This window comes from Apus apus, chromosome 4, assembly GCF_020740795.1.
Source record: "Apus apus isolate bApuApu2 chromosome 4, bApuApu2.pri.cur, whole genome shotgun sequence".
NCBI classification, from domain to species: domain Eukaryota; kingdom Metazoa; phylum Chordata; class Aves; order Apodiformes; family Apodidae; genus Apus; species Apus apus.
Window position 1 is genome coordinate 76,346,435 of NC_067285.1, and position 72,089 is coordinate 76,418,523.

Sequence of the window (72,089 nt, forward strand, 5' to 3'; positions counted from 1 at the left end):
CACGTAGCCAGTTGGCAGCCTAAGCTCTGTGCCATGTATTTTCTTATTTTATTTTTTTGTGTGCTGTGCAATAAAAATAGAGATGTGAAAATAAAATTGCAGCTTGGTAATTTTATTTTTAAAGTATATAATTAATTTGAATGGAAAATTAATGTCTATTTTAAGTGATATTTTCCTCTCCACAGACATACATAAAAATAGAAAAAGCATTTATGAATTGATGATACATTAATGTCATCTGTAGTGAAGATGTAGTGAAACAGGAAGATAATTGGATTAATGTGTAAAATACAATATCTGTGCCCATTAGATCTAACAAATGTGACACTGCTTTATATAATGAGTGCAAATGAAATCTCACATGAGATTAGAGAATGTGGTGCTTTGTGCTGCAGAATCTTCCATTCCCATTCCAACCACATAGCTATAGTCATAAGTCATTCATGACAAAAATCAATGATCTTTATTTGCTGATAGCTTTTGTTCACTGTTCCTAGGAACTGTTTTTTGTCTTTTCTCAAGAGGGTATTTAGAATTTAAGCTCCTTCTCTCTGCTTGTTTATTATGTACAGTGCCATTCATTTGCTGAGTGGCCACAGTGCCAAGTTCCAGCTTGGCATTTGTGAAATATTTTCCTTTCAGTCCCTTGAGAATACATGCTTTGGACTCTCCAAAGCCAGCAAATTCTTAGCACTCTAATGAAGTGGTGTGGTCTAGGCTGAAGGAGGCAGAAATGATACCTGCATTTGTCCCAGTTTTTTTGGCTACAACACAATACAAATGATAGAGTTATCAAATATAGTTTTTGAAAGAAAAAATACAAAGTAGGACTAATTTTCTTTATTATTTTGTATTTGTGTACTATCTCTCTAATTGCATCGGTAGAGCACTGAAGTTTTCTAGTACATATTATATCCTATAAAAGACTCTTAAGAGAAAAGAAAAAATTTGCATCAGTAGGCAAGGCTTGTGAGAGGTTGTGTAGTTCTGCTCCAGTAAAATTGGCCTTTTACAATCCATTATATGACAAGTCAATATAAAGGCAACAGACCACATTTACAACCTGGGAATTCCCAGTGTAGTTGCTTTCCAAACAGGGTACGTGACTAAAAGCATTTGCTGTCAATTCTGCTAATTGACCATACCTTAAAACCTTTTATTCTGTTACCTGGAGGCAAGCTGAGGACAACCACCATCACTAAGAAGATATTGATTTTTCTAGGTTATCCTGTGTTTGTTCTGCAAATTGCAAATAGGCACAGAATACAATTTAAACCATTGTGAGAACTAAGTGTTTCGGTTAAGTTTGGCATATGTATTCTTTTAACACTTCATTGCTCAGTCTTCACAGGTTAAAAAAAATAATACAAAACTCTCCTTAAAATACAGCCATAGGTCAAGTTGTACTTAGTTAAATCTGGCCAGCATCCTGCTGTTAGAGAATGTGAAGATGAATGAGCATACAGGGATTAACCAGGCAGAGGCTTTAAATCTATGAATTCATCTTGATGTGCTTAGCTTCTGCACATCCTCTTTTAGAACAGAATAGTTGGTTTGTTAGGTCTCTCAGGACTAGCTTTTTACTTGCGTGCTGGCAGGTGAATCCCATGCCTTCTTATAAGTTAGTAATGGGGAAAGACAGGACAAGAAGAGCCAGAACAAATCTCCATTAGAATTAGACAACCTTGTAACTTCTCAGTAAGAAGCAAAAACTGGCTGGTCAGGTAGAAGTTCAAGGGGTTGTTGCTGAGCTGACAATATGTGACATAGACCTTTGGAGAAGAAGGCATGGGGAAGGGAGCTGATTTTGCTGGAGGTGTTTTTCAGCAGTATGTATGGAACTGTCATCTTAATTCCATGTCTATTGGACTGGCCCAGTCTGCCTCCAGCTCACTCCTGCCTGCTGGTTCTCATCTGGCTTGTTCAGATTCACAGTATCACAGCCCTTTTCCACTTGAATGCTGGCAGGCTTCTGGGAGTCTTTATCTGGTATGGTACAAAGGCAAGCTCACATCTCCCAGTACAACTGAGCTGCTTATTTCTCTGTGCATTTGCAAGGTCTTCAGCAGTTGCCTCACTGAAGAGCCCATGTTCAGTCTCCCTTGAAGAAGAGCTATGAGACGGTGCTAGAGCAAATAAAGGTGGTGGGTACTTGGATCACAATATCAAGTCAAAAGAATGGAACTGGGTTCTCCTGAAAGGGCTTGACTCCACCGTCCCAGCACAGAGCCTTTGGTAATGCTCCCAGTGCCTTCTGTAGTCAGGAAACAGGCTTGAGTTTCAGATGCAGTGCCATCACCTGAACAATTTGGGATCTGCATCTTGCAACGCTATCCATAGCCTCATGGACATTGCTAATTTACATTATATGAAATGATGTTTGCCTTCTTAGAGTATCATGGATTACTTAGAGAAATGTCTTTAGCTACTGTCTGACAAGTGAGAGTGATGAGCTTCCATGCTGCAGTGAGCTCCATCTTTGGTGATGCTCCTGCATCAATTTTACAAGCAAGATCCCCCATAATTACCGGGGTGTTAGGTTTTTCTTCTGAAAACCATGCAAAACATTAAGTATTTCAGAGGCTTTCAGTCACTGTTCCCCTGCTGAAAAGATATGGAGTTTCTCTGTGTTTTTTTCTGAAATTGTTGTGGAGTAGGAATGTAGTTGTCAGTGGTGCTATATAGTATAACATTCAGCTAATGTTCTGGGGCTATTTCTGGTAACGGCAACAGGAGTTACACTGGCAGAGTAAGTCTATTATATATTCTAATAAAATAACTAGTAGCCTGATGCAGACTACATGAATAAGAGAGATTTGGAGCCTTTCACCTCATTTGTGCTGTATATATTAAATAATGAACTCTGTGCTTAACAAAGATTACACAGGGATTACAAAATGTAGAAACTGCAGTTGCAAAAAGCAGTTTTATTCAGCAGCAGATTACTGTCTTTTTACTTCACTCTTAGGAAAAACTGTAGTTTCAGTTAAGACTACAGAAAACCAGACTACATTAACATGTAAATACCAGCCTATATAGAAATACAGCATTTCACTTTAAAAAAATGTGAAAAAGAATTTGTCAATTCATTTGAAATAAGTATAATTTGCATAGTGTCACCACGCTGTCTGCAGTGTCTTCAAAAATATCTAATTTAGAGAGGCCTCTGCACTTGCCAAGCTACCCAGTGAACAAGATAAACCAATCCAGATAATGGATAGCTGATGTATAAGTGTAGGGAGAATGCAAATGAGCTAATCCATCCATGGTGGGAGGCCAAGCAAAAGAAACATGTTGTTTAAGGCAGAGATGTATCATATGTGACTTTTTTGAAGCGAACAAACAGAAAAACATAACATATTCATAGACTCATATGGGACTGAGGACACCTAGTCCACTTGTACCTTATGAATGATGGGTTTATCTCTGCTGTTGAAGCTGTTCTGCAAAAGAAATCTGCTTCAGCCTATTGATTATTTAATCCTTCACTAACCTGGGTGTAATTAACTGTACATATCTGCATGATTACAATATAAGTATATAGATGGGTGTGAGTGATCCTGCCCCAAAAAACATTAGGACCCTCTGATGTATTTTAAAAGATGAGGAGTTCTAGGGCAAACAACAAAATCCAAGCAGTAAAACAAAACACAAAAAAGGTATCAAAATGGAATAAGGAAAGGAAGCAAGAAGATAAACCTTGCATGGAATATTGCTTTTTATATACAAAGAAGAGATCAGAAAGGGTAGAGAATATTTAACCAAGAAGACAGCAGGAATGAAATGCACTTCCACCAATCCCTTAAGGAAGCTGCAGTCACCTTAGCAGAACCAGAGACTAGAAAGATCTTCCCTGATACAAGGTATCCTGAGAGAAGGGCTGGGCAATATGTTTAATATTTTTTGTAGTAACTTACTTTGGGGGTGGGGGTGAAAATTTAATTGCTTTTAGAAATCTCCTTTATCTCTGCTTGAGTGTGTTTAAAAATGAATTGAAACATAATTAAATGATTTAGAATTCAATACACTTTGAAGATAAATTACCCCTGGATGTTTTAAGTGAGGGGAAAAAAATTCCATTTTAATCTTCTTAAACTTATTTATATTTTTCACCACCTTTTCCTGAGGCTGTTTACTCTGCATTCATTACAGAGAAAGATAATGAAGCATTTTAAATAGGCAGGATCCATGCTTGTTTTCTTAGAAGGGAGCTTCTTTTCTGGCTAATATTCTTTCAGAATCTTGCTTTCTGACTGAGGTAATGATCACCAGCAGGAAGGATACCCAGCCAGCTTGAGCTATCTGTCCATCTTGGGTAGAAGCAATAAGAACTTTTTCTGAAAGAGGGAAGTAATTCTAAATTGAGAATGACTGGTCCTGAGTCATTAATAAATATGAGCGGTTTATTGGGTGGTAAAATCAAAATGTATGCAAGAGAAGACAGGGTTATTTCAGAAAGACCAGCTTGTGTATCTTGAACAGGAGCTCCTGAACTTCACAGCTGCACAACAGGACAGGGTGGCAGTCTGCAGTTGGCCTTTTGATACATAGCTAAATAGTCCTGAAAACAATTTCAAAAATGGTAGATGAGGGAGACAAGGCTTTTTCTGATAAATTCTACTGTTTCCATGCCAAAGGTGCTTGCCCCCATTGGAAAGGTCTGGTTAGAGTAGATTTAATAGGAATCTGTTCTCAAAATAGAAAGTGGCTGTAGAATGGCAAATTGATTTATTGCTGATGCTAAATTTCTACTCAGTCGTAAGCAAGGTTTTACATGCATTCTCCATGCTATACAAGGCTGGCTGCTAATTTTTCTCATTCTTGCCTAATCTTGTTGTGGTATGAAGTCTCTTTTCTGTACCTAACTTGAGTGTCCTAAGTCTGCCCCATTTATTGTTTGCTGCCATACATTCTGATTTGGAATAAAAAATTGGTAACTTAGCTTCAGTTTATATTACTGTATTTGACCAGTTTACAGAATGAGTCAGATTTTACTGTAAGAGTATAATGACTCAGTTTGGGCCTGGGAGCCAGAAAGCTAAATATAGTACATCACATTAAAGCCTGGTACAGCTGGGGGGGGAAAAAAAAAAAAAAAAAGAAAAAAAATAATCCATTTTGGGACTTAGGAAAGGTCATTTTGCAACAGAAGTGCTTTGAGTGTTGAAACACTTGCCCTGACCACTAACTTGACTCTGTTCTCATTTGAGAAGTAGCACTGCAGAGCTAGTGTGGACAGAAAAAAACACAGGAAGACAGGGAGAGGAAGTAACAGAAGAAAGGGACACTGGAAAGGAACTGATTCTCAAGTCTCTTAGCTGATTATTTCAGGCACTAGTGCAGGATGTGAGCTAGAAGTTGTCCAGTCCTGTGGGAAAGTACTGTAGCACTGAGCTATGCACAGGCCTTCCCTGGGTCCAGTCTTAGAATGAGAACAGAGACCCCTGTACTGTCCCCATTTCTGTGGAGATGCTACTCACCAGCAGCTTTTAATTTTGGAATGCCTCTCTATTATTGATGTAAGGCAGTTTCCTCCACATAATGAACATCTCATTTTAAGAGGCACTGGAACTGAGGATGGTCTGTTTCACAGTGTTCAAGAGCGTAACTCAGTGAGACCAATTGCGTGGTGTCACCTTGCCTTCTGGAAAAATGTTCTAACCAAGCTGTTGGAGGAATTCAGCATGTTGGAGGGGAGCTTGCTGAAGGGGTGCTGGTCTATATAAAAAAAGTCACAGAATATCAAACTGCCCTAGCTGCAAGACAGGAACCCATGCTGAGACAATAAAATAGCATATGGCTCTAGGTTTGTGACCCCTTTACTATTTGTCAGAGATATTTGTAGATAAATTGTGAATGTCTTAGCCCCATTAACTCAAATGACACTGAATAAAAATGCTTCTGAAAATATTTTTCAACACTGAAGCACTTTCTGTTTCAAACAGCAGAGTTAAACCCAGAAATAGCTAGTGTTTTCCTGCTACTGGTTATGTTTTTCTGCCTAGAACAGGGAGCTGGCAAGAGAAAATCTTTAATGTGTGAAAGTGCAAGTTGCCTCTACTCCATCTCTGTCAGTGACTGCCACTGGCTGCTAGTTGTGTAGCACCAGCAGAGCCAGGACATCATATTACGGTGTCTGCTTCAATTAGTTTTGCTGAAGACTATTAGAGAGTGATATAGTCCGACTGCTGTGGAACGGGAAAGCCAATTCACCTAATCATTTTAAGGAGGATGAAGGAATGGGAGTGGGTGTAGCAACCAGAACTTCTATTTTGTCTCGGTACTAGGGTGTCTCTTGGAGAAGAGACATTTACTTTGTTGGCCCCAACTCTGAAACAGCAGCAGGACTTATTGCAAAGACCCATGACAGGGCTCAGAGAGGAAACAGCAGACAAAAAAGTCCTTAGGATTACATGCAGAAGTACTGATATGCTTCCAAAGTGAAGATGCTACATACAAGAGCAATCCAGGCTATTGATAAAACCACGATTAACATTTGCGTCTATATTCTGAATAATTACAACTTCTTCCTCTCAGTTAATTAAAACCTCCTTTCTAGGTAAACAGATGTTTATCTTGATGAAGGTTTCTGCAATACTGGCAGATCTGAGCTGGAAATAAGGATGGAGAGCAGAATAACCCCCCCATAATCCAGGAGGAAGTAGTCAATGACCTGCTTCTGCACCTAGACATGCACAAGTCTATGGGGCCTGATGGGATCTGCTCAAGAGTACTGAGGGAGCTGGAAGGGGAGCTTGCTAAGCCTCTCTCCATCATTTATCAGCAGTCCTGGTCAATAGGGGAGGTCCCAGATGACTGGAGGCTAGCTAATGTGATGCCCATCTACAAGAAGGGCTGCAAGGAGGATCTGGGGAACTACAGGCCTGTCAGGATGACCTCACTACTGGGAAAGATCATGGAGGGGCTCATCTTGAGTGAGCTCACACAGCAAGTGAAGGGCAGCCAGGGGATCAGGGTCAGCCAGGAGGGGTTTATGAAAGGGAGGTCTTGCCTGATCTCTTCCTATGACCATGTGACCTGCCTACGGGTGAGGGGAAGGCTGTGGACGTTATCTACCTGGACTTTGGTAAGGCCTTTGACACAGTCTCCCTCCTACAACATTCTCCTGGAGAAACTGGTGAATCATGGCGTAGACAAGTGTACTCTTCATTGGGTAAAAACCTGGCTGGATGGCTGGGCCCAGGGATTTGTGGTAAACAAGGTCAAATCTAGTTGGTGGCCAGTCACCAGTGGTGTCCCTCAGGGCTCAGTTTTGGGGCCAGTCTTGTTCAACATCTTTATCAGTGATTTGGATGAGGGGATTGAGTGCACCCTCAGTAAGTTTGCAGATGACACCAAACTGGGAAGGATTGTTGATCTGCTTGAGGGTAGGAAGGCTCTACAGAGGGACCTGGACGGGCTGGATGGATGGGCCAAGGCCAATTGTATGAGGTTAAATAAGGCCAAGTGCCAGGTCCTGCATTTTGGTCACAACAACCCCAGGCAACACTACAGGCTTGGGGAAGAGTGGCTGGAAAGCTGCCCAGCAGAAAAGGACCTGGGGGTGCTGGTGGACAGCCAGCTTAGCATGAGCCAGCAGTGTGCCCAGGTGGCAAAGAAGGCCAACAGCATCCTGGCCTGTCTCAGGAATAGTGTGGCCAGCGGGAGTAGGATGTGATTGTGCCCCTGTACTTGGCACTGGTGAGGCCACACCTGAAGTTCTGTGTCTAGTTCTGGGCCGCTCACTATAAGAAGGACATTGAGGTGCTGGAGTGTGTCCAGAGGAGAGCTACCAAGCTGGTGAAAAGTCTAGAAAACAAATCATAAGAGGAGTAGCTGAAGGAGCTGGGATTGTTTAGTCTGAAGGAGGCTGAGGGGAGACCTCATTTCCCTCTACAACTACCTGAAAGGAGGTTGTAGGGAGGTGGGTGTTGGCCTCTTCTCCCAAGTAAATAATGATAGGAGCAGAGGAAATGGCCTGAAGTTGCGGCAGGGGATGTTTAGATTTGATATGAGGAAGAATTTCTGTACTGAAAGAATGGTCAGGCACTGGAACAGTCTTCCCAGGGAGGTGGTGGAGTCACCATCATTGGAGGTATTCAAGAAACATGTAGACATGGTACTTCAGGGCATGCTCTAGTGGCTGAAGTTGCGGGGGTTTTTTTGTGGGTGTTTTTTGGTGGGGTGTGTGTTGTGGGGTATTTTTGTGTGTGTTGATGCTTGCATTTGATGACCTCAGGGGTCCTTTCCAACCATGATGATTCTGTGATTTGGTGAAAACTATCACTTGTGGAGCGTGTACAGACTTGACATACTCTGTGCAAATTCTTTATTGAAACAATGATAAATTTACAAGCTGGATCACATTTCATTTTGCCACTTCAGCATGAACTGGTCTCTGTGGTTTACGGCCATGAACTATAAAATCGTAACAGTTATTTAAATAAAAATACAGTAACTGCTTCTCAAAAGAACACATTCATATTTGTCTTACAATTCTTGTAAAATCTGAAAGTATTTAATAATAATGAAATATAACTTAAGATACTTTAGTGCAAGCATTTCCTGTGCATCTAAGAAGCTTTCAGTTGTCCCACTAAGTATGGCATTCTTAAGAGGCCAACTCTTAAAATAGCATGCTGCCAAGATACTCCATGAGAACTTTTAAAATTCAACACTGTTAGCACTTTCCAGAATTAGTTGATCTGATCCAAACTGAATGTCAGAAAGCCCTGGTTATACATTACAGTACTTTTGTCAAAAGATAACTGCAAATCAAGGAACTGACGTAGTATGTACATTAGAATAAAACAGGCACTGATTGTAAAAAAATCAACATCTGCCCATATACGCCATTCTACAAGTCTTATGATTCTACAATAATTTTTAAGCACAGCAGTGAACTGCTACGCCTTACCTAATATCAGTAAACCTGCACAAAAATGCTGATCTGTGGATTCTTTTGAACTTTTTAAATGACAGTCTCAAAACATGATTGGAGTAGGTTTCATCGCAAGCATACTCAAATCAGAACAAAAAAGCATCAGCAGTAAACAAATGCTGCTCAAAAAGAAAACGTTGAGTAAGTAGATAGTGAGTGCTATTGTTCAAGTGGTCTGACTAACATGGTTTTACATTTAGTGAAAAAAGAACAGTAAATGTAAAATCCAAATCCAACACTGATTTCTTGTGATGCAGAAATCTAGTCACATTTCATGATGTTTTGGCAAATATATTTTAAAATGCTCAAAGTATAGCTTGGAAATCTCTTTTCCTTTCTAAGCCTAGCTTGGTGTTCCATATGCTTTTAGAAAGCAAATTCCGTTGGACTAGATTTTCCAGATTCTGAGTGTTTTAAGAATCATTAGTGTTTGGTTATATAATAAATAGAACAATTTAACAAAAGGTGTGCATAGTCCAAAGATGAGAACAGATCACTCTAATATCCCCTAAGTGCTTAAGGTGCATGAAAATACATAACAAAGCAAATGTTAATGCTTTCTTAGAGTTATAATTAATTTTATAGTTGTTAATTGTGTTCTTGCACCACAAAATAGCCACTCCCTAAGAAATACTGCAGGACAAAATCCTTTACTTTATAATAGCGCAGCCAGAAAGTTTGGAACAGGAAAGATGGGTTTGGGTCTTGCTTCCCATCTGCCTCCCACAAAAGGAAGTGCCTGAAAGCACATAAAAAGCTTTAGGGTTACAGGTGTTATATAATGGATGCATAAAGATACTGAGCAGCACATACAAAACCAGAAAAAATACCTACACCAGAACTGCTACGATCTGTGTTTTCTTCAGATACCATGCTGTTCTGCTTTTAGTCCAATAAACCACAAAGCTAAATGTCCAAAGAATTTACAGCAGACTGGCTACTTGTGAACTCCCAGCCCTGAGTGAGTCCAGCTCCAGCAAAGTCAAGGTTCCCCTTGACCTGGCAACAGCAGGAATTCAGCGTTAGACCCATTACATGCATGTAATCCAAACACCTGTTGTTCATATATGGTTTGCAATACATGTTTGTGTGTACTTCATATACATGCTCTTTGTGGGCAGACTTTGGAAAAAAATGTAGTCTGTATCTTCAAGGAAGTTTACACAGAGATACTGAAGAAAACTATGGGGATTGTTTACTCTCAACTGTTTATCAATAAATAAATAAATAAATATTGCACAGGCTGGAGGGCAGCCTGAGGGCAGCAGTCAGGATCAGAACTGCCTGGTATCAATCACCATACATGATGGAGTCTGGTCTGTACTGTAAGAAGTTCATACTTAAAAACCAATTAAAATAAAGATACTGGAGTTTAAGAAATAATTTTGAAACTTTTAAATTTTGAAGTATAATTTAAAAGTTATTTTTATCCTTTCAAGAACATCCTGGCTCAACCTGTACAATTTTAGTTGAGCACCAGGCAGGTAACTTCAGAATGGATGAGCATTGTTTGTAAATGCTGGACAGGCAGAAAAATCAAGATGCCTCTTTCCAGGAGGTTAAGGTGAATTAAAAAAAAATCAGTGTGATTTTCTGCTTTTGTTTCTGCCCTCATCCTTTTTCATACCAGAAACAAACTAGGTAACTTGAAAAACTGATGTGAACACTAAACAGAAATGTAATTTGGACTCAGACAAGAAGTTAACAGTTTGCATCAGTAGTATCTTCAACCACACTGGTCAGAAGTGAGGTTCTTTATGGTATTCTCTTAACCTAGCCTGTATGGAAATAAAATATTTCCAGCCACATTCTTAAAGGGACTTTGCCCTTTCATGTTTCCTTTTGAGTATGTGCAAATGCATTTTGTATCAGTCTCTACAACTACCAACTACCTGAAAGATGCCTGCCACTGTGGAGAGCACAAAGGATATGTTAGGCAACTAAATGCTGTCATTTCATAAGTCAGCCACAAAATCTGAAGTTCATTATTACGCATTTTTTAAAATAACCATAGAAAGTAAATATCAAGCCTTCTCTGCAACACCTACTTAAGTCATGGGGTGCTCCTGTATTACACTGCTAGTGAAGCTCTACACTTAAACGCAAGGAAGTTGACATAAAACTTCAGTTCACTGTCAAGGGTTTTTTTAGATAGCTGAAACACTGACTTTGTTTCATCTCATTTACCCATGCCTCCAACAGACGTGGTGTAGACGTGGGTACTTCAAGAAAATCTCCAGAGAGCCATCCACACATCATCTCCCCGTAGATCTAAGTGACTTATTTTTCTGCAATATAATGATTCCAGATTTATTTTTAGTATCTACACTTACATTACAGTCCTTAAAAACATCAAGGTGATAGTTTGTTCATGAGTTCCAATTTATATGTGTGTCAGGTAATTAAGTAAGATGCTATTAGTCCTACATAAACTCCTCCTTTTAAATGCTTTCTTTCCAGACTCACTTGGAGAAGTTTGGTTTTTTAAATTGTATGTCTGCAATAGAAATTATAACTTCCTTTCCACTCCTGGCATTTCCTGGCATAAATGTTATCCTTTTTAATGCCACAATCACTGTGATCATTAAAGCTTTACTGGGTTAGAGTCACATGTACTCAAGCAGTGAACATCCTACATAGGTAGGAGGTTGTTAAAATACCAAAGTAATTAAAACAGTGAACAGTTTATGTGATCGTCATTGTAATTTCACAGGATTATATGTGTGTATATATATATAAAATATACCTATTATTTTGTTTTGTTTGTTTGGATAAAACACTCTCAAACTTAAACTTACAGATTAATTTAGGGTTGATGTTCAGAACAGAAATTTGCACAAAACTGAGAAATACAATGAAAGAGTCTTCTGCCTTTTCAGCCTTGACATCAGCTGATTACTGGCACTTGCAGGACTAGTAACCTGCATAACTTCTAGTAAGGTAGTGCACGCTTACTCCTACCAAATTGCTACAAAAAAGACATCTTGCATATTGCAGCTGTGTTCCATATAAACTTCTGGCAAAGTAAAAAATGGTCAAATATATGCAAAAAAAATCCCCTGCAAAGCTGTTGGACTGCAACTTTCTGTAAGATGTTTATGGGCTTTCCCAACTATAAAATAGACCTCAAAGTTGTTTCTCAATTGGAAAAAAACAATTGTTGACATTTCATTCCATGGAAAAGGGAAAACTATTTCCCATGTGCCTAAGCAGTGTGGTCGCAAATGAAATGGAAACATTTTAACTTTGTTTAATAGCTCTCTAAATCACAATACAGCTGAGCAAACAGGCTGTGTAAATGGGATCTATTAGGATTTTATTTGGCTACTGGAGTGCTGCTTCTTGGGCAATATTTCAAATTCACAAGAAAATATTTGCAAAAATGCAATAGGTGGAAATAACAGGAGTGAAGGAGGAAAATTAAAAGCAGTTTTATGTTTACTAAGTTCAAGTGTCCTACATCAAAGACTACCAATGACTTCCAAGAGGCCACTACAGGTGACTCCAACCTAGAAAATGCTGAGGTAAATGTTTTTTGGAAATACTCCTAATCAAAAAGAGCAATTAATATTAATGTAATAGCAATTACTCTGCCATACATCATGGTAAATTAAAGTCAAATTGAGAAGAAAGTGCCAAATAATCCACATACATGCTTTTGCTATGATAGTCTCCAGGTAAGGCTTAGCGGCAAGTACAATATGTATTTTTAAAAGAGCTCCACCTGATTTTCCTGCTATGCATAGATTCAGGAGTAACTATCATACATGGCTTTCATATATAACGCATGCATTTTTGTCATTCACCAATGCTGTGTCATTGGAACTCAGTTCAGCAGACGGCTCAGGAGGGGGCTCTGCAGGAAGTGCTGGTGTTTGAGGAGTGTCTTCTTCCTTGGTGTCCAACTGCATGCTTTCTTGTGACTGACCGTCCATGCAGTCCTTTTTGGACAATGGGTGGACTGACACTTTTATTGCAATCTGTTGAGGTGGCTCGTGCAGTGACGATGCATCAGAGTCAGCTGTGGGAGAGTCACTGCGCTTCAAAGCATTGGGGAGCATATACAGTTCATCTGTTTCAGTGGTTTCCTGGCCTTCTGCTGTCTGCCGGACAAAATTCTGCCCTTGCTCCTCCAGACCAACAACCTCCATAATTTCTTCCATTATAGTTCTGCAGTTCATGATGAGAGGTGGCAAAGGTACACTCCGAGCAAGCTCTTCAATATAGCGAGCAAATTCCATGGTCTTGAACTGGGTTACTTTGGCAAGCTCAAGCGTTTTGGCTGAAGTGATAATTGGGATACGTTTTGCAATCTCAAAGGCTTTCTGGAGTTTCTCTGCCCCTTCTGTTCTGAAGAATTCATTAATTGCTTTCTCTGTTTTCTTCAGGTGACTGCTCATCATACATAACCGAGTTATGTTCAGTATCATAACAATGGTAAAAGCTACAAGGCAGACAATCATGTAATAGATTCCCATATCTCCAGAGGTAAAAACAACCCTCAGTGTCACAGTATTGTTAACACTGCCATATGTATTGGATGCAACACAAGTGTATTTACCTCTGTCTTCGAAAGACACTCTGGTAATGTTTAGTAGCCCATTGTCAAGAAACCACCATTTTCCTGCTGGAGAGGAGAAAGTAACTTAGTTAGAAGAATTTTGTTCACATGATCAGCATAGTCTTAAACATCAGCTTTGTCAAACTGGCTTCAGATTTTGGAAGAAATAAATAATGTTCACAAGAAGACAAAAAATTTACCACCACAAAGGTCTATTTGCCCCTGAGATCCTAGCCATGTTACTATCAAATCTCTGACATCAACTGTGAATAATCGGATCACGCCCTGAAAGAAGTCTCATTAAAAAATGTTCATATGCTTGACATCTGTTACAAACTTATCATCAGTTAAGTTACAAAGACGGGACTACTTACCCCAGGCAGCCTTCCAAACACATGGCACTTCCTCAAAGATCAGTAACAGTGGGATTGTGAGCCCTCCTTCTTTTGTTCCCTGACAACGCATTTTCCTACAATTGGGTTATTTTGATGTTTTGCTATAGTATCTTATATAATTCTGTTAAACTTTAGAAACCCTAACATTTCAGACATCATGTGCCACATTGTCTCCCTACAGGACTCTGAGATGTTCAGAATCTAATTTTGAAGTATAATTTAAAAACAAACAAACAAACAGGGAAATAGGACAGTAGGAGAGTGATGGATGGGAAAGAGAAGAGCCATAACCAATTAAGAGAACATCTTGTTTGTCAGTATGAACTTCATCACACCACGATGGAACTTCTGTAAGTTATTTCTACCAGTGTAGTATGATCTATATCTTTTATACCTACACGTAATTGTACATGTACATTTCACATCCTGTAAACCTGGCACAGCAGAATTTAGTTATTTAAACCCAGTTTGAAACATTATGTTAAAATTCAGAGATTCAAGATTCAGCTAGTTACTGTGTTTACCATTATATATTGGTAACAAATTAGATTTTTAGTTCCCCAAGTAAGCTTCATTTTTATTCAACAATCACTACTATTTAAGAGCTGATGATGTGTATTTTTTACTTTATTCAGGGTGATTTGACTTAGTAAGTTGCAACTTTTCTATAAAAAACACTATTCAGCTCCAATAGGAAAGCCTGGTGTCAATTCTTTCCTACATACAACTGCACCCCTGGAAGTGTTCACACAGTGGAGAGAACAGCCAGAAAGTGCAGGAGTGCCTCTGTGCCTTCTGAACACTTCATACAGGGAGATGTCATCCAAAAGATTTTCTCTTATAACAATGATACAAGCTGATGTAAGCCAACAAGATAATCTAATACATATTGCTACTCAGAGGCAGGCTCAACTGTTTTCAACCCCTGTAACCACCATCCCAAGCCATTCCCGACAGGTATCTGCTGAAGGCAGTAATGGAATTTCAGTAACCCGGAATTTCAGGTGCTCACCTATGTTTACTACCAGGAAGTTGTTTTTACTTAAGCTTAGTCTTACCAGCTGCAATTTAAGTCTACTAAGGCAGCTGAGCAAAGACACAGAATCTGTGCTTAGAGGACTAAACCACTGCAAAACCCCTTTGCAATGCATGTAAGTCACAAGGCAAGGATTGCAGTCCAGGCACAGGTTAGTGTGTACTTTGCTTCTACATTTATTTTATCCTTTTCATGGAAGTTCTTTCTTTGTTAAAAAGATTATTCTAGTTTTTTACTTTATTTCTTTCAAGGAAGGAGCTGTGGGCAATTCTGAAACTCATTAGACAAAAAAAGCCTTTAATTCAGAGTAGTTATGGGCTTTTACCATTTGAGTTTTTCTAATTAAATGTCACTTATCCAAACTGTTTTTTTACATTATCTCCAGTAGAAGCCTATGTAGAACATATTCCCACAAGATCCCTGCCTCAGTTCCTTTATGGACAGTTCTTAATTACATTTTTTTTATCCTCTTACTTAGAATTTTTAACTTAGCTGAAACACTATTTTTTGCACTAGTTTAATTCTTGAAAACAGCTGAACCACTTTGCCTGAACATAAAAACATACAGAATAAATAAAAAGTTCAGTCTAAAGCAGACCTTCACATTAAAAAAAAACACCACTATCTGCTACTTAGATAAATTCAGAGGAGAATGGTCTTACAGAGGAAATGTCAGTGTCTGTAACAAATGACACTTTTTTTCTCAACCTCTAGAAGTAGAAAAAACATAAGAGTATTGGCTGCTCAGTATGCCTTTGAATTGCAATGTTGGCAAAGTAGGTCTTTATTCATTGTAAAATTACAAGAAGCCTTGCTGATGTATCCTGGCTCCAGCTGTTAGAAATTACATAATGGCATTGAACTCTATGACTGGGTCTGTGCCAGTGGATCCTAGCAGATAGTATAAGCCTAATGAGAAAACAATTATTAGAAAAGGTATCATTACGGGGTTTTGATAACAATTCAGCCATACTCAGCTATATACATAGTAAAGAACAATCTTGTGCTAGGAGACAGTCAGAAAGACAGTCACTTTCCTAAAGGAGGAAGTGCATTGTTGAAATTCTAACTTAAAGTTGTCTTAATACTGCCTCTGCAATTTTTACTGATTTGGTCAAAGTTTTTGCTTACCTATGTAAGTATTTGTGTTAGCAGCTCTCTCTCTCAGTTGACTATACAAAGACTTAAAGTTAGATGCTTAATTAAAGAGGAAAATTTCTATTAGTGAGTCTTACTAAAACACTCTACTGCACTAATCATACTGTGTTGCCATGACCGCACAAATTCTACCCGGAATTCCGCTTACTAGCTCAAGCAATCCCTTTCTCTAGCTCTACTTAGGAAACTATAAAATACTGTTAATGTAAAACATAACCAGTTATGCAGCAAGTTTTTACAGATAGACTATGCTGTTGCACATCCAGCTGGGTCAATCATTACTCCCACGATAGCAGAGTTCTCCCTGAGGTCAGCTATTGGTTAAGTAAGCTATCTTGCTTTTAATATGCATAAGAGTTTATTTGATCGTGCTGTGAACAAAGCAGTCAGTATGGAAGGATTACATGAGTAAAACACCTTCCATCTCCCCCCCGCCAAATGTTCCCTAGAAGTATAGCTAGGATTATCACCCAAACCTTCCATTTAAGGAAAATAAGCTCATGTGTAATTAAGGTCCTTGGCAAATGCAACTGAAGAGTCTTAAGTAAAGCCAGGAAGGCTCAGAATTGGCTGTTCTTCTGACTGCAGCCCTATATAGGTTTTTCTGTTGATCAGTCAGACCATCTCCTGCTTCTCACACTCCAGTGGCACTATGGATGAAGACACCAGGCATATCAAGGAGTTAGTTGTGTTCATTTCATGCCAACAAACTATTCTTGTATGTCAGGAGAATCCTCCCTTGAGTTAGGAGATAGCTTTTTAGTCTTTTCTGGGGCCAGAGAAGAACAAAAGAGGACAGAATGGGAAATAGGATCAAACTTGGAAGTCTTCCAATGAAAAGAAGCCTGTCTACACCTTCTGCTAAGTGCTTCAGCTTCTTGCTATGTCTTGCTATAAATAGCATATTAAAGAATGCTTTTTTTTTCTTCTATGGTGTGCACAACAAATTAATGGCTGCCACTGAGCTTTCATATATTTTCACACAGGAATATACTACAGCCAGGCCATTAAATTTGGGTTATTAATCAACCTGATGAAATCAGAAATGCCTCTGGACAGGCTACATCAGTGAGAATACTAATATCTCACCTTTACTCTCCTCCTCTTGGAGCAGGCGCCCGTTGGAATTGTACCATTTGTAATGTGGACTAGGACTGCCTTGGACATTGCAGTCAATCAAGGCACTACTCCCCTCCTTGACTATAATATGGTCGATGCGGGAGATCACCACAGGCACAGATCCCATGTTCATGTCAGTGTGGTTGAAAGTGCTATTAGTCACATCCTCAGCAGTCGTCAAAGCTGCTAATAAGATGACAAGGCGTGTGGTAGGCAGAAAGTACAAAAAGTGGTAGCTGTTCAGTATGTTCATTTTTCTTCAGTGGTATATGCAACTGGCTGGAAACTGGGATCGGTTCTGTTGAATGCAGACCCTTGAGGTGAGGAGGTCACAGGAGAGTTCTACTTTGATCCATGCAATTTAATGTTTAAAATATCCTATAAAATAAATAAATAAGTACAATGAGAAGGCATGTATAAACAATCCATTAGATGTGCTCTTTTAAAATAGTGACACATCCATTAATGCATTTCACAATCATCAACTCAGTGTCTTGTCTAAATGCTAATGTTATCATGGTCCTTATTCTTACTGGAAAAAGATGCATACATTTTCCTGACAATAGTGTTGTTCAGAGTGGCAGGCGTGGGAGAAGGCTTTTATCACCTAGACACTTAGCAGCAATTTAGCTACAGCTACTGTTTTATGCCAGAAGTTCAACAGACTTCTTCTTCTTCTTCTTCTTCTTCTTCTTCTTCTTCTTCTTCTTCTTATTATTATTATTATTATTATTATTATTATTATTATTTTAATATTTGCAAAATCAACAGGAAAAACAAAGGTACAACACATTGAAGTTGTCACTACGAGTTCAGTGCTACACCTCTGTCACATGCACAGTCTAACATAAATTGTGGAATGTGGTGTAAGAAGGAACTGCTTCAGGAAGGGTTTTTGGAGCTGATGTTGGAATCCTTAATATACATAGTTTTGTCCAAATACAATAGTACACACAGCAAAACATGTCAGACTTTACTTAAACTTTACTTAAGCTAGTGCATTGTTTTATAAGTTTTCTGAGATAAAACATACCATGGAAGAATGTTATTAAAAGAGGATATTTAATACTTGATCAAGTAATTTAAATGGCATTTTTAGGGCAGATTTAGAAAGAAAAATGCTCTCTAGTGACATAGTTATGGGTAAGGTGTCTTTGAGATACAAATAAATTGGGACTTATGCATTCCTTACACGTCATTTAGCATTTTGCCTATATACTTTTTGCACATTCTCACTATGATATTTTCCCTCAACTAATCATCTACACTGCACCCTTTCTTAAACAGTGATTTCAGTTTGCAGGCAGAGGAGGGGGTTTACACATGTGCTGTTGGCCTCATTATGCTTCCAGCGAACGCAACCAACATTCAGTACTGATTGAGGGCACAGGCTAGGCTACAAAATGACCACCTTTGCTAATTTCACTCCAAGTCTAAGAGCCACAAATGATGTTAAAATCACATCAAAGTATCTAACTATGTTGGTTTTACTCATATGTTTCTAAGGTAAATGAAATTTAGTGAAATTTATTAGAGGAATCTGCCTGCAATCCAAATACAGGTAACTATCTAACAAACTTTTCTCCAGAGTGAATATTTCACTTGCAAAACCATTTGTATTTTATTCAATATCTGGTAATTCAATTACCTTAGTGTGGAAAATGACTGCTGACAAGGTTAGGCCAGTTCCATATATAAAGGAAACAATAAAATAAAACTAAACAAACAATCCCCTTCCCTCTTTTCTTTGATAGTATCACAGAATCATTCTGGTTGGAAAAGACCTTAAAGATCAGTAAGTCCAAACATTAACCTAACTCTACTGAGTCCAGTGCTAAACCATATTGCTAAGCCCCACAACTACAGGTCTTTTAAACACCTCCGGGTATGGTGATACAACCACCTCCCTGGTCAACCTATTCCAGTGTTTAATTACCCTTTCAGTGAGTTGCTCCCCTGGCTCAACTTGAGACCATTTTCTCTTGTCTTGTTTCTTGTTACTAGAGAGAAGAGACTGATCCCTACCTGCCTACAGCCTCCTCTCAGGCAGCTGTAGAGAGTGATAAGGTCTCCCTTCAGGCTCCTTTTCTCCAGACAGAACATCCCCAGTTCCCTCAGCCACTCCTCATAAGACTTGTGCTCCAGACACACCAGCAGCTTTGTTGCCCTTCTCTGGACACGCTCCGGCACCTTGATGTCCTTCTTGTAGGAAGGGGCCCAAAACTGAACACAGGATTCAAGGTGCAGCCTCACCAGTGCTGAGTACAGGAGGACAATCACTTCCCTGCTCCTGCTGGCCACACTAGTTCAAATACAAGCCAGGTTGCTGTTGGCCTTCTTGGCCACCTGGGCACACTGCTGGCTCATATTCAGCTGGCTGACAACCAACACCCCCAGGTCCTTTCCCTCTGGGCAGCTTTCCAGCCACTCTTTATTCAAAAAGGAAAGAAAACATTACTGTCTTTCAGTGGTAATATTTGACTAAGGTTGTTTTCTTCTTCATCTCTCATTCTCTGTAAAGCAATGAACTTCATTTCATACAAATAGATACAACTGTTACTAGAGGAGCAAAATAGTTTCCTCCATCTTGAGGATGAGGCATTCCTAGAAATGGCAAGTTATGTTATGTTAGATAACCTGCATGCGTGGTGTGGATGCACAACTCCAAGCCTGCCCTCATTTTTTCTGTGTTTTTCTAATTATTGAATATGGAAATATTTGTCTTGAAGAGTGAGAATAATTTTTTAACTTTAAATTAATATGCAAATCTCATTTGTCATATTAGGCTCTATAAACAAGGACTTCAAAAATCCGTCTCCAGTTATGCAAAGTGTGTAGAGCCTGTGCTTTTGAAGCTCAGTATAGATAGAGACTGTCTGAATCTGCACTTTGGAAAAAAATCCTTCAATTCTGCCTGTTCTCTCCAGTAACTATTTACATCTGATTTTTACTACTTCATTAACCTTGGAGACAGCCATTCTTTAAGGTTACCCATATTCACTCTATTAAATGTTTCTGTACAGTGTCATATATCTGCACTGCGCCATACAGAAAAGCCAAGACATGTCACACTTCCTGGCAAGGGAGCAGGAACAGACTGGCTGGATTAAGATGATGGGAAGGGCAAAAGAGCAACATAAATTGATTAAGTTTTGTGTTACCAATTACTGAGTGTGACTTGTAATTACTGTATTGGAGCCTACCGTATTTTCTGATTGGCATAAAAATCAGTAGCAATCAAAAAAAGGTGTCTAGTGCAGAGGGCAATTTGCATTCTGAAGGAAAAGAAATAGCATCACCTGAATGGATGAACAGAAAAACTGCAAAGAAGGACCCACAGTGTATTGGGAAGCTCAAGGCAGTTGGAGGCCCACTGAATCTCTACAGCACAGGGATGCTGTGGATGGATGTTTGGTGAAACTCCCACTGGCTGGAAAAGGGAAAATATAACTCCCATTTTTAAAAAGGGAAAAAAAGAAGACCCAGGGAACTTCAGGGAAGTAATCTCACCTCCGTGCCTGCCAAGATCATGGAGCAGATCCTCCCAGAAACTATGCTAAGACACATGGAAAATAAGGAGGTGATTTGTGACAGCCAACATGGCCTCATTATGGGCAAATTGTGCCTGACAAATTTGGTAGCCTTCTATGACAGGGTTACAGCGTTGGTGAATAAAGGAAGAGCAACTGATGTCATCTGCCTGGACTTGTGCAAAGCATTTAACACTGTCCCACACGACATCCTTGTTGTCTCTAAGTTGGAGAGACATGGACTTGGTGGCTGGACCACTTGGTGGATAAGGAACTGGCTGGCTGGCCACACTTAAAGAGTTACAGTCAATGGCTCAGTGTCCAAGTGGAGATCAGTGATGAATGGCATTCCTCAGGGACTGGTATTGGGACTGGCATAGTAACAGGGTAACATGGTAACAGTGAGGCTGAGTGCACACTCAGCATGTTTCTCAATGACACCAAGCTGTGTGGTGCAGTTGCCATGCTGGAGGGATGGGAGGCCATCCAGAGGGACCAGAGGCTGGAGACGAGGGCCCATGCAAACCCCATGAAGTTCAACAAGGCCAAGTTCAAGGTCCTGCACATGGATCAGGGGAATCCCAGATACACAGCCTGGGAAGAGAGTGGATTAAGAACAGCCCTGAGGAAAACAATTTGGGGGTGTTGGTTGATGAGAAGATCAACATGAGCCGGCAGTGTGTGCTTGCAGCCCAGAAAGCCAACCATCAAGAGAAGGGTGGCCAGCAGGTCAAGAGAGGTGATTCTCCTCCTCTACTTCACTCTGGTCAAACCCTACCTGGAGTACTGTGTTCAGCTCTAGGGCCCCGAGTACAAGGAAAGACATGGAGCTGTCCAGAGGAGGGCCACAAAGATGATCAGGGTGCTGGAGCACCTCTCCTATGAAGACCCACTGAGAGAGTTGGGGTTGTTCAGCCTGGAGAAGAGAAGGCTCTGGGGTGACCTTATAGTGACCTTCCAGTACCTGAAGGGGCTACAGGAAAGCTGGGGAGGGATTTTTTACAAGGGTATCTAGTGACAGGACAAGGGGTAACAGTTTCAAGCTGAAAGAGGGTATGTTTAGATTAGATATTAGCAAGAAATACTTTACTGTGAGGGTGATGAAACACTGCAACAGGTTGCCCAGAGAAGTTATGGATGTCCCCTCGCTGTAAGTGTTCAAGGCAAAGTTGGATGGGGCTTTGATCAACCTAGTCTAGTGGGAGGTGTCCCTGCCCATGCAGAGGGGTTGGAACTAGATCACCTTTAAGGTCCCTTCCAACCCAAACCATTCCATGGTTCTATGAAAGTGTGTGATGGCAGTGACAATGAAAGGTGTACCACTTGTGTATGGTTGCCTGTGTTCAACACAGAGCACATGAAAGCAAAAGCCGTACCTCTATGTAGCGATAACAAATGTAACTGGTTCTTAACATGGTGAAAAGGGCCAATTACTTGTCTGAACATAACAGTGATTCCCTCACTCTAACACAAAATTGCATCATAAATAGCTGCAGTAACTGTAACTATGTGAAACAGGGACAAAAACTGAGGACAAAACTTCTCTGTCGAAAATCAAGCATCAGTCTAAACCGAAGACATTTACAGCTCAGACTGGCTAGGGACATTAATCACTCAGAGATGTGTTCTGATTGACCATTTATTTTTCCATGTCACAGATGAGTTTGCTTCTCAGTGTTACTGCCACCAAAGAAAATTACTGTAGGTGAAAGGCTGTGTTTGTAAGTACTGCATTTGTTCAGAACAACATGATGTCAGGGCACAAAAGAATAGAAAAGGAGGGCAGTGATGCATACCTTTTCCTGGCTCTCTCACTTCTCTAAGACTGGCCTGTTCTTATTCTCAGAATAATGTGTAATCCTATTAACTGTGCAGTTACTTAATTCAAAAGTGAAGCACAAGAAGCCAGCTTATTGTATAATGCATAAATTATGTTCCTATAGCTTTAACATCCGAATGCCATCTGGCTTGTAAGTGATCAAGGAAATTAGATTATTTTCATTCAAATTCTCATTTCTCTATAAACAATTATCAAGGATGATGCTACAAATAAAATTAAAGCTAATTCTTTATTATTTAAAAACTACTTACTACCTTTCCTAGTTTGCACTGGCAATGCCTTTACAGAGTGGGCAAAAGTTAACAGGTTTTATTGGAACAGGAATGCAAATAAAGGAACTTAAACCACATGGAAGGCAAGAAGCTCACTGCCAGTTCATAGGCTTGTGAGTGAGAACCACCTACTGAAAAAGTTATTAAGAGTCCAGACACACAGATGATGAGAAATGTCAATGATTTACAACTAGCAGAAACTTCAACTTCTTTTTCTAGTCATTTGCTAGTCAATAAAATATTAAGACTTGGTTCCAAAAGATCTGCTCTGTTCATTCTCATTGCAGGAATTTCAGTCCTTCATAGCTTCATGGTTTTCTGCTTCCCTACATTAAGTAGGTTGACACACCGGTGATGTTTGTAAAATGAAGAACTTCCTTCTGCACGTCTGGACTGGGGCTTCCCCACTGGGCAGCAGCTCCCAACTATGTGTGTGTTTCAGACTCTTCAGCTGCTTTCAGCTGCCTGTGAACCTTTTAGAAACTTCTTGTCAGAGCTGTGTGGTACTGCCCCGGCCACATGGGCTCAGCCACTTAGTGTCACACTCACTGCCTTCAGCCACCTGATGGGAGGGTACAGAGAAGTCAGACCCAGAATCCTCTCAGAGGTGCACAGTGAGAATACATGAGACAAGGGATGCAAGATGAAACAACTGAAATTATGATTATCTATGAAGAAAATTTTAAGCAGGTCAGTCAAGCCTTGCAACAGGTTGCCCAGAAGGGGCCATGGAATCTCCATCCTTTGAGATGTTGAAAATGTGACTAGACATCATCTGAGCTGGCCCTGCTTTGAGAAGGGTGTTGGATCTGATGGCCTCCAGAGGCCCCTCCCAACCTAAAGAAACTCTAATACTCAAGAAACACAAATACAAGAATTGCCTTGGAAAAGTCAATGTAAAAAAATATGGCTAATCTTAATAATTTCTGTATGGGTTGCTGGGAAATTGCCTTCATGATACCTTTAATAATATTTTTATTTTTGAGTAGCGGTATTTTAGAATAAGAGACAGGCTGAGAGTGTTGATGACAGCCTGAAAAAAAAACGTTTGGCCTTCTCCATTGTACTTACATGATAAGTAAGTACAACGAAAAGTCCTCTTTACTATATAAAGAAGATTTACTTCCAACCTAATGAAATATCACTTATTTCGGGTGTCTGCAATAGTGAATGTTGGGTTTTTCCCACATGTAGATAGTCAGACTCTAAATCTCATGGGTTATTATTTGCTGATAGATCTAGCTTCTTGATGCTAGAGAAATGTCAGTTACAGTCAATCTAATATGAAAGTAGAATAAAGCAGAAATAAGTCAGACTCAAAGATGACGATAACCTTTTCATACTACTGACTTCAGAGGGTAGATAAGTAAGAGGAGATGTTATTAAAAATATACACAACATTGAATACTGTAAAGAAGACAGCTGAGGCATATGTATTTACTCCTTCTCATAACACTGAGACCAATTTCATTGAAACTCAGGTGGAATATGGGGCAGTGGGAGGAAAAAGAAGGAACTATTTTGATTAAGAATGACTATACTGCAGTCTCTTGACATAAGATAAAATATGGGCTGAGAACTTAGGAACAGTCAAGAGAGACTCTATATAATTTACCTGTGCAATGTCATAGATTATAATGGTTTATGCGGAATGTGGGAACTTAATGGTCTTCTGTGTTTTCATTTTCCTCTGAGTGTATGGCCCTGGGCAGTGAACAAGAATGGCGGTCAGTATGGAATCTAGGAGCCTGAAGAATTTATAATAAAGAAGCCTATAAATTATTTTTATGTTTTGTAGGCATTGGTAAGTTATCACGGGCAAACCTTTGTCAATTTGTTTTGCCAGGTGACAAATTATAAATAACAAAAGAAAGAAAATGGAAAAACCAAGGGCCACAGCTTATTCTACCATTAATGGCAGAAATGGAGTAAAATTTTTAACGAGTATCTACTAAAGTTTTGTTCCAAACACATCCAACACTGTAGGGGGCAGCAAAGTAAAGTTAGCAGCTGTAAAGATTCCATAAGAAAGCATAAAGCCTTCTTTGCATAAAGAAAGCAAGGAGCAATGAGTTGATTCCACCTTTTATATGTGTGATAAAAAATGAATGCTATATCCAGACTCCTGGTGTAGGGAAAGAAGCACATATTCTGTTCAGCAGTGGTACAATGAAGGATTTCTTCATGCTGCCTTTATGAATGTGTAAATGTTTTCAAAGATTTTTACTGTAAATATCTCCCCAGTTTTGTTCCTCTTTTCCTACTTCATGTCTTGATATTGCAAAAATAGCAAGCACAAGGCATCCTAGAGACTTTAGAGACTCCCTTCACTTAAAATATTTGAATGGACCCATTGATTTAACCACATCTTTGAATGGTCTGGTGTGCACTCATGTAAATGAACACTCGGAGACCCTAGTCGATCAACCTAAAAATTAATAGGTAGGTAATTATTAGAGAGATTACCTGAAGAATGCCAAACCTCTGAAAAGTTCCTTTTTGGTATCACAGCTCCTGTAATCCCAGCATCTCTGCTGCTTCAAATAAACTTCTGCAAAATACACTGAAGTAATAAAAACTTGGCATGCTTAACTCAGGCAACTTGGATGCTTAACTTTTCATTAAATAAGCTGTAGTTCATATGTGCATCTTTATATGGACTGAGCAATTCAGTTGTTCTTTCTTAGAGGTATTTTAATGACTGCGGTAAAAGCAAAGTTTTCTATTTAGTGAAGAAGCTTGCTGGTTTTAATCAAGACAGGTACTGTGGCAGAAATGTCCCACTGAGTTGTGGGCTACACAGATCATAAAGCAGGTTCAACATGATTGGTAGTGGAGACTTTTTAAGGCCCAGCTTATGTTTTATTAGGTATGCACTTTACAGAAATCTCAATCTTACAAATAAATACTTCATGCATGTAGATCATCTAGATTTATTCAGCATTTGTATTTCTTTGAAGTCTTAACAATTACCACTCAAGATAGTTTTCTATGCAAAGCTATTATTCCAGAAACATCTGTTTGACTTTGAGACATTTGCTTAACTCCTTGCAAGCTTTCAGCATAGCTGCTGTTTTGCTGTTGCAGTAAACACAGATGAATCAATGCTAAAAAGTCCCCTTTGTTGAGAAAGGAGGAACAAAGAAGATGCAGAGAATCTCTCCCACACTTCCACATACATCTGTGCGCTGCCTGGCCTCACCAAGTTCTACATATATGTAATTTTCTTTACTCACCTCTTATCTTTTATTTATATCAGCACTCTATTATTGTACCAACAGTTTAAATAACCAAAGTCAGAAAATACAACATCTCATATGCTCTTGGCATGGCTTATGTGACCCTGCTAAGAACATAGCAATGCAGAATGCAGCCCAATTAACTTCCCTCCGCTTCCTCTTTGAGCTGTGTTTGCCAAAGCTAACCATCTTTTAAGCACATCTAATTGTTTTATTTTTCCAAATGAAGAAGAAAAATTCCAGATGGAGGACATTCAAACAAGATAGAAAATTAAAAATTAAATTTTGTTTAAACAAAGATATGAAGGGCTTTGCAGAGCTACAGATTTCTTTTATTTAAACTCTAAATTTTGTATGTGCTTTGAAGAAGTGAATGGTTTCAATGCACTGACATAGTTTTTATTATGCTATTTTAACAAAAGGCTCCCATTTTAGTTGGAAGATAAAAGAGAAAAACAAATACAAGAAAATGGATTTAAGTATGACTAATTCTTCTCTATCCCTATAGAACTGCAAGATGGATATAATTTTTAATGACTACCTTTCACATTTACTGGTTTCTGGGATACAGGGTAAAGAGGTTAAATGTGGATAGGATAGGATTAATCTTGTCAGAGGGGGAATTTAAAGGAATCTAACCATTCATAACTGATTGCAATAGAAAAAAATAATTTCAGGGTAAGAGTGCCTGTACCTCTTTCCCCCTCAAGGAACAGCAGATGGGATTCAAAGGAGTTTGCCCTATGCTACACAACTGATGTCTTGCTTGTACACAAATGTGTCCAATTCAGCGTTTTCCAAGCCATGTCTATTATATAAGGCCATGTATATACAATAATTGAGCTGGAATCCCTCACGAGTTTACTAAAGAACCTCTGTAATTTCAGACTTTTGTTCCAGATATCTCTACTCTGAATTGAAAAATGTAACATTAAAGTAATGTAACTTTCTCAGCATCCAGTATTGTTCGTATGACTGTGCACCACACAGTCACACATGTATGACTGGGGACCACACACACAGCAGTGCAGCTGCAGTGCCATTGATGTGCCCTGGCCCTGTATGACTTAAGGATAGCAGCAGAAATATTTTCTTGGTATGAAACTCACAGAGTGGCAGAACTATGTCTAATAAATGTTAAATTCAGGCTAGAAAGGTTATTCTTAATGTAATTCCTGCTTATATGGTGGCTGTCTTTCAAAACAAGATACATCTATATAGAGTTCCTTATTTTTGATAAACTGGTGCTACTCATGGTGATTACTTTTACTCTGAAAGGAAGGAGTCCACTACCAAAACTTCTTAGATAGCTAAATCAAAACCTGTTTGAATTCTTCTATCTTGACACAAATATGTGCAAGTTTTGTTTGCCCTTCACAGCCTTCTTGGTAGTTAGAAGATATGATGCTCTAAAATGCTGCTATAAATTGCTTTAATCGTAGTAACTGGTGAAAATTAATAGCATCTCCACTGTCTTGGAAATGATGTTTCTAAGATGGCTCTGTATGTGGATAGAAAATGCCACTGTTTCAGTTAACAGAACTAGATAACAAAATACTAAGACTATAAAGATAGGTTTGCAAAGGCACACAGGTATGCATTGGTGGACAGCAGCTCAGAATTGCAGGAATTAAAAAAAATCCAGGAAGCATCCAGGGGATTTGTCTTACACCAGTTGTCTGGTGACACATTAATATAGTCCAGGATATCTCAAAGTAGGATCATAGGTGTTTGTGCCTGCAAAAACTTCTAGTAAAGGTGCAACTTGCTGACAGAGAAAAAAGATCCTGCTAGCAGAACTCAGTACAGCTCCTGACAAGCTCATTCATTCTCCCTGTTATAAGTTACATCCACATTTCAGTGGTGCCTTACACTTGAAAGACGTTTAAACCATAAAAGAAATGTCAGTATCCAGATTCCAAACTTTCTAGGCAAGAACTCAAATGGAGATTTGGTTTGTTCCGTTGAAATAATGCCCCAGCACACACATCACTTTGTCACAAATGTGACCCTCTCCTACACTTATCTATATGGGTGGCTTTGCATAGTTCTGTTGGTTGGTTTGGTTTGATGGCTTTTTCCCACCTCCTGGTTAAAGTGATGAATATACTTTAACAAGGTTCCGGTGGCAACTCCATCCTCCTCCTCCATATTAGAGTAGGACCTGTCTAATTGCAGGGAGGCAACAGAAGTTACAATACAGATCACTTCAGAATTCCCTGCCAGGCTTCTACCATGTGTTAAATGTTTTAAGAGCAACTGATTTAACCTCTAAGCTTTCAGGACAGGAAACGTGCCTTGGACAAATACCACATATCACTGAAGTAGGAAAAAAGCCTGTTTTTTGGTGGATATTCTACTATTTGTCTAGCCCTCTGAAAATGACAAATTCTTCAGAAAAAAAGGGGTGCACTCCAGCTGCATAAGCTGCACTCAGCATCAACTGATACTGATATACTGCAGTCTAAATGAGAAGGTTTTCTAATAAAAAAGGATTCCTACTACACCAGCCACAAATATATAAATAGTGCTGTTGCTAACTGTACACACTAAGGCAGACAAGATTCCTGCCACGCAAACATCATCACCACTGAAAAGAAATCTGTCGTATTTTGTCCTACTGCAGTGAACAGAGAAATTCTTTCACAATGTAATGGCTCTAAAGACCTAAAATGCTGTATTTCCCCCCCTTTTTAACTCCTTTGTGTTTTTCCCTTTGAACTAACTTTACAGTCTTTCAGGTAAGTGTGAATCAAAGGATGTCATATTTAATATTTAGCACTGCCTACCTAGTTGGTACTTTTATTTCCAGAGCAAGGTTTTCAGGGAAGCTCCATTTGAAATACTTCAATTTAACAACTGAATAAGCACTGTTAGAAAATGTCTCTTCCAGGACTCTCCAGATAAATGCACGAGAAAACTGCCTGCTCAGTAGTGCTCTCTGTTCTCTTAAGCTCCCTTGCCTTATGCTACTGGAATTTGCCCCGTTAAGAAACAGTATTTGACAGGTACTGCAAGACCGCCCTGAAGTTTTAGATTGTTGTTCCCTTAGGGCACTTCCGAAATCGAGTTTTATCTCACGAGACTATCCTGTGAAATAAAAGGTTAATTAAAGCCAAATATCAGGAGGCAGTCTTTATTTTTAATTTTAAATCAGTGCAGTTTAAGCTCTCTGAAGAAGCCGGCTGCACCGAAACGGTCTCTGCACGGAATTTACACCTCCCTTCCTGCTCCCCAGAGCAGGACAGCAGCGAGCATCCTGACGGCGGGCTCCCCGGGAGCTGCCGGGCGACGGCCCCCGCGGCAAAGGGACGATGCGGGGTTCGCACAGCTCGCCGTGCTCCCTTGGCCACGGCCTCCGTCCCTGCGCTCCAGCCCTCCAGGCTCAGCCGGGGCCGCCGCCGGCGGGGCAGCGCGCCCGCTCCGGGGCTCCCCGCGGCGGCTCCGCACCGGGAGCTCCGCAGCCACCGCAGCGCCGGGGCCCCCGCACGGGGGGCCGGGCCGGCAGCCGCGGCAGGTGCCGGCGGCAGCGCCTCCCGGGCCGCCCGCCCGCAAGGGACCCGCGCCCCGCCGCGCCCGCTCACCTGCCGGCCGGCCGCCCCGCCTCGCTCCCTGCTGCCGCCGCCCGCGGCAGCGCCGCCGCCGCCGCCGCGCCCCTCAGCGCCCCGCGCAGCACCGGGACGGGGCCGGGGCGGGCGGAGCGCGGCGCTGCCGCAGTGCCGTGCCGTGCCGCGCCGTGCCGTGCCGCGCCGTGCCGTGCTGTGCCGCGCCGTGCCGTGCCGCAGCGCTGCCCGCCGCTGCCGGCTCCGGCAGGGGAAAGTAGGTCAAGGCGGCACTGAGCATGCTCGCGGCCGGGCCGGGCCGGGCCGGGGGCGGCCCCGGGGCCTGGAGGGGGGCCGCGGGGGGCGGCAGTGCCCAGGGCTGCGGGGCCAGGCGGGGGCCGGGGCCGTGCTGCTGGCGCGGGGCGTGGAACGAGCGGGCAGCTGCGAGGCCGCCGGGGCTGAGCGCGAGTGCCGGGGTGTCCCGCCGCCGCCCCGCGTGTCTCGCTGCCCGCGCGGGCCGTGTCGCGGCGGGGACGCGCCCCCGTGCCTGCCGGCGCAGCCGCGGCCGCGGGAGGCGAACGCCTGTCACCGCATCCCTGCCTGGAGATGTCTGCGGGAGCAAGGGCTGCAGGAAAGGGGGAGAAACGCAGGCTGTTTCCATAATGCTGAAAATGCAAGTGCCGTGCTCCGGAGAAGTGTCACGCGTGGCTTCCCCGCCGGGCTGTTTTCGTAACGGGATTCTGGCGCTCGACTCCCGTGTAAACCCAGCCTGAGGAGGTCCTGGCTTGCGGGAAGCTGGCACTGATTCTGTACGTATCCAAGCGCTCTGTCACAAGAGGGTAACACTATTCTTCAGCTTGAGCAAAACTGCTTGATTGTGGTTGGTGCTACCCCACTTGGTAAGACCCCACTGCTGACAGTAAAGCCACCACGTTATTTGCTCTATGCCCGTTTCAGGAGATCACTATCTCCGATGCTTGGTATGGCCTGTGCTTGTCCTCCCATTCATTGTAGCTCTTCTGGGGGTAACGCAGCAGAGATATGTAGCCCTGCAGGCTACCACTGGATGTCTCCTGTTACTTTTCATGGTTTACAGCAGGTAGAAACTAAGGACTTGCACCACCACAACAGTTAAAAGCAGTGGCTATCCTGCACAGCTTTCTTCGGTTCAATGGTTCCTTGATGTCCCTTTCTTCTTTCCCCATCTCCTCCTGTTGCAACCCGCATGTAGCAGCCCTGAGGAAGACAGTGGCACTGTGAAGGTGACCTGCCTGTTCCAATACCTGTAGCACACAGCTGCTATCTGACCACAAACCCCTGAGGACCAGCGAGGTGCTGCCTTCCAGCAGGTCAGGCAGCCTTGCCCAGGGCTTGAAATTGCTGATCCTGGCCCTTGCTTCCAGCATTAGGTATATCCACCTGGTATGACATTTGTGTCTGAAATGCTGCAAGTCTGGTAAGCCTTCTGAACTGGCTCTGCACCCTGGTGGCTAAGCCTGATGTCTTTGGTGCATGGTAAAAAACCAGCTAAGGCTGCTGGGAGAGAGCCGGGAGCAAGGTCTGAAATCCCAGTCTGTCAAGTGAGTATGCCATCCCCTGGAGCTGTTTTTCCATCCCACCTTTCCAATAGTGCTAGCACCACTTGTGTGCAGAGGACTGGCGCACTGAGTGGAGTGGGAACTATAACACAGGCCTTCTGGATGTGTATTCTAGCCCCAGGTTAGCTGTAAAAATCTCCTTAATTTACCTGAGATTAGATTATTATATACTGGTGGAAGCACGTAAAGAATAAAAGGAAGAGTGTTGTTATTTTCCTTGATAATGCTTGCCATAGATAAACACTGCCATTTCTTTCTTAATACTGCAGTGAGCACCTTTTACTCCTGTAAAACAATAGCATTGTTTAATAAGAAACAGCCTCTTACCTTGCAGCGAACAGAATTTTGGTATTGCTGATAGTTGTATCTGAACAGTGTAACTGGGAAGCCTTGTAATCATGCTGTTAGAAGTCTAAGATAAGATTGAATTGCACATTTGGGGTAATTCTGGTCCTTCCATCCCGCAGGCAAAGTGAGTTGTAGGAATGGTTGAGACAAGCTTGTGTGCCATGCAATGTAAAGTAACAGCAGGAAATTAAAGAAAAAAGGGAAGTTTTCAAATATTAGTGAGCAAAATAACCATATTAATGTGCCAGTCAACATGATACATGAGGTGATACTCCATTTAGAAATTAGATTGGTATATTTCACATAAAATAGAAAGGAACATTTTTATTACAAGAAATGCCTTTTTTCAGCATGGTAATGCTACTCTTTCTTTTTAAAAATTTCTAGACCCTAGTACAATTAGATCTTGCATGAATACTAATGAGAAAATACTTTCTTTACTATGATATATCATCTTAAGGATGCTGTATTAACTCAATTTAATTGTTTTTTGAAATATGAGCTGCATTGTAGTTTTATTTGTATCTGTTACCTGAGATTGTTACATTAGTCACTGTAATAACATTATTCCTATCTGAAAGACTGCAATTTCAAGATAGACCAGCATTGCTTTCTTAGTCGAGTAGCATCCTGGTTTGGGGCAAAGTTGTGGACACCTGAAAGACATGGATGTGGCCTGCACCTGATCTTGGATGAGAGGGAGATGCCAGAGTGGTGTGGGAAGAGGTGTCAGAGGAGGGGATGGTCATTTCTACCTTGAACTAGAGAGCTGGAGTCTAGTTTAAAAAAACCAACAACATTATGTATTTATTTAATCATACATACATACATACATACATACATTCATGCTTGCAGCAGGTGAAAAAGGACACACTTCTTTTGGGACCTGATCGGGGAGAGAGCTTGCTTTTTATCAGTCCTTTCAGAAATACCGTACTCCAATTTGTGTCCTAGGGCATTGTGGTTTATATCATGGCTTGCATTTTGTTCTGGTTTCTCCTCCCTACCTTTTTAAAAGAGATTAGGCATGAACCTTGTGATCTAATGATGTTTTTTATCTGTACCTCACAATATCATGTAGGGATAACTGTTTCTCTTCTGCACTTCTGGAATTGTTTCTTTCCAGTTTTGTTGGTGGTTCCTTCTTGTCCCCTATGAGTATATGAATGGGAATGACCAATTACATTTTATTCTTCCCTGTGCCTTGCCTTTTAAGGCATGGGGTTTAATAGTAATGTGTTTTTATACCTTTAATATGACTCCTCTCTTTGCGTCTTCCAGAGGAGAAAAAATTGTCTTGTTGAGGAAGACTTTATCTGCAATGATCCACTTCCATCACTGACTTCAGAGGGAAATTGTTTCCTGAACTATTCAGATCCACACTCTGTAAATTAAACAAAACCACTAATTATGTGGTGTCACAGTTTGACTCAGGACTTCCTGAAGGAAAAAAAAAATCAGTAAAAGGAAAAGTGGTTTCATCCTGGCTCAAACCAGGACATGTGGTCACTATAATATTATCTTATAAAAATGTAAATATGATTCTTCTTGAAATTAACAGCCTAACTTTTGTGGTTTCATTTCTCTTTGAGGTTCTCTTGGCTTTGTAGTATATTCACTTGATGTAAAGGTCTCTCCCTACAGCATGTATGTGGACAGTTTCTACATGTGCTTGGAGTTCCGTTGGAAGTGTTGTTGCTCAGGGTTTTCAGTGGTGCATGCTACAGAAAGCCTAGCCACCTGGATATGCTAAGCCAACGGCAGATATGTCTGCATAAATTACCAGCAGCTGAGGAGAGGGTGAAATCCACACCTCTTGTGATCTGAAGGGAAAATTCCACAACAAAGTCACGGAAAACTGGGTTCGGGGGGTCTGGCACCCTTGTTTAAAAGCTGCCAAGCTCTTTAGAACATGAAGAAATAAAAGAGAGGCTGGTGAAAGCCCCTCTGTCCCCATCACTCTCCCGAGCAACTTGCAGAAAAAAATTTGTGTGTAAATTGAGGCCAAATGAGAGCACTCCTTACAGATAAAAATGTTTTGGTTCCTTTCTTTTTCTGCACCATCCCACCACTTTCATGCTCCATGGTTTCCTATACATTTCCTCCTAGCTACTGAAAACTGGAGACAGGGTATTGCTTCAGAAGACAGTAATGAGATTAAAATTGAGGGTGGAAATTAAGAGTTGTTGCACCAGGAACAGAAAGATCTCAGTCCTCTGTCAAAGCCTAAGAGGGCTTTTGTCTTCAGATAGAAATACTGGATGACAAATGGATTAGTGCAGACTCTCAGTGAGCTGAAGACCTAAGGGTCAAAACAATTGGTTTAGTTACCTTAATAATGTCAGATGCCTCAGACTCTAATTGTTTTCCTTTCTACACCAAACAATCTTATTTATTTCAGCTTTCTATGGTATGAAGCAATAGTAATTTCTCTAATCATCTTTGCTGACCTCGTGTGGCCCATACGTCTCCAGCTGAATAAACTGAGATAGAGCAATAAGAAAGGAATCTATACCACTAATAAGCTCTTGAAACATCAGTGTTTGCCACTGACTGCATGAACTGACTACAAGGCATTATACCACCATGGAAACTATCTACAACTTTAGGTCATGAATGTGAAATAATAAGAGGCACAAAATAAAGTGCTAAAATGCACATGAATGAGAAGGTACTGGGAATGCAGCGTGACCTTCAGCGAGATTTAGTGTTTATGTCAGTGAGAAAGACAAACCAAATTATTAATGAGGCTGAAAGGGGGAGAAAAAACATGTAATCTTGGAGCAGTTAGAATTACGGGGTTTTTTTTGTGAATAAATAAATAAATATCACATTAATATTACCCTTTCTCTTACACTCTCAGCAGTCAGAGTTTCAGGATTATGTCAAGCTTTGTATGTATTATCTAACTGCAAAAAGACTGGAAGATTTTAAAGCATCTGTTGATCCAGTTTTTATTCCTTTTTGTTTTTGTCTTTTTTATTAAGCAAATGCTTTCATAAACAAGGTGAATCAATAGGTGTGAGCTGTCAGAAAGGCTGCAATAGAATGGGGGGAACCTTCTAAGAGTATAATGTAATAATGTATTAATATGTAAAAACAAACAAACAAAAAAGAAGGCAACAAACTATTAAGGATTTTGTAAAATAAAAACAAAACCCCAAACTATTTTTAATGATGTAGTCCAAAGCTATGTTCTTTAGTGACACTCTACACTTATCAGAGGAAGTTAGTATATTATTGAAGGAAACAATAGAAAATGTGACTTTGAAGATATTGTTTATCTCTAGGGATGAGACTTCTGTTTTTTCTGCATGGTCTGCAGTCAGCACTGCTGAGTGGCACTGGTGCAATTCATGCAGAATTTGTCCTGACACAGAAGGCATGCCAGGCTAGGCCCTTTACAGAAGCCCATGGATTTTCTTATTAGATCTTCACAAAAGACAGCAGGTAACCTCTTTTTATGAATAAGTATAGTATTTCCACTAATCCTCTCATTCCACAGTATAGCAGTGAAATTAATATGTGAGTAATTTCAGTGAGGCAAGACAAACCTGGCACAGACCAAATGTGTAAAGAAATCCATCTACAATGTGCATTTTTCCTGCAGCCATTTCAGTTCACCTGCAATGTGGAGAAGTTTGACTTTAGTTGTCTTCCACAAATTATTTCAGAAAATGTTCACACAACCAGAATGACCACATTTATATTCACCTCATGGATACCCAGTTGTCCTTCAAGAAGATACCCATACAACCTGGGACACTTACAAGAGAATTCACTTACTAGAGTCATTATAAGTGTTTGAAATGCAGTGGGGTGCCTCTTGCTGCATTGGCTAGAAAAGCAGATCAGGGAATTGCAGTTATAAGAAGGTGAAGCCTCATCCATTTGCAGCCAGTTATTACTAAGTCATACTGGGCTGGGCAGTTCATTTTCTGGCATATAAAAAAACATTTCTGAGATGGGAGCATCAGGCTTTCTCCTGTCTGTTTCTGAGGAAGGTCTCAACCTGTGAAGATGTTTTCCACCTGGTGAGGTCATGATTTCTTATGTTGACAAAATATGGTACAGAATTCCCTTTGTGGGGTGCTCTACTTTTGTTCAGTCTCTAGAAAGAGGCTATGACTTTATTCACATTGCTTTATTCTATGGCTGGCATCTCCAATGGTTTCTCACATTAAATACTGTGCTCTCTCTCTCTTGTCGGTTTTATGGTATAAATGGTTGTCTAAATGAAGCTCATTTTTAACAAAGCTCATTTTTAATACTGTGTTGAGGTTCAAGATTTTTCACTGCCTTAAAATATAACTTCTACATGTCCCAGCTCACATTAGATAAGTTAATCCAATGTGTCTTCATGCCTTTTCAAATATTAGTTCATTCTGCTAATTAAATATACTTAACCAGTACTAGAACATTTATCCAGGAGCCCTTTTAACTTAAGACTTTCATCTTTGTCACAAGGTAACCCTGCCATCTACTGGAAAGCCTGTAGTTACGGTTTTTGTCTGTAAAATTGAGGTGAGGATGTCTACAATTTTTACATACAAAAAAAGGCAACCTCTGTTCTGAAGAGCACAGGCTGATTTCCCATTATTCAGGGGAAACATGCATCTGAAATGCAGAGATAATGAGCTACCTGGAAGGGATCAAATATGTAGCAAAAAAAGACTTTTCCTTTCCCTCTCAGACAGTCAGCATTTTATCCATCAAAGGTTTTAAAATCTCTCATTCTCCCCTCTCACTATGTTTTGGGTGGTTGTTCCAGGACAAGGGTGAATGGCATAGCAGTGCCTTGGCCTTCCATTTCTCTGCATGGGCAGAAAGATTGGGAGCTCAGTGGGCAGCCAGGGATGCACAGCTCCTTTGCTGGTTCTGAGATTTCATTCATGAGCATCTGATTTTCAGTCAAGTGTGCATCTGGACCTTGGTGATCACAAGGTATTTATCTGCAGAGAAGGAAGAAGAAAGCATCTGGATAGACGAACTGTGATAGACAGCTGTGCTGAAGGAGCTGTGCATCTTTCCATGTCGCCAGTGTCTGGTTGCAGGTGATGCTGTGGAAGAGGCTCTTGGGCTACCTGGTCCAATTTTGTCCTCTGTAATTGACTTTGCAGCTGGTAGACTGCTGGCATCTGGAAATACTGAATCTAGTAAAACACGAAGGCTCTTCTTGGCTTTCTGGGCTTATTCTTTCTCTGTGTATTTGTGAGACTGAGAAGTTCAAATAAGTTCTTGTAACATGGTCAAAGATGCACTGCGACGTCTGTGCTTCTGGGAGCATCTTGCCTTAAAGGCATCAAAGCCAACATCTCTACTGACCACAGACCTACTTCATGTCATGCTTCTCCTATACCTACTCTTTGTGGGTGAGTTTTTATTTATTCCACAAGACTGGATTTTTTGCCTATAATTAAGCCTGTAGCTTTGTATAAAATTCAATCTAAAGAGCAAGAGAAATGGTCTCCTCTGAAAGAGAGGAAAAGGAAACCCAACCCAAAACTGTAAAGTAAAACTTGTCCCATAAAAGAATTGAGAGGATTCAGAAACCATCTGGCATTGGTTTGCAAGGACTGGAAGCTACATCCCTGTTTAATCAACTGCCACGCAGAGATTCACGTACAACTGTCTGCGCAGGGGTTTGTACCCCTTAGCACAGCATGGACAACTTCACCAGATCAGCTACAGCCATATCTGTTGCATAATGTTCAGTCCAAGGAAATACACTCAACAGCTGCTTCAGCTGTGCTGGGCAGGTCATAGTGCTGGATCAGACTCACATCCAAGTGTCTTGGGTTGTGCTGCTCTATGGGGCTCCCTGCAGAAGGAGCTAGATAAGATGTGCCAACACCTGGCAATGCACTTATGCCTGCCTACAATTGGCTGTACAACGGGAAGCTGTGGCAGCTTCCCATTAGCAAGCAGAAGTCTCTCCAGGATAATTTTGAAGTGTAAACAGCTTTGCAAATGAAGTATGTTAAGCATCTGCTTCAGTTTTGCTTTTAAGACTAGATTAAAAAGCAAGGTACAGCAGGTGAGTAATTTTAAGGATTATCATGTAATGGCAGAGATGTAATCAAGGTCTCATTAGAGCTCTATTTCCTCCACATACTATTTTCCAAAAGAGACATTTCTTGGTAGGAGACACTTCTGTTATGGGGGAAATGATGTAATTTTCTTTTTGCTAGCATGAAAGACCAAAATTGTATCTGCTCTCTGTTAAAATTGTAATTTTACAGCTCACCTCCTCACAGAACTTGAATAGGGTTGGTATTACTTCCAGATTAAAATAGAAAAGTAATTGGTATCAGCTCATTATCTGGATGTTAATAATATTTCAGTTTTACCTTTGTTGAAAAAATAATTTATTCCCACCACATATTAGAAGGGAGGAGGCTTGGCACAGTCATAGGCTTACTTTAATTTAAGCTCAAAACCACATTAGGTTATTTAGTTTTATGGAGGATTATCTCCTATACCATAATAGATGACAGCTTTTGATGGCCAGGTTTCAAAGCCCCAGACACAGGTTATCATTTATTTTGAACTGAAATGGGGTGAACAGCAGAAGATACTGCATCTGGCAGGGGACTGGTGTGGCCAGCCTCTGGGTTTTGTAGAGGAATCTGCAGTAGGCATAAACAGGGGTAGTTTTGTAGAGAGAGGACAAAAGGAACTGCTCTAACTGCTCACAATCAGAAGACAGAAATAAAAAGGATATTTTGGGTGATTGCCAGTGAAATAAATTCTCATCTGCTTCAGCACTGAACAAGCACTGCTTGCTCTTTGGCTGAGAGAAGGGTGGGATGAGGTGGAACAAGGTACCATGGTGTTGCCCTGCTCCCCTGTAGATGCTGTATCTCTTATGCAGTCAACCAACTGATGTGGGTTGGGTTATTTTTTTTTCCTCCAGCTGCTGTACCTCTCTGCATATTACACCAAAGTATTTATGGAACAAAAGGGCAATTTCAGTCATGGATAGATCCTAAAAGGAACAAAAAATACCCTGGTTTAGCTTCTGTCACATCATGATACCGTATGTGGGGCAGTAGCAGGAAACATCTCCTCCAACTCCACGCATTTCACCTCCTGAAGACGAGCTACTCCCTACCCTGTGCAGAACATGTTCTTTTGCCCACATACCTCCTTTTTTTCTTCTGATTGTTTTCAAAAGCTCATTAAAATGGCTTCTTCGTTTCACAATCCATTTCATAGGAGTCTGATATTTATGCATAAGACTTTCCTTTTGTTTACAACACAGGTTGTAAATTTTCCTGCCTGCTCTCATTGTTTCCAAGCCTGCATTAATGAGACTTTATAGGAGAAATCCTAACAGATACTGGCAGATTGCCTAGGACAGACAAAATGGTATCATCTACTGGAATAAATAAAATCACAAGAAATTTCAAGACTCATAGATTACCAAAATATTAATTGTTGCAAGAGTTAAATAGGGTGTTTCATGTCTACAGAAAGCTATCTAAGTACTTATCAGAATAGAGAGATGTACTAAACATCTCTGAAAAATATGAAGAACATAGCAGAGTATCCATCTGCTCAGCCTCCCACCAGTAACCCTTCCTTCTCTGAAGTTGGAAACTGCTACTGTGAATACATGGAGCATGGTCAGGAAAAGCAACCACAGTAAACACCCCTGGCAGAACAAACGGTATATTTGGTGTTTCTTCTGAGTTCTGTACAATTTGTTTCTGTCCTTTATTTTCATTTGTGCTGAATACGCATCACCTTTAGCACTTGCACTGAGTAGCAGTGAGTTGTCCCTCCACTCTGAAGAGGAGGATGGTATCTATTCTCACTTACTGTATACTTACAGGAGTATCTTAGATAAGCCTAGATGGTGTGAGCCAGGCCCAGCCACCTCACGCGTGCAGTGGGGCAAACATATTCAAGCTATCCATATCAGGTATTCAGTGGGAGATGCAGCTGAGCATTTCAAGCAAATAGGTAATTCAAGATAATTGATTCCTCACAGTAACAGCAGCACACAGCTTTCTCTTCACAGCACACGAGCTGGCATGTGGGGAATTGTTTTCTCTTTATGTGATAGATACAACTCATAGATTGATGACAAGTAGTTGCTGAAAGTATTTGCAGGTCTGGAAAAATAAAGCACTTCCACTTGTGGTGTGTATTATTTGATGAAAGATACATAATTTTGCTTGAGGAATTTATCTCTGGAGTCCAGAGAGCAGCTTAATCACTTTAGAAGGCTAATTTATGAAACTGCTGGAAAATATCACAATCCATAGGGTAACTTAACATTCACACAGTATGCCTTATAAAATTGAACAGTATTAAGCATAAAAAGTGAGAAAATTATTTGCTAGTACATCTATTATTTAAAAAAATAGATAAGAAACCAAGTTGTATTAGAAAAAAACTACTCTTTTTATTTGGAAAATATAAATTGGTAGTAAAATGAATTATCTGTAGTATCTATTGATTTTAAAGTCAACTGAGGCCTTTAAAATGTAAAAATTAAATGGTTATTCACTCCAATGTCATTCATTCTCATAAAGCTAAAGCAAGATGAACTGTCAATTCATCTGAGTGGGAATTTCCTATTATTTCTTGTTTGGAAAAGGTTTATGAAGACATTTTCAAAACAAAACTCTATTTTGAAACAACATTATTATTAAGAATTACCAAGATGTTAAGGAAAAGGGACTGTGTGCTACAAAAGAGGTTTGACTTTGGTGACATTTCTGTATAGAGTGGAAAGCCAGGCACACCAGCCTTGCTTAGGTAGGTCCAGTGTGGAGGTCCATGGAGAGCTGCTGAGCGCTTGAAGGCTGCTCTCGAGGTTCTCCGCTCCCTCACATGCCATGCAATGAAGATTGCAAATGCTCAGATTTTATGTGGAAAATATAGAATTCATGGGTTATCTTGCACTGCACCTTTTGAGCAATGGAGCTTGGCCCTGTGGATGCCCAGTGCTGACTCTGTCCTGCTCCTCTCACCTGCTCTATGCACTTTGCCTCAAAATGGCTCAGGGAACTTCACAATCATAATCTCTGCAGCTCAAAGTCATTTGGCACTAAAAATTTTGAATTTGCCAGTATTGTAAAAATGAATTTGACTGCTTACTAATAATGAAAATAGCCACACATTAGTGAGGTTGGGTGGCTTTTTGGATGGGCCCATTAGGCAAAGGGAAAGCTAACCATGTGTCATCATCTTGCTTTTCGGTACGTAGTCTGGTCAGTGTGGACAAACGTGTTGTCTGCCTGGGCTGACTGACTGTGTAAATGGCTACAAGTCCATTGCTTCCACATCTGGAACTGCTGAGATCTCCAGTGCCTTGGCTCAGCTACTACTGACTGCGTTGAGTCTCACGCATAAATATACCCTGGAGTTTCTGGCCCACAGGGCGAAAGTCAGTAAGTATACTCAGTCTTCCTAAAACTTGTGACTTCAAGTGATTACTGACATGCAGGATCACCTATCAGCTTTAAGCTGTTAAGAGAGTTCTAACAGCTAAAGATAATCTCACCATTACTTGGCATCTCTCTTTCCTCTGTCCTGGAATTACACTGCTCCAGGCTCAAAATGAACAGCATTGGCTAGAAAGTCATGACAATGTCAGATATGGTTATAGGCTATAAATAGCTAATTTAAGGGTTATCACAGACTCTATAGGCTGATGGATGGAAGAGATTGTGGCTAACAGGAGCTGGGAAAGAATATAATTTCTTAATTTAAAGGACTAAAAGCCAAAGAGAAAATTTAGAGTAAATGAATACATTTGTGATGGATGTACAAACCAGCTCCAGTGGCGACATAAAAACAAAGTAGTTAATTGCATTTCAGTTGCCAAGTGATTGGAAAATGCATGTAAATATTTGACAGTGGTACAGTGCAACTGTTGCTAAGTGTCAGTTTATATGGCTTGGGCACTCATCAGTTGATTAAAAATAATCATTTGCATGTGATGGCAAACAAAAATGAGGAGGATTTGATAAGATTCAAAAGGATGAAAACTGAGCATCTCACTCATCAGCATTAGTTTTCCTCACAACCTTCTCATATTTTTTTCCAGTAAGTTCAGGTATAAGAGCTACCCCTTCTCAGCCATCTGGGGAGATTATGCCTGCTTGTGTCTGATGTTTGATCTGCTGATTGAAAAGTCATCCACAACAACCGCAGGATTAGGAATGTGTGTCTAGTTTTGCCCTGGAAGAAAGTAGTCTGTGGCTTGGTTACAAGTGTAATTGATTTTAGAAGAAAAATTGAAGATGGAAAGTGAGCTAAGACTATTGCAAGGATATTGCTTAGATTTTAGAACAGCAAGCTTTTTTTTTTCCATAATGTTTGTAAATTTCATAATGTTCCCAAGTATTTATAAAGAAAAAGTAATAAATAAACTAATTTTGGAGCTTCCAAGAAAAAAACAAGCTAACATAATTTAGAAGTCTCTATAGTCTGTGTAAATACATTTTTCATACTTATATCTAAGGTGTAGGCCAGGTTTCACTGGGGCTGAAAGAAACCAGTGGAAATGCTGTTACTGGAGACAGAATTTTTAATATGAGTGCAGTAACTCAAAAGAGCTTCCAGGCTGATGTTGTCCTTATAATATTCGTACTTCTAGTGTTTTACAATTTTTTAGTGTAAAACCTGTAAAACTGCTAAAAGTTCACACCCTAGTTTTGCTAATCTTGCTCTCTCTGCAGTTATACATGCTAATCACATTATCTCTGCAAACAATAAGGTGAAAGAATTGGTAGAACCTTTTTCATCAGCAGGTGAGACAGACTGGTACGAAGATTCACCCATCCTAACTTCTATAAATACCTGGAGAGACAAGCATTTTTCTTTATGGACATTTTCTGTGTCCATCTCATTTAATGGAATTTTATTATATTCCCAGGGGAAACAGCATGCAAATAGTGGATCAGATCCAAATCATTGTAATAACCACGTGACTTCCTCTTCCAAACCATTCCAATGGAAGGACAGTTCTATTCTGCCATGCCTGGCAAAAGAAAAGATATAAAATGAATGTTTTATTGATCCCGCAGCTCTCCAACACTGTCATACTGAAAATAGCTTCAAGATGGCTACGATTTTTTCCACAATACTGTGAGTAATTTACTCTGAGGCAAGCAGCTCATGCCCCCAAGGCAAGTAGGACAGGCACAAAGCTCTTTTCCTGTTCTAAGCCCAAGCTGTAGAGGTCTGTGAGTTATTGACTGTTTCCTCTGCCAAAAGTAGTAATTTGGGTTTTTGTTTTGTTTTGTTTTTTTAAATATCAAATTAGCCTATGTTTTATGCTTTGTCTTCCCTAGGGAGAAATGAACGTAGTAGAGTGGAGTCACTTGCCATCACCAGAGTGACTACAGTTTAGGTCCCTCCAGGTACTTCACTCGCTGTGAGGCTCAGGCTCTCAGCAGAGCTCAGAGTATCTTTTATATCCTTGTGAGGCAAAGGATTTTATTGGAACTGCTTCCAGTCACTAGCCTTTGACAGACAGCAAGACAACCCTTGGCAGAGCTGAGGGTGATTTGCCTTTGGATCCCCATGACGTTCCTGCAGCAGATGAGTTGCTGCTTTGCAAGCACTGCAGACTGACTTACTTACATCTGTAGCTCCTGCCTGAGTGATGCTCTCTGATAACTTCTGGTAAAACTGCAGGTATCTGTCATGTCTGTGATGACCTGAGTGGTTTAGGCTTTTCTGCTCTTTCCCTCTGTCTATACCATTTTTTGCATGCAAAGAACTCACTGAAGATGCATAGCAGGGTGTCCCTTTCAGGTTGGGCTAACAGCTGTAGTCTCCCTAACTTTTATGTTCAGAAAACTATTAAAATTGTCCTGGCGTTCATCTGTGTGTAGTCCTCAGTGTCTGCTGCTCCTCAGTGTCTGTCTGCACTTCTGTGCAGAAGTGACTTGGTGCTCCAGCTGAAGAGGGGCTTCTCTGCTGGGCTAATTTCTGGTAGCCTAACTTAAACCTTTTCTATGTAGTTTGGTTCTGTGTAGGTGTACATATGCAGACTCTCACTTCCAAAGACAGGGAAAGGCTAAATCACCTCTTTCCTTCATTTTATTATGTGGCTTACTGTTGCTGCTAATGGATTACATTTGGAGCTATTACCAGCTGCTCTTAGTTATCATTTAGTCTTGTTAGATGCTTGCTATAATGTAGGCAGAAAACAAAACAAAAGGCAATTTGTTATCAGACCATAGTACTATCACCTCATAAAATCTTTCTGATTATTACCTTTAAGTTAGTCAGTAATGTGTTCTGATGCTATAATGTAAGTGGAAATGTGGCATCCAGAGTAATATGAGACAGTCCGTGTGTATAGCAGACATTGTCTCATCTCTGAAATATCAGTGTATCCCTACTGCAAGAAAAGTGAGCTAATTTTCATACAAATACAATGAAACTCTCTGAATCTTGTCAAGCTATGAGAATTTTAATGTGTTTGAAATTCTCTTGGCACTGCTTTTGCCTTAATAAAAGACACAATTTACTGCAAGATAGGCAGATCTGAAAGGCTGGTATTCCTTACTGTGTATTTCCTACCAAATTAAGGTTACGTGTCCAGGTTTTGGATCGAATTAGATGTTGTTTATGTTAATTTATAAAGTAATGTAATAATTAACAGAAACTAACAGTGCCTGCTAAACTAAACTGAGAGTTGATGTAATCCAGTGTCATTGTGGAATGAGCCCCAAGGCAGGAAGTTGGGTCACTGGTAACGTGGCCCTGGGGTAAAGTAGAGGTTGACTTCCAGAGATAAAAGGCAAAGATTGGGTTCATGACAGGTTACCAGGGAAGCTTTTCAGAGTTCAGGTATAAAGCACTGAGCTGTGTTTATGTTGGTGTCCAAAAGCAGTTTTTAAGTGATTAACTTTGGCTGGGATGTGGGTGAGGAGTCAGACTGAGTAAAACCGTGGGGCTTGAATTCACAGAGCTCCAGGGTAAAAGATGTGTCTGCAAGGTGAAACATTGCTGCTGTCCCATGTTTCATCTCCAGGTCAGTGGCAAGCTAGGAAACTCCACTGCAAAAAGATGGAAGTGAGGTTGGGATATATGAAGAATAGACTGAGATAAATCAAAGGGCTAAGGGGAAGACTTGTTCCAGATGGACTTAGGAAATTAGGCTAAATTTGTTTTCTGGGCCACCTTTTGCTCTGGAGCTTAAATGCAAGGTTGGGGAGGGGGTTAGTATTAGGGTTGGGGTACAAGCTGAGATGCTTCTGCTAGTGCCAGTAAGTGTTGCTGACAAGCAACAAGATGTGGCACAGATTATGTTCAATGTTAGTGCCAGTTTGTGTCACCACTGTGTTTGTACATGTGGGACTGGATGGTGTCACTAGGTTAGGGGAAACACTAGGCTTGTACTTTGGATTACAGCAAGTCTACAAAAGAAAGGGTAGAAAAACTCAGATGCAAGCCTGCACAAATGTATAAAGAAAAAAGTTAGCAATGATAGGTGTTTTTCAAGAGGCTGAGCTAGAACTGCAAGTTAACCATCTTCAAATAAAATTTCCTTATTTGAATTTGCTTGGATCTTGGCAAGTATAGCAGCAGCACAGTTGCTTCTGATTTGCACTGAGCACACCGACCTTTCAGCAATTAGCCTGTGTGTCAGACATTGTATCCTGGGCCCTGGGGAATGCCAGGATGCTGGAAGTAAAACCAAGTAAAAGTATAACAAAATCAATGCTCTTGATTTCAAAGAACAGCAAAGACATGAGTCAGTCACAGAGATGTCATTCCTTACTGCCCTCCCTGTCATGTTTAGCCATTCTTTCATTGGAAATCAATTTTAAGTGCTATCTTAGATGGAGCTGCTTCTGACTGCATTTTCCTGAAGTCCTTTGATTATTTTTTCATGCAAGCTTTGAAAAAAAGAACGAAGTTGGTGGCTGACTAGTGGCAGTTGATGGATTTGAGTGAATGCCTGGCTTTGGGAGGAAGCAACCAGGAAGAAAAATGCATGGAGATAACTATTGCCTAGTGGCTAAACTGTCTGGCCCACTGACATCTGGAAATGAAGCAGCACAACCATTGGGGAATAGCTGTTTCTCATGGTATTATCCAAAACTAAAACAGAAGGCAATGTCAAATTCTGTTATCCATTGCATGTGTTCTGTAAGTGGAAGTTATAGAATAGTTTGAATTGGAAGGGACCTTAAAGATCACCTAGTTTCAACCGCCCTACATGGGCAGGGACCCCTCCCACTAGACCAGGTTGCTCCAAGCCCCATCCTACCTGGCCTTGAGTATTTCCAGCAATGGGGCATCCACAGCTTCTCCAGGCAACCTGTTTCAATGTTTCACCGCCCTCACACTAAAGAATTTCTGCCTATTCCTATTTCTTCCTAAATAATTCCTTCTTTATGAGAGACTTTTGTCTATAATTCACCACTCTAGTTGTAGGATGAGGAAGGTCTTTTGGCTGAATCAGAGAACTGAAAGGCCTAGATTTCCATTTACTACAGACTTCCTCAGGATCTTTGGACAAGTTGTTATTTTTGTGTCTTGATGTTCCAAACTACAGAATAAAAATATGTAAACAAAGAGGTAAATGCACCATTTTTTGTAAAGAACATCTTAGAAATGAAATGTTTTTTTCTGGGTCTGTCAACATGTTGCACACCTACATCCATCTGAACTTCTGAGCCCAGTCTTGAGATAGATCACTTTCTTACCTGAAAACAGGTACTTTTGCCTACTTTTACTCTGATGTTGTGCACAGAGAAAAAAAAAATAATCAAAACAAACACATATAATCTACAGCAGTTTATATCAGTCTGTGTTTTTGCTTCTTTAGAATCTGTTAGGTAAATTTCCTCATGTTTTGGGAATGAGTGGATCTTTTGGCTTAAATTATTGTCTCTTATTATGTCATATGTGCATTGCAGATTATGTGAAGTAGCCTTAGTTTGCTTTATCAGAGATCATTACAAGTAGAAATTAAATATAGGGGGAATTACCATGCACATGCAGTGTAAGGTTTTGTCAATAGACTGAGGGGTGATGCCTATTTGGTGTCTGCCTTTCCTAAGTAGTATAAAGCCTTCTTGCCAAAGATGAGCACCAAAGGAATCACAAACCTACAGATTTGGTTTTTCAAAGTATAATCAATAAGAGGCCACTCTGTAGTCACTCATAGGTGAAATGAGAAAGAGCAGTACTTGATTCCTCAAGGACTTGTCAGGGAGGACTGTCAAAATCAGCTATGCCACTTTGAAACATTATAAAAGGTGTATTGCTCAGGAGTGTGGCATCAGGGAGTGAAGGAAGATGATCTTAGACCTGTTTAATGAAGTACTGTTCTTCTGCTCATCTCAACTTTGTAGCTAAAGGTTTGCTTTATACAGTACATGGCATTCCAGCTGTAAAGCATATATTTTTCAACAAAGACTTTTGAAGACTTGAGGCTCTCTATTCATTTGAATATTAAAGAAATGATGAACATGTTCTGGAAGTTGGTAGTATGAGAAAACATTTTGAAGTTCTGCTTGCTTAGCAGGGATATTTTGGAAAAAAAATTAACCCAACTACTTTACTATCAATGGTCATGAATAAAAAAGCTTGCGTCTTAGGCTTTTAAGAGTCATTACAAAATATCTTAGATGGCACAAAAAAAGCCTGGATATCTTTTCTAGTATAGAATGACTTTGTATCCCTGTGGAGTGCTGTATGAAGCTTAGAAGAACCTCACTGTGCTGAGCTAAGATCTGTGGGAATGGAGCTCCCGGGATCCTGAATTTTAAGGCAAATTCAGTGATGAGTCTATGGAAAGTCTCCTTCTCTAACTAGCCTGGCCAACTTAATCTGCTGGGATCTTTGAGGAAGGGATAGTGGATTCAGCATCCCTTCCAGTGCATGTTACTGAACCCCCACTGTCAAGTGCACTACTTGGGCTACAGCATAACCTCGAGGTGACTATTGTGTTAATCAGCAGAATTGCCAAGGCAGCCTGATAGGATCAACACCCACCACTTTATCTGCACAGGTCCATGCAACAGTTGTACTTTGCACACATAAGCACCAGTGGGTTTAAGCAGTTCATGAATGACAGCTTAAGTGAATGACAGCTTAGGAGGCCTCTGCCAAAACATATTTAAAGCAAAGAATTCTTTCAATGCATTTGATTATTTGCACAGTTTAATTGGAGCAGATGAAAATCCATTGCTCCTTGTGAAAGAAAAAATGTTCATGACAGGAATACTAAAAACTGCAAGCAAACACTTAGCTGTTCCTACTGAACAATATAATATGAGTCACTCTCTGTCATAAAGTAATCAAAGTCTTGAGAGCAAAAATGAAGCTATATTTATAAAGGAGCTATATGCTACATTTTCTTCATATCACTGAAGCATACTGACAGAGAAGAGGTAGTGTGCTCTGTGGCACTGCAACAAGAATCAGTGGAAGTAAATTGCTCCTGGAGGAATGCAGTCACTAGGGAAACTGAGGAATGGTTACAGGCTGGGAAAACTGCAGGGTTTTCTAACACCTGCACATGCAGAACAAATATTTTTATCTCTGTATTATATTCTGGTTATATTCCCTCATGGGAGGCAAAGAAAAGAAACTGAAGTCTGGCCAAAGTTACATACAAATTTGTCGGTGATAAAAGGTGCCTTTCATTTACACAGACTTAACACTGCAAGTTTTCTGTGACTCAGCAAACTGAGAGGTTTGGCTGTCAGAATAAAACAGTCTCCAGTGGCACAATGCCAGAGTTCAGCTGTGCTTTCACTTACTGTTATCAGAAACTGAAAGTCAATAAAATTCATAGCAGCAAAATTTTCCAGCATGTCCGTGACCTTGCTGGAGAAAGTTGTGTGTTCAGCAGTGCCAGCAGTGTCTCTAATTGTTCAAAGGTTGAGTCCTCACTATAGTTTGTATCTAGACTATCTTTTGTATGGGAGGAAAATAATAGAGTTTCATGATATTTTAAATTCTGGTCTTATTACATGGTGCAATTTAAATTAGATTATACGTTATAAAAATGTTATGTACTGAATTGGTCTCTCCATCTTGCTTTATCAAGAAGAGCAAGGCAACAGCTCTCCTTAAGAGCTTCAAAATGGGATAATTTTCCTTCTAGGGGAAAGAAGAAGCAGCTTCAGGTTATTCTGGTGGGTTTCCCATCATTTTAAGCCTTAAAACCAAGATATGGTATCTTTCTCAGATATAATGAAAATATGTGGCCTTCATTATAAAGCTGATGATTTCCTCTGGCTTTGAAACTCATGAGTCACTGGGATTCTTGTTCACCGCAAGTACCACTTCTGAACATGACTGATATCCACAGAGTTCAATCCCTGAATTATCTGTGCATGTTGCTTTCTAAAAGTCCTCTCACTGGTGATCTATTTTGTGGGAACTAATTTAACAGCTAGGGGTTATTGCAGAATTGCAACTTTTGTTTTCCACATATTTTCTTTCTACATGAACGTGTTGCCCAGCCTTTTGCCTCCAAGTGGCTTCCTCCAGGAATATTTAATCACAGTGAATGCACTCTCCAAGGATACCAGAAATGGCTTTAAGAGGTTCAGGGAAACAATATGTGCATATAAGATTTCATTGCCATTGTTCAATTTGCATTGTTCAGGACATTAATTTAATTTTAGATGCTTCACCACAGTCAGGGAAAAAAACCAAACTCAACCTAAATTAAATTAGCTGATAGCAAAAGCATCTAATGTGCAGCAAATGGAATTGCATTTTGCATTCAACTAAATTAATATCTAGGTCTCTGAAAATTAAGAGGTATGCTATTCAACACATCACCAATATAAAGGTTGCTTAAAATGGTATTTTGATCATGTTCTTCTAATTCAGGTCTGGCTCAATGACAATATACAGTTGTATTTGACAATGACAATAGCATTTGCCTGAGAACTAAAATACGTCTTAAATGATGTTTACATTTATTCATCTGTAAAAATACATTATTTTAATTAAACAGACACATACATTAGTTCTGTTGTATAAAATGATTTTCTAAATTAAACCCAAGATAAAAATTACATTACTGATATAAAAGTAAGAGCTTTCAAAATTTGTACACATGGATAAGAAACTGAGTTGAGACATGAAAATTTGCTGTTAAGCAGCACTTTGCTGTAGGAACTGCTACTTTGGATCCCCATTAGTACCATCAAACAGTGGGAGAAGGGATAAGTTTGTCTTCAGGGACCCTGTTTGCACGCTGAGAGCAGCTTCAGAATGATGGGCCTGCCCTACACTCTCACCCTGTGGGTCCTGGCTGCCCAAGCCCAGCCTGACTCCATGGTGGGGCTGACCTTGTCTACCTCACCAGACTTCCCACGTGCCCACCCAGTGGCAGCCCCACTCCTGCTGTCAAGAACGGTCAAAGGGGAACCTGGAGATGTGGGGTTGGCCTGTGGATGCAATGTGGTCAGACAACAGACCCAGCCCCATGTTTGCAGCAGGAGGGCAGGAAAGATAGACAAGATGGGACCATACCAAGTACTTCAAATGGGTCTGAGAGGAAAGGCATCACATAATGATACCAAACTGGAGAAAATTAGTCTGAAAATAATGTCAACTTGGATTAAGTTAAAGTAATCTGGGAACAGGGGAAACGATTGAGCTTGGATATGCTGCTCAAGAAGCTGCATAGTGCAGAGTTGGCTTGCATGTTGTAACTCAATTAAAAGGCTTGAGATAAAGGGTTATGCTGGGCTGAACATATCAGAATTATCCTTAAGACAGGAGAGATGCTGGGAAAGGCACACACAGAATCATAGAATGTTTTGGTTTGGAAGGGACCCTAGATCATCTAGTTCCAACCCCCCTGACATCAACTGGGACACCTCCCACTAAACCAGGCTGCTCAAAGCCACATCCAACTCGGCCTTGAACATTTCTAGAGAGCTGGTAACCACAAGTTCCCTGGTCAACCTGTGTCAGTTCCTCACCACCTTCACAGTGAAGAATTTCTTCCCAATCCCTAATCTAAATCTCCCCTCTTTCAGTTTAAAACCATTACCCCTCATCCTATCATGGCAAGCCTTTGTAAAAAGCCCCTCCCCAGCTTTCCTGTAGCCCCTTCAGGTACTGGAAGGCTGCTATCAGGTATCCCCAGAGCCTTCTCTTCTTTAGGCTGAACAACCCCAACTCTTTCAGCCTGTCTTCATAGGAGAGGTGCTCCAGCCCTCTGATCATCTTCATGGCCTTCCTCTGGATTCGATCCAGCAGGTCTATGTCCTTTTTGTATTTGGGCCTCCAGAGCTGGACACAGTACTCAAACTGTGCTAGTTTGTGATGACACATGCTCTTTATAACTAGGTGGGAAAGAAGGAATAAAAATCATTGTAATTACTAAAACCATGACTCTTGTGAAACTTCCAATTAAGCAAGGTTGTGCTTGACTTTTATTTGGTTGGGTTACCTGAGGTGTTGAAGAATTGGCTGGATTCTTGAAAATGTATTTTTACTTTGAAATTCCACATACTTGCACACCCCAAGGGGTTAGAGATCAAAACTTTATTTTTTCATTTTGCTTGCTTTTTACATCTGGCAGTGTCAGGGTATGATCCATTCCACTATGTCCCCTGTTGAGTTCCTTATGCTCTCCCTTCAAAAACATGTCTGATTGATTGATTGACTGATTAACTAAAAGCACTTCTGTGTGCCTTTGCAAACCAGAGATTTTCTAACACAGGTACAGAGTAAATATTCGTAGATTGAAGTGGAAGCCAGCAACCAGAAAGCCTTTTATAAATCAGAGAATGCACTGCAAAACCCATGCAAATTGCAAAGGACCTTAGGCCAAATAGTTTTATTTGCAATCATAGCCTGATTTTGCTGGATCAGTTTCAATTTTTAATATCCTTAGATCAGTTTTATCTGACAAAACTATAGTAAAATTAAATACTGATCTTTGAATCTTCAAAACTAGATGCCACACAGCAGGACAAGAAGGAAAGTGACACACAAAACCAGATCCAACATAAGGTGTTGGAGGAATGTATCAGTCAGGATTAAGCAACAGTGCTAAGACCACCTAAGGTACAACTTCCCAAGTAGCTGATTTCACCATTTCCCAACCCAAACGGAAAACAAAAGCTGGAACAAAAATCAATTCAAAACTAACAGAACTATGGATTTGGCAGGAAACAGAATATTTTGGAGATTTTAAATGTTTCTGAATTGAAATAAATTTAGTAATGCAACATTAAAAAAAAACTAGGCAAATTGTTTTTCACTCATTTTTTGCCTTTTTAGCTGAAATGATCTAAGGAAACATCCACTGTGCTTGCTTTTAAAGTGTTCTGATGAAATCCAAACATTAATAAATATTTTCTGGAGACAATTTCAATTGCTGCTGTCCTTAGCTTTTTCACAAAGCTTCTTTTATAAGGTCAGCCAGTCTCTGGAAGGCCTGCAATGACACAAATATGGTCCATGTTTATATTCCCACATTACTTAAATAGGCAACACACCAAACCTGTAAAGCTACCAAAACCATCCTAACCATACACAAGCTCAGTATTTGATACTGCAATATTCTGCTAATGTTTTCTGTTTTCCTTTGATAACAACATATATTGGCTTTGGCTGGACAAAGCTTTCACTTCTCTAATAGAATAAAAAGGGCAGAGTTTTCTGAAACAGAAAAATACATATACTGATGTTCAAAGGTTATTCAGAGTTCAGTACACAATAGTTGCACTCTTAATACAACTAGTGATTCCTGGAAGAGTATCTTTTAATTTAATGTAAGGGCCTAGGGGCTCCAAAGGTTAAAAAAAAAAGGAAGAACAGCTGAGTGGGGAAGCATATAAAAGATACAATTTGACTGTCAATAGAATGGTTATGAATACTTTTACAAAGAGGGAGCAAACAAAAGAGGTATACATAGGAAGAAATAGAAAGGCAATAGAAAGTGCTTATCTGTTACAAATCTTTACAAGTGAATGAAACTACAACTACAAATACTTAACTGTTTTAAGCACCTAAATCAAATGAGTATTAAATCTGCACAAATAAATGTCTCCTATCTTTCTTCCCACTGATTTTACAGATACAGCATAATACCATCCAAAATGTTCCTAAAATACACATAAGTTTTGTTCCTGAGAGATGAGATGCAACATACATGTCAATTACAAAGGATTGAAAACACACACACAAAAAACAAGTAATTCAATCTCAGGAATGGAAAGTCTGGAAAATAAAAGATGATGCCTGCTAATGCTAAAGCAAATAGTAAAACTTACTCTGACTTCAGTAAAGCCTTTATGAATAATGTCTGGGGGAATAAGTATGAGACTCTGCATGTATGAGATATACAGAAAAAATTTAAGTCGTCCTAAACAGCTGGTATCTTTTAGGTCATTAGGATATGAGCATCTTGTCTAGGAATGGCTAACACTGCTTCAAAAAGTACTGCCTAATCACCTAACTACTAAAGGAACTACACTAACATTCAAGAAAACACATAAGGAGAAGTATGTAAAACTAAGGGAGCATTATTATGTGAGAAACTATCTTAAGAAGACTGTAAAAAAATACCTGAGAACGTATCTCACTTACCAGATCCATCTGGGCTGGAGAAGAGAGAGAGAAGGAGGCTCTGACATAAGGACTAGGCTCTGAACTATCGATATTGAAGGCTCCTCCAGGAACAAGTAACACCTAAGAAAAACTGATTAGTCACCTAGTTATCACCATTTCTACAGTTTTAAAACACTATAGTAAACTAAATTTGAGAAGGCATGGCCCACAGCTGAAACACTGGTATCAGGAAATGGCATAATGTATTTCTTCTCCAAAATGAGAATCCAAAAGCATGCAACCTGGAATGAGACTTTTCATAACAAAATCAAAGGGCTCTTAGGTTTTGGTTAACTAGGCTGGTGGGTTATGTGCTCTGGCTTATCATCACAATGTTTAGAAGTTCCAGTGAGGTGGGATGTAGTTTACTCATTACACAGTGCTGGCTCTTATGAATTGTAGAAATAAAATCACACTTAATTGCTATCCTTAAAAAGGCAGAGTGGACAGCCATCATTCATATAGGTATATATATTACTATATATATGTGTTGTACATATGACATTGTATTATATATTAAAATGGTTTAAATTTAAGTAAGCTGATTAAACATCAACATCTCAATACAGACATGAAAATCTTTTATTAATGAGCGACTATGAGACAATGCCTGACCTGCAGACTCAGTGATGGGGCACAGCAAGCTCCCCTCCTTTGTTATGTGTGTGCATATGTGTGGATGGATATAGCAACTTTATTTTATCCTTTCCTCATTTACTTTTAACATCATAAGCCATTAAACCATAGGTCATACTTCTTTCTGCAAAGCCTTTTCCATGATCAGCTGCTGTGTATCAGAAACACCCTTAATTTTGATCCATAAGAACATGCCAGCAGCAGGAGGGTACCATTCTGCCAAATCTGGAGAGAGAAAAAAAAAGACAGGGAATCAAGAAAGAAACTTTGTTCCACCTTTAACTGACACATCATAAATTCAGTGATGCTGTAGAATTTTTGCTCCAATGAAGTCAAAGGGAATGCAGGCCACAGAGCCAGGATGCCACTTGCCAAATTTTATGTACTCCTAATCAAATCCAAGCATGAACAAACTATATTTGTTCATTACTTTCACATCAAGTGAAAAATTGAAAATATTTTTTCTGATGCAGTTTCTCTTAATGTCACATTGACTATCAATACAATGTAAAGTGTAGTAAAGTACAAAACTTTAAGTTACAATTATTCTAGATTTTTCCTCTATAGAAAAGGAGAGCCTAGGAGTTATGAGGAGGATGGGAATGCTTAGAGAGGATTTATGTCTTACATTATTTTTCCAGACTTACTGTATACCTTTTTTTCACCTGGAAATTCTTTATCTGGTTTTCAACATATTTTTTAGGAAACTACTGAACTGACTTGGTATCTTCTTCAGCGCTTCCTCAAGGTATTTAACCATTACACAGCTACAAAACAAAGGTCTTCCAGAATATTATAGCTCCTATTACTAGAAAACATAAAGACCCTATAGCCTTTTAAGGTAGCCCAGTGCTATTACACTCTTTTGATACTTGGGCAATTGAGGCAAAAAGGCCCTACCTAGGTCAACAACCCATGGTTGTTCTGAGCCATGTACAAAAGAAGAAATACTTCATATCTAAAAACATGGAATTAGCAAGAGTAAATACATGAATGACTGTGTGGTGCCTAAGTACCCATGTCCCATGGAAGTACCATCTAAGGTAGGTGGGAAGTTCTTCAGCAGCTGATTCCTCTTAGACTGACAAAAAGGAGCGAATCACTAACTGTAATTGCATTTTTGATCAAATTCCTTCTATGCTCCATAATTAACCACAAAAGAGGACATTTTAAATTCATTTCTGACCAAAAAACATTATTGTAATTACTACTACTACATCAATTGTATCTTCTTTTAAATTCAGGCCACCAAATCTGGCTCAGATAGACATTTTAAAGACAGAGATTTTAAACATAGAAAGTATTAGAACGTAGTAGAGTGAAACATAAGCTCTCTGTAAAACTCCTTTATACAGTAAAGTGTGGTCTCATCACCATCCCCTTGTCCCATCAGAAAAGCATGAAAACAGCAGCACTAGATAATTTGCCCTAAGCTTAATATTTCATGTCATAGATTTGCTTATCTATGTGCTTGTCTATCACTTCAGTCAAGAGACGAACTTTAGTGATTTTGCTTGAACACAAAGATGATAAATACCAGGGGAAAAATCTAAGTAATTAGCTGTGTTACACTCACTGACCTTTTAACCACTTGTCAGCAGCAATGAGCATTGCATCCCGCTGGATCCTGTAGAACTCCACCACTCTGAAAATAAATTATCCGTTCAAAGTCATGATCCCATAGCACTTCAGAGTCCATTTGTTTCCAAAGGCAGAAACAGAGCTTTTCTACTTGAATGACCTAAGTGCACACTTAATGGGAATATGAGCATATCCTATATGGGCACATTATATATTCTCTGTGTATGAAACTTGTATATGTAACAGAGAAGTCTTAAATGCCTCAGTGTGTATCCAACAAAGCACTGATCAACCAGGCAGAGGAAGTGCCTGTGTGGCTTCTTCTGAAGACTTACATATGTCATGAAAACTCTTTATATATTATATCCATTCTGTCTATTATATGAGGGGATACAAGCCCTGTTAGCAGTATTTACCATACAAAACAGGCCTATTGAAGAAAAGGAAGGACTTACACATACGCAAAAGCATGGATTTGGTATTTGTGTATTTGGGTTCAATTTCTGTAATAGGTACACATGGAAATTATATTTAACAAGGTGAAAAGCAAATCATATGATAAACCTGTCATGACTATTTGACAACTTTTCTAAGCGTTTGAACCTATCTCCTTCACAGTTTAAGTAAAACTTCCGATTAATCCATTCTCTTACTGGGGAAAATTACCCTGACCCAAATTTCAATATGGACAAGCCTTGAGCACTTGCTTTTGTTGACATAAAATGAGACAGCTGTGAATTCTGCAATGGGAGACACAAGATAAATGCCTGACAGAGTTAATAAATCAGATTCAAATATGTTCCCTTCTCTGTAAAGAAACCATACTTAGAAATTTGCAAAATTTTACATTTAGAATTTTTTTAATAGTCTCTGAATCAATAGCTTTGATTTCTGGGTATGTTTTATTACACCTCATAGACAAACACTAATACCCCCAAAGGCTTACACCATTTTGGAAATCAGCCTATACATATTGCTACACTCTGCATGAAATACGAAATCTCACACGGTTTTTATCACATCACAAGTTGTACTGCAAATTTTTTGCCTTCTGTTAATATTTTACTTTCATGTTGGAATAAAATTATAAGTGTTAGCGAGACAAGACTTCCACAAAAATTTCAGCCATTTTGGTGAAGCCACTGAGGCGAGGGACACCAGAGCAAGGGATTGTGCAGGTGGGCCCCTTCTGCAGCGGCTGAACCGCAGGGAAAACCTCGGCAAAACCGAGGAAGAGGAGAGAGAGAAACGGAGAGAGTGGGAGGGACTCGGTCCCAGCCCGTCCCTGGGTGGGGAGTGGGAGCTTCTGGGGAGCAGCAGCTCTGACTCGCTGTGGCAGAGACAAAGGGTCGGGGCCTGACCCCTCAGGTAGAAGAGCAGCCCCTGGGGAGCGCGGGGACCAGGACCAGCAAACAGGGCCTGGCGCGGTAGAAGGGTCTGGCGCAGCAGTTCACACGGGCAGGGCGCGGAGCAGGGCACGTGGAGCAGGGCACGGGCTCCCTCTTGGCTCAGGGTAAGAACTCGGCTAGTGATCATCCCCCCCTTGAAGAGGACCTAGCCATGGTATCCACTGGGGTGAACACTGTTGCCAGGAGGACAGTGGCAACCCAGACAGAGGTCCCTCTCTCTCAGGAATGCAGCTGTCCAGGTCTCTGGCTGCACAGAACGTCTCAGCCTGGCAGTCGTATTGGAGGAAAGCAGAGAGGCCACCTGCGTGTGCTGTGAGCAGGTGAATGATTTACTCAGCCTGGTGGCTGAGCCAAAAGAGGTGGAAAGATTACGGAGTATCCGGGATTGTGAAAGAGAAATAGATTGGTGGAGTAATACCCTACCAACCTTGAGACAAAGCCTCAAGGTGGAAGCTTCACGAGAAGTAGAGGATCCTCTGCCTTCCTGTCACCTGGCAGAGGTAGGGGACCTGAGAGAAGAGGGAGCCTGGAAGCGGCTTCCCTCACCTTCACGTGTGCCCTTACAGAACAGGGATATGGCCCTGGATCAGGAAAATCAGGTAACTGAGGTTACTGACAAAGGTCCATCCAGGGAGTTGCCGAGGCAGTCTGCCCCATGCATTAGGGCATTAAGAACAAAAGGAAGGTAAATGTTGTGTGAGATTCTCTTTTGAGGGGAACTGAGGGCCCTATATGCCAGCCAGACCCAACCCTCAGGGAGGTCTGCTGCCTCCTTGGTGCCCGGGTTAGCGATGTTACGGAGAAACTCCCAGGCCTGGTGCAGCCCTCTGGTCACTACCCACTAGTGGTCATGCAGGTGGGCACTGATGAGGTTGCCAAGGCAAGTACTAGATGGTAAAGGGGCTCAAGATAGTTGGTCAACATTCAAGGACCACTTCAAGTAAGGGAGCCAGGAGAGCCGCATGGTTAAACAAGGAACTGCTGGGCAAACTCAAGTGGAAAAAGAGAATCTACGGATCACGGAAGGAGGGGTTGCCCACTTGGGAAGAATACAGGACTGTTGTCAGAGGATGTAGGGAGGCAATAAGGAAAGCTAAGGCCTCCCTGGAACTAAACCTTGCTAGTGAGGTCAAAGACACTAGAAAGGGCTTCTTCAAATAGTTTACAGATAGAACACTAGAGGCAATATAGGCCCACTGCTGAATGAGGTGGGTGCCCTGGTGACAGAGGATAGAAAGAAAGCAGAGGTGCTGAATGCCTTCTTTGCCTCTGTCTTTACTCCTGCAGACTCTCCCCAAGAGCCCCAGATCAATAAAGCCCCAGAAGAAGTCAGGATGAAGGAGGAGTTTGCTTTGGTAGATGAGGATTGGGTTAGGGATCAGTTAAGCAATCTGGACATCCATAAATCAATAGGTCTGGATGGAATACACCCACGGGTGCTGAGGGGGCTGGCAGAGGTCATTGCTAGGCCACTTTCCATCATCTTAGGTAAGTTGTGGGCAACAGGAGAGGTGCCTGAGGACTGGAGGATAGCAAACGTCACTCCAGTCTACAAGAAGGGCATGAAGGAGGACCCGGTTAACTGTGGACTAGCCAGCCTCACCTCCATCCCTGGAAAGGTGATGGAACAACTTGTTCTTGGCACTCTCTCTAGGCATATCAAGGATGAGGGGGTCATTAAGAGCAGTGAACATGGTTTTACCAAGGGAAAGTCATGTTTGACCAAACTTATAGCCTTCTATGAGGAAGTAACTAGGTGGATAGATGATGGTAGGGTGGTAGATGTGGTTTATCTTGATTTCAGTAAAGCATTTGACACTGTCTCCCACAGCATCCTCATAGATAAACTGAGGAAGTGTGGTCTTGATGATCAGGTAGTGAGGTGGATCATGAACTGGTTGAAAGGAAGAAATCAGAGAGCTGTGGTCAATGGGACAGAATCTAGTTGGAGGTCTGTAACTAGTGGAGTCCCTCAGGGGTTGGCAGTGGGATGGTACCATTCAATATTTTCATCAACAACCGGGATGAGGGAACAGAGTGTGCCCTCAGCAAGTTTGCTGATGACACTAAACTGGGAGGAGTGGCTGACACACCAGAAGGCTGTGCTGCCATTCAGAGAGACCTGGACAAGCTGGAGAGTTGAGTGGGGAGAAACTTGATGAAATTCAACAAGGGCAAGTGTGGAGTCTTGCATTTGGGGAAGAAAAATCCCATGTACCAATACAGGTTGGGGGCTGACCTGCTGGAGAGCAGTGTAGGAGAAAGGGACCTGGGGCTCCTGGTGGACAGGAGAATGACCATGAGCCAGCAACGTGCCCTTGTAGCCAAGAAGGCCAATGGCATCCTGGGGTGCATTAGAAAGGGTGTGGTTAGTAGGTCAAGAGAGGTTCTCCTGCCCCTCTATTCTGCCTTGGCGAGGCCACATCTGGAATATTGTGTCCAGTTCTGGACCCCTCAGTTCAAGGACAAGGAACTGCTTGAAAGTGCATAGCCACTGCAGTGCAAAGCCACAAAGATGATTAAGGGAGTGGAACATCTCCCTTATAAGGAAAGACTGAGGGAGCCAGGTCTTTTTAGCATGGAGAAGAGGAGACTGAGGGGTGACCTCATAAAAGTTTACAAATACGTTAAGAGTGAGTGTCTGAAGGATAGAGCCAGCATTTTTTCAGTGATGTCTAGTGATAGGACAAGGGGTAACGGGTGCAAACTGGAACATAGAAGGTTCCACGTAAACATCAGAAAAAACTTCTTTACTGTGAGAGTGACAGAGCACTGGAACAGGCTGCCCAGAGAGGTTGTGGAGTCTCCTTCACTGGACACATTAAAAACCCGCCTGGATGCGTTCCTGTGTGATGTGCTCTAGGAGATCCTGCTCTAGCAGGGATGTTGGACTAGATCATCTTTCAAGGTGCCTTCCAACCCTTAACACTCTGTGATTCTGTGAAAAATGCAGCTGCTCCAAACACGAGGCTAGCTCCTACCCAAAAGCATCATCTAACAAGTCAACCTTGTCCAAATGAAATCAGCTGGAAGAGATTGCAGTCAGCTGTTGGGCCTCATCAATAAGTCATCTGACAACTGAGTTTAGAAGGTTATAAAGGGTTGCAGCTACCCTACTGTAGCAGTGTTTTCATTAGTTAAGAGGAAGAACAATCTCGTGGCTTGAGCAAGGATGCCTTTTGGTCTGCAAGAAGGTGGTAAGTGAGAGATGTGTTTAGATTATATTTTCTCTAACTGCTGAAAGTTGAGCTGAAGTGTGGTCCAAGTTTCCCTGCAAAAGCTATCTTTTTTTCTTAATATAAGGCAAAGCCAGGGCTGGTGTGTCTACTGGTTTGTTTGGTTATGTGTTGTGTTGGTTTTTTTTCAAATATTCATGCTTACAGTACAGACAACACGCAGTTGCTCAGGGGGCAGAAGTGGCTGTTACAGTCAAATACAAGAACTTTTTCTGTGCTTTGCTTGCCTTTCTGTACAGGCCTAGGCAGAGTGTAGTACACTACTCACTGAAGTAGTAAGCTTGGGGTTCTAATGATATCCAAGTATGGCATCTGAAAGTGATACTTAACAGAAACTATGCTCCTCCAGCATAATAAATGAAAAGCAAATGTTTGTGTTAGTCAGTATATAAGAAATGCCTTGCTGAGGTAAACCTTAGCCCAGTGCTCTGTCTCTAAGAGTGCTGATAGTGGTAGTGTTTAGCAAGTGTAGGTAAACGTCACTGCACTCTGTAGGTCCTTCCATCAGCATCCATGGTCACTAGACTAAGAGTGTTAGAGGGTGAATCTCCACTGAGTTAGTGAGGCAAGAACTCCCTCTATAGAAGCTATGCCGATTTGTTCTCAATACATTATGTGCTCTATGGTTTTAGCTTTTGCTATAGACCCTGCCACTTTGGCAGGGGTGACAAGTTTGTTCACTGTCTTGGAGCTCCCAGGATCCTCTTGAGCTCTCTTTATATGGGAGCTGCAGTAGACTGGCAGATTGTTGGTCTGTAGTGGTAGTTTATGGACCCTAACCTGTATGCCTGTAATTTCACAGTGAATTCCTTCAGGACTCTTGTGTAAATAGTCAGTCTTCCTGAACTAGCTTATCCATTTGGTTTAATACAGATGTAATGCCTCTGAGTTGTTTACCACAAACCATGTTCTATGTAGGTAGCAAGCAGAATGACAGATGATGGGATTCAGCATATGACATGACCCTACCTGTCTATATGCTCCAAGAAACCCTTTTCTCCCCATTGCTGCAGCAGCTGTGATATCATAATCTAAAGAAATAAAACACATAATCAATACTGCATTTTAAACAGGACTGTTCAGCAATCATCAAAAAAGATATAGCTTGATGCTTTATTCAAAAATCCATGCAAGCAGGTAATTGCACATGGGGGTCTTTGAAGCCCTTTATGAACAGAGGTGGCAACAGTAACAGGCCATTGTAGTCTGTGTTACTGCTGTTTCCAGGGATCATGGCAGTGTTTGGAAGTTGGGGTATAGGGAGAGAATGGATGGAGAACTAAATAAGGATATCAGGGAGAAAAATAAAAGCAATGTTATGTTGTTTTACCTCCCTGCCCATATCGGTATCTCTGATTTATTGTTGCCTCTGTGATGAAATAATGGAGCTGGAAGATGGAAGCTGTCTTTAGACATGCTCCATGCATCCTTTATTACTAACTATAAGGGGGCTGTAGCTGGCAGCCTGCTCTGAAATGTCTGTGGGATGCCCCTGTTGTAATAATTACAAAGCAGAACAAAAAAAACCAAACCCAACAACCTAAGTATTTCCTATATATGCTTTACCTTGAGTTTTTTTGAAGTGAACGTATTAACAGCAGCTACAAACTATTTTAAGTCTTGATTCTAGAAACCTGAGGGCTAAGGGCACATTAGCTGTGCTTTTCAAGCACTCAGACACCATTTAGTTCTGGTTATAATTTCTATGGTGGTGTCTCTTCCTTTGGCAGAATTTACAATATATGTGCTTATATATAAAACTGCAAAAGTGCAAAGCTGTTCATTTGTGGTTTTTTAAGACTTGGAATATACCATCATTTCTAAATACAGTTCATTTGGCAGTTTGGTACTTGCCTGTGTGAAAGTGCTGGTGTGCATTGTTGAAACTTGAATGTGTAGAATAACTCTGTCGATAAGAGGCTTGGGACCAGTCAGAAAACCTATTCTTAACCTAGGGAAGAGAAAAAGAAAACTACTACAGGAATGCAGTGTGCTTACACATAACTTTGTGTGAGCTGTGATTTAACTTATAACAGGGAAAGTGGGTAACCTTTTCATGGTAATGATCTTTTATGCATTTAAGTTTATCTCATCTTAATACTGCCCTACGCCCCAGGCTTATGCAACTTAAGAGCTGAGTATCAAAGTCATGAAATAGAAACATGTAAAGGTTTTTAATGCTTACAGTAGCTTCTTAATTCTAAGACTTCAGGCCATATTCCACATGTGTAAGGTTTCCTCTGCAACCGTAAGGATTATGTGAATCAAAGGCAAGGAAAGATAGGTTTTCACATAATAAAAACTCATGAATGCTCAGGCTTTATGAAAAATGGGTGGGAAGTGGCAAACAGTTTTACTCTTTCACTCCCTTTCAGTACTGCAGAATAAGTGAAATTTAGACGATAAATCAGATTCTTATTCATGCTTCAATTCTTATGACCCATCTTTACAGATTGGTTGAAATTCTTTGAAGAAAAATAGGACCAGTAAGCACATGTATGTCTTTGACAAAGATAGAATTGCATCCTGCCTTTTTGCAGTGTCACTTCTGAAAGTACAATCACACTTAGCATCCTGATGTCACCTCACTTTCTCAGCGATGGGATTATAATCTGCTAGCTGCCAGTGTAGAATTCATAATACTTTCTTGTATCTATTAGGATAATAAACAAAAGCAACTTAAAAATCAAACATATTGACTTATATGAAGTGGAAAACAGCCAGCTCTGTTTTTCTAGCAGGTGAAAACAACCCAAAAGAACTGTTAGGCTAGATAATGAGACATTAGTATAGCCCTATGAATAGTTTGTGGAGAATGATGATGTTTCTCTTCTGTATTACAAGTTCAGAGAGTCTGCAGGAATGGTAAGAGAGAGAAGGAGAAAAGGGAAAAGTAGAGAAAAGCTCCTAGCAGTTCCAGGAACAGAATTGCAAACAAGCATCTGTCTTTGTGCCTATTAGGTGTCTGGAAGAATGGGCTGGTTGGGGAGAGTGGTTTAACTATGAGTATCAGGTGAGAAACAGAATTTTGAGTTAAATTACTGCTAAGAGATTACATGAGAAGTGAGCAGACTGAAAGCTGCAAATCCAAAAGTACATTCCAGATATGGATAGATACTGGATGAAAAAAAACACTATGGCATATTTGATCATATTGTATGAAGTGTTAGTCTTGTGCCTTAGCTGAGCAGGCAATGTTGAGCAGTCTAAAGCTGGCCTTACCCAGACGAGAGAATTTTAGAGAAAGAGTCAGTCCTGATAACTCTGCCATCCACATCCATTGAGAGGAAAGTTGGAGCCCATGGCTTGGAAGAAAAATAAAAAATAAAATTCAAGGTGCTACTAAGAATTATGATGAAATTATTTTCTTTGCTATGAAGCCATAATTACTTTCTTAGAGAAATATTTTCATAGTAAATATTTCAGATGTGTGTTCCAAGGTAAAAAAATACAGTATCTTGCTCACAAGTGTGTGTTTAGGCTAGCTGTCCAAGATGTAATTACAATATTCCATGTGTGTCAAGAAATCAGCCTTGTTATTTTTTGATGCTTAGCCCACTGTTCAGCATACAAGTGTTGAGTTCAAGTTTTGGTATGATGCAATAAGGAGAGAGAAATAAATATTCCTCTGTGTCGCAAGCTGGTACTGTCAAGATTTTTTTTTAATGGAGGACACAGATACTATAACTTCTAAGATGGGAGCCCTGTGGCTTTTAGGTTTCTTTTAAAAAATGGTATCAGAAGACCAAATTGTGATGATTTGAGTTCAGCACGTTTTCCTTGAGAATTCTACTTTTACACCTTCTCCCCTTACAGTCTCTAACAAAGCTACATAATGCTACTCAATAAGTGAAGCAGTTTTATTGCCTCCTCCCATAAAAACATTTTCAAATAGAAAATACTGAACTTTAGCTTTTACCAGTGTTTTTCTGCTTTATAAGACCAGCTTTTATTCCTGAAGTGTTAAGTATTCTGCAGACTACGCAGCTTTAGATCCATGTATTTGGATGTAACTTCATTGTTACCCATTTGGGGAAAATGTACATGAAGGAGGGAAGCTGCCTATCCAGTACTATGCCCTGTGGTATCTGGGAAAACTCTCAGGTTCTCCAAAAGGCAAAAGAGTAAAAATGTAATATAGTAGATTGGAGCAGGCAGTCTTACGTTGAATGAAAGAAGAAATTGGGCTGAAAGGAACATCAAGAGGCTTCTTTTTTCAAGTGCTGCTTTGGTGGAGTATTTGTTTTGCTCTGAATGCAACATCTGTCATTTCTCTAACTACTGAAGGAAACTATGTCCTGTACAAGGTTTGAGGAATTTGAACCACTGATTAACAGGACTGATGGGATAAAATGCCACAAAGGAGACAAAAACTCGAAGTAGCATAGACTGTGAGGCCTACAACCACCTTGGTGTAGGACATGAAGGAGCCGCCAGGAAGATCGATGGCTCAAACCTTAGTTCTCTCCTGGACCAGAAAAGATGATGTTACTAAGGAGTACAGAAGACAAATTACCTTTTCAAACTGAAGAAAGTAGTAAGGATCATCTTCTATTATGAGGAAATCATATTTTCTTGCAAGCTAAAGAAATTAATAAAAAGTCAAGATTCATTAAAATGTAAAGACACACTAAATTCAGTTCTTCCTCCACCCTAGGCCTATTATCAGGACCACATTATGATCCTATGAATTGCTCAGTCACTACATGCAAGGCCCTATCAAGCAAAGCTTCCAAATGCCTGATTTAGACACCAAGCAATAATAAACACAATACCTGCAGTACAAGGACACATGTATGTAACAACCTGTTTTACATCGTGTGCAAACTATGGAAAAAACATGTCATAAGTTCTGTTTGAAGCTCCTGGCAACTCTAACAGCCAGCAAGGGGCTACTATTGCAAAAACGTATCTAATGCATAGTCCCCCTCTGAAGAGTTGCCATGAAAAAGTTATACGCAAAACAAGTTCTAGAAGGAATGTCTACTGGGCCAATAATGGGGTATCCTACACGGGGTATCCTCAACTGAAACAAGAACGAAACCTATTTTCACCTGAAAGGTTCACAAGCTACATACCTGGTAAATCTCCTTTTTGCGCTCTGTGGTTAAAGAGTTTCCAGTTGGGTTGCAGCCGTTTGGAATAGTGTACAGGAATTTGGGGAGGTGGTGGCTATGATTTTTCACGTCTTCTGTGCTCCAAGTAGATAGAATTTCTTTGAGAGCTTTTGGTATAATGCCATGTTGGTCACTAGGAACGTTGATTATGTTACAACCCAAAGGTCTCAGCTGTTAACAGGAGGAACAAAACTGCTGTAATCCCTGTAACTCAAAGGTTGTGTTTTTGTCATCAGCATTGTAAAATTTCAGTGACACAAGGTCTTCCTTTTTCTGACTTCTTCTGATTTTATGAATTTGAATTGTATTTTCTCAGGACTCCTCATGCTTTCACCACAAATAGTAAATTCATAGCACCTTCATTTTCTACTGAAAATTTACACTCCACTTCAGTGGGAATGCTAGAACTACAAGCCACTCTTCATTGACAAGGGATGAATAATTTCTCAACAGATACAGTCAGAAATACAAGGGAGAAGGAAATGATGGTACTGCAATACCATGCTGACAGCACTATGAAAAAATATTGGTAAAATACTAACAAAAAGCATGCTGTCTCCCCTCTGTGGAGTGTCAATTTGTACCATATAGTGCTCTAAATTTTTAACTAAAAATGCAAGTTGCTGTACTGCCAAAAATTCCCTCACAATATATTTAATTAGACAAGATACACCCATACTTAGCATAGCAAACAATACCAAAATTCCTTTTGATGCAAGGAGAGACTAGACTGGAGTTGTGGTGTACTATCTATACTAACCTTTATTCCATATAGTGCTTAAGCATTTTGAGCTGACAATTACATACTGACTAAATTTTTTTCAGAAGTAAACTTTGCTTTTCTGTATAGTTCTAGAAGTTTGTATAGTACTGATTCACATCTTTGTAAACATATATGGATGTTTCAGGCCTATTTCAGTGTTACAGTACTTACAGCTACAGTATAGTCAGATCATGAAATACATCAGATGAATGTATTGACGTTATACCCACTTGTTATAATTTTGCTTCAATCTGACTAGGTTGTGATGGCTTTCTTTCCAACCCCAAATGTGATCTTCACTCTTGCGTGAGCTAGGATGCAGAAGAGGAATTTCTGTACTGGGAATAGCTTTTATAGAACTTGCAGCAGAAAAGCTTCTATGAACTAATATTTGTTATCTTAACGGCACTAACACAAAAAACTTGATTCTTAGCTATTTTTAAAATACAGGCAAGTGTATACAAGCCTGCAGATCAGTACTAAATTGCTGTTTACTTCAAAGCTAACACATGATATTTTGTAGCTAAACAATACTTACAGCTGCTAGTGTACCAGAGTATGTAGGTGCATCCAAAAGGATGTTGTCTCCAGGATTAATGAGCATTTCAAATACCTGTGAAAGAGAAGTATTTTAGAAATATTGTGCCATTCTTGTACACACACTTCATACTTCTGACTTCTCAGTGTGATTAAAAATCTGGATTAAATGTCAGTAATTGCCAAACCATTTCATTACACTGAGAAAAACAGTGAACAGAAGAAAAAATGCTTTAAAGCCAAATGAAGCCATACTCAGCTAGAGAATATGGAAAGACAGCACTGTTTCTATTGTATAATAGTGTTTTGGTTACAGAAAGGATCAGCTAAGCAGCAGTGAGAGTGACAAAAGGGTACTTATTTAAGGAAGTCTAACAGATTTGAGTTATGGTAAAGTAAATAATGCACCTATGTACTTATTACTGCACAACTTCAGTAGCATGAAATATTACCTTATAGCATATTTTCTGACAGGCTCTTTGGTTTACCTGAACTTTCATGCAGTCCTGACAGATCAGACTGCCAGAACAGCTTTACTTCAGTTTTATTATCTTGTGTTGATAATGCCATGAGACATCTATTTAACAAACTACCTTGCTTTTAGTTATGCAGTGGCAGTGAATGCCGAGTATAACTGAACCAATGGAAGAATAAACATGTCTCTGGAATAAATGCTTTTAAGATATGAAGCTTTTCACCGTACTTTACTCAAGCCTTCCTGGCTGCCGGTTGTGACACACACTTCCATTTGTCCTTGCTCAGGACTGTAGTTGGCTGTGGGAGGATTATGCAGATTCTGCTGAAAATTCTTTAGCCAAGACAACAGCTCTGGAATCCTGAAACATGAATAAAACAAGGTGTATCTAACAGCCTGAAGTTAGGCTGTTCCTCTAAATCACTGACAAATCTAGCACGCAGTCCTGAGTCTGATTTCAACTGTCACGCAGATACACTTAGGTGCTGATTTTATGATTGCTTTATCAAATGATGAAAATGAGATACATGCTTCCTATGGAAAAGCTGAAGAGATGGACTGTATAGTCCATACAACCAATTATTATACTGAAATCTGGGCAGAAATGATTTCCCAAGGATGGATATGGGTGCAGGCTGAAGTGTCTCCACTCATATGAGCAATCACAGAACTATTCAGGTTGGAAAAGACCCTTGGGATCACCAAGTCCAATCACTCCATACTCAAATGTAGTAACATGACAAAGCTTGCAACAGTGTTAGTAATAGGCTGCAGATAATAAGGCTTTCTGAAACATTTTTCAAAAAATGTCTTAAGATCTTGTAGGATGTTTACAAATGTCTGGGTTATTTTAAATACCACGAGAAGTCTTAACTTTTCACTGATTAATGTCCTGTGTGCCTCTGTAGGTACCTAAATATTTTTGCAGACTTGTCATAAGCTTCACTCAGTGCTGTCTGCTGGTGAGTCCACGTGAATGCTAAAGCAACTTAATGATATATAATGTTTGCACTAAAAATGACAATACTATAAATACCTCCATTCAACTACCACAAGTAGTACATACTGACTTTAATATATGGCACCAAATGAGACCAACACGAGTACTCCAGAATGTAGAAATTAGGTATTGCAATGCAGTATCTTTTAATCAATCTCTTACTGTAGAACACAAAATTATTCCTTCTAGTCACTTGGGAGACTGTATTCCCAAATATTAACTGCCAGGAGATGCTCTAGATCGAGAATTACTAGTTTTACTTTTTTTATTAGTAATCTACTCAAAACTTTCCACTTAAACTGAAATGTGAATAGTGAGGCGAACTGAAAGAAGTTTTTGCAAAACAGGCTTTACAAATAGGCTTTAAAAACACAAGAGAATTAAATTAAAAGGCTTTCCTGATCCTTTGATTCTGGTATCTTGAAGTGCAAGCAGTGCTGACAGATACCCTGCTGAGGCTGAGTACTGAAGAGCTCTCTTCATCAAATCTTCCCCAATCTCAAGTGAGGTTCCATGCTCAATGGCCACAGTAGCCCTCTTAAATGGAAAAACATTTGGGTTTGGTGCCCCTCCAGCCAGAGAGATAAGAGATGGAGGAGATTTCTGCATCAATTCAGCTAGAGAAAAAGGAAAAAACCTTGTTACAATTTGATTATTGCAACACTGATCATATTCTTTAGTCGGTATATAATAATTGTCCAGAGAAACTTGCCCCATTTTTCCATTTATTTTTTTAACATACTCAGGAATTCAAAAGGATGATAATTATTTTTAAATTCACCTTTCTATTTGGATTAAATAGGTGTTGAGGGGAGAGGGAAAGTGACACAGACCAAGATAAATTCTTCTAACTGTTTTAAAATAAATTATAAATAGCTTTTTTATCTTATCTGGCTGCGTTACTATTATAAAAACTTTTTCTGTGACTGTTGTCTTTTTAAGCCTCGAGAACTTAATTACCTTCTGTTTAGACCGGCTTGGAATGACTGGCTTTGTTTTTTGTTCAGTCTGCTGATGTGGCAGTAGTGCAACTACATGGATAGTTAATAATCTCTGGTATCACTGATAGTTATAATCTATGATTATAGCTTTTCCACAAGGGAGTGGGAATGTTTCTGGCAGCCCAGCTTTAGTGGCAGAGGCTCTGTGAAAATAATTCAGTATGAAGAAAATGTTAACATCTCTTGTATCAATGTCAGTTTCACAATCACTCAGATCCAATCTGTGCAGCACGGACTGGACCTTAGTCCAACAAGGACATTTGACTGCATTAAATCTAAGAACTCACAATATAGCATTCATTTTTGCTTGACACTTTTACATCAGATATGAGAAGACAGATGATACCAGATCGGGCTTAAAGCCTCCCGTTATCAAGTTCATTTTCCACTATTTATTAGCAAACTTGAACATGGGGAGTTAATTCTTATCAGTTCAGCAATATGGGTCATCTCCATGACTTTTGGTCTGGTGAAGAGATATTTACTTTGTCATCAAAACTGCAGCCTCAATGTGTCTCTCTGCACAAGCTGTGCTATTAATATCTGTGTTATGATGCATACCAATGTATCACTTGAAAAAGTATAGAGACTGACTACTGTGTATTAGCTGACTTAGCTGTACCTGTATGAAGCATTTTAAGCAGAACAGCAAATGTCAAACTCTTAAGAGAGGAAACTGACCCCTGAAGACTTAACTAGTGATGTATGTCTGATACTCTGATTCTGTCATGTCCCTGTAGGTTTCAAGTGAGTAAACAAGTAGGCAGTTAACCTTCTCCATCTGTCACAGAGAAGATTCTGTAATATGGTAGCCTAAAGATGGAGTAATAGAGTGGGAAAGTGTTGTAACACTGTGGTGAGGAATTTATAGACATGAACAGGACACAGGAAAGCTAGGTGGAAAGAAGCACTATGCTGGGACTGCACTAAGTCATTAGCAGTAGCTTGTTTCTGGATAACCAGTGTAAATTCAATAGCAAACTGCTGAAAGACCTGCTTCAGAGGGAGAAGCAAAGAATTTTTCTGAACCATGTTGAAGTGACAATTCTATTTCTTCTGTCTGGATGGGTTTCTGAAATGGTTTGAGGCTATTAACTTTACTCTTTTTCATACCTGCTTGACATCTCAACTTGACAAAAGTCAAAGCAGTTAAGTGGCCTCGCTTGTCAGTTTTACAGCATGCTTTTCTTTCAAGCCTTTAGCCATGACAACCCAGCCAAGTCCAGAATGTAGACTGATACCGCTCCAGAGAACCTGGAAAGAATGGGTGTATACTCACTCAGAAGTCTTATTGGAGATGCTTTTCTTGCTGCACTCACAGTGTTGATGAATCGAGAGTAATTCATATCTATGGAGAAAGAGCAATTAGTTGGATATAAAGCTGGAAAAGTGAATAGGAATCCCCACGCTTTTGGTATATGCGTCTCCCACAAGTAATACTCTATCATAAATTACATGTCAATTTATTAATGTTAAAATCAGTGCTGGAATTTATTTTCATTTAAATTCAGGAAAAAGGTTTCTACTTCATGTCATGGGCTCTGTCACAGCCTCCCAATGACACTGGTACAGTGATATTAGGCCAAATGCTGCTGTTCTGATAAAGACAAACAGTGGCACATCTTTGATCTGGGGAACATCTTGATCTGTGGTGAACAGCAAAAAGCTTTTCCCCCCTCCCTTTACTGCCAGCTGTGGACTTTTAAAGGCAGATTACAAATCTGAAGATCTGACAGAACTTTAAACACCCATCAGCTCTTTTAAAATGAGAATCCAGCTTTATTTAGCTGTATTAAGTATTGCATTTAAAATGCTTTTAATGATTGCAAGCTATCATTACAAGTCACAACACTTGTCAAGTTATAGGTGCTTTTTTAGGAAGGATAATTAAGAGTGTCTTTGAAAATCCTTCAAATTAGTGCATTTCCCTCTTTTCCTGGTGCCTGCAGAGATTCTGTGGATGCTGAACTGCAGTCCTGCTGGAAGCCTCAAGGCCTGTTCTCTCAGGAAAGCTGTCTGCTCCCTCTGAAGGAAGCCTGTCACTTTGACCACCACTTCCTACTGTGCTTCTACTGAATTCACAGAAAATACTTCTCCAGCCATGGCAGTTACACGCGTGTGCTGGCAGTTATTAAAAATGACCTGTCGAACAAGACTGCTTATAATAACCCTCATGCTTTCTAAAAATACTGTCCTTTCCCCAGGCTCGGCTCATTTCCCCCCGCAGCAGCACACCGAGGCCCCGCCGTAGCGGGGCTGGCTCTACACAAAGGCTTGCTCCAGCATTTTGGGCACGGCTTCCGCCGTTCCTCCCACGGCCACCGCCAGCGGGGCGGCCGGGCTGGCTCCGCGCACCGGCGCAGATCTGGTGCAGGGCTGCGGCCCCGCTTCCCGGAGGGGACGCGCCGGAGGACGGCGGCCCCAGGGCCACTCCGAGCCACACGATCTGACCGCCTTTCCGCGAGTGCCCGCCCGGGCGAGGCCCGCAGCCCCGCACGGCGCAGGGACCCCCGGCTGGGCTGCGCACCCACCTGCCGTCCGGAGGGCGCGGCGGCGGCCGAGCGGGGCTGCTGGGCATGTGCGGGGCTGCTGGGCATGTGCGGGGCTGCTGGGCATGTGCGGGGCTGCTGGGCATGTGCGGCCCCGCCCGCGCTGGGGCGGCCCCGGGGCGGCCGGCTCCGCCGCTGCAGCCCCGCAGAGCGCCCGGGGGCCGGGCCGGGCTGCGGGCTGCCCGGGGGCGGGGCGGCAGCCGGTCCCGCAGCTGCCGGCAGCGCAGCCCCGAAGGCGGCTCGGCCGTGTTTGGCTGAGCGGGTTTGGACGCTGTTCGTGCGTAGATTCGTGCGAGATTCGTCAAACGCTGAGTCTCGCCCATCGGTTCCTTCTGTGCGATGCGCTGCGCTGCAGACAAGCTGGAGCGGGCCGGGCAGGGTGGGCCTGCTGCGAGCCACGGGGAAACCAGGGTGGGTGGAAACGGAGGAGAGGGGGAAACGTGTTGTTCTCCTTTCCTTTGGGAGGACAGACTAGTGGACCTGTACTAGACCTGTTTCATCAGTACATCAGTCTTGTAATAAAATTGTTAATTTATAAGTCGCTAAAGAAGAGGCAGCATCGTGGAGCAGGAGAACTAAACCTAGTGTTACCTTGCAGACCTCACTAGGGTGGCAATAATGCAGTAA

The 72,089-nt window shown here is 40.6% G+C and overlaps 2 protein-coding genes across 3 annotated transcripts; both read right to left on the reverse strand.

Moving 5' to 3' along the window:
• Positions 1-9,593: 9,593 nt before the first annotated feature.
• Positions 9,594-29,706, reverse strand: MFAP3L (microfibril associated protein 3 like). 2 transcript variants are annotated; one of them, XM_051616488.1, is made up of 3 exons: positions 29,676-29,706; positions 17,181-17,588; positions 9,594-13,565 (listed from the first exon to the last, which is right to left on the reverse strand). In XM_051616488.1, exons 2-3 carry the CDS (start codon positions 17,461-17,463, stop codon positions 12,703-12,705), a joined length of 1,146 nt encoding a protein of 381 aa, XP_051472448.1. In that variant the 5' UTR covers positions 17,464-17,588; positions 29,676-29,706; the 3' UTR covers positions 9,594-12,702. The 2 variants fall into 2 exon arrangements, with proteins under 2 accessions (XP_051472448.1, XP_051472447.1); XM_051616487.1 differs by having other exon boundaries at positions 9,594-13,568.
• A 21,364-nt stretch (positions 29,707-51,070) lies between these two features.
• On the reverse strand, positions 51,071-71,542 carry AADAT (aminoadipate aminotransferase). The gene is made up of 14 exons (XM_051616486.1): positions 71,445-71,542; positions 70,193-70,261; positions 68,361-68,529; positions 67,141-67,273; positions 66,439-66,513; positions 65,099-65,308; positions 64,537-64,602; positions 63,243-63,325; positions 61,875-61,971; positions 60,990-61,051; positions 55,375-55,439; positions 53,913-54,019; positions 53,138-53,239; positions 51,071-51,983 (listed from the first exon to the last, which is right to left on the reverse strand). Exons 1-14 carry the CDS (start codon positions 71,527-71,529, stop codon positions 51,942-51,944), a joined length of 1,365 nt encoding a protein of 454 aa, XP_051472446.1. The 5' UTR covers positions 71,530-71,542; the 3' UTR covers positions 51,071-51,941.
• Positions 71,543-72,089: the final 547 nt, after the last annotated feature.

Bases quoted from the DNA above. Each gene is read 5' to 3' on its own strand.
- AADAT (XM_051616486.1), bottom strand. From the start codon at position 71,529: ATGCCCAGCAGCCCCGCACATGCCCAGCAGCCCCGCACATGCCCAGCA. The intron at 64,603-65,098 runs GTATGTAGCTTG...TAATTTCTTTAG, and splicing joins GCAAAAAGGAGATTTACCAG to CTTGCAAGAAAATATGATTT. The intron at 53,240-53,912 runs GTATGACCTATG...AGTTTTTCTTAG, and splicing joins AAAAGGCTTTGCAGAAAGAA to GTGTTACTTGTTCCTGGAGG.
- MFAP3L (XM_051616487.1), bottom strand. From the start codon at position 17,463: ATGAACATACTGAACAGCTACCACTTTTTGTACTTTCTGCCTACCACA. The intron at 13,569-17,180 runs GTGAGATATTAG...TCTCCTCTCCAG, and splicing joins CCAAGAGGAGGAGAGTAAAG to CAGGAAAATGGTGGTTTCTT.